Source organism: Xyrauchen texanus, chromosome 20 (assembly GCF_025860055.1).
Source record: "Xyrauchen texanus isolate HMW12.3.18 chromosome 20, RBS_HiC_50CHRs, whole genome shotgun sequence".
NCBI classification, from domain to species: Eukaryota; Metazoa; Chordata; class Actinopteri; order Cypriniformes; family Catostomidae; genus Xyrauchen; species Xyrauchen texanus.
In genome coordinates, this window is record NC_068295.1 from 17,305,556 (window position 1) to 17,377,644 (window position 72,089).

General features: G+C 38.4%; 2 protein-coding genes across 4 annotated transcripts; one reads left to right on the top strand and one right to left on the bottom strand.

Moving 5' to 3' along the window:
- Window positions 1-3,138: 3,138 nt before the first annotated feature.
- Window positions 3,139-20,112, top strand: LOC127660502 (hypoxia-inducible factor 1-alpha inhibitor-like). 2 transcript variants are annotated; one of them, XM_052150782.1, is made up of 8 exons: window positions 3,139-3,508; window positions 4,935-5,185; window positions 5,837-5,985; window positions 6,652-6,797; window positions 9,113-9,219; window positions 13,977-14,040; window positions 14,112-14,243; window positions 16,296-20,112. In XM_052150782.1, the coding sequence occupies exons 1-8, from the start codon at window positions 3,326-3,328 to the stop codon at window positions 16,350-16,352; spliced, it is 1,089 nt and encodes a 362-aa protein (XP_052006742.1). In that variant the 5' UTR covers window positions 3,139-3,325; the 3' UTR covers window positions 16,353-20,112. The 2 variants fall into 2 exon arrangements, with proteins under 2 accessions (XP_052006742.1, XP_052006743.1); XM_052150783.1 differs by having other exon boundaries at window positions 14,133-14,243.
- A 32-nt stretch (window positions 20,113-20,144) lies between these two features.
- cuedc2 (CUE domain containing 2) lies at window positions 20,145-24,583 on the bottom strand. 2 transcript variants are annotated; one of them, XM_052150786.1, is made up of 9 exons: window positions 24,441-24,583; window positions 22,926-22,999; window positions 22,677-22,820; window positions 22,444-22,505; window positions 22,191-22,315; window positions 21,217-21,387; window positions 21,024-21,088; window positions 20,824-20,884; window positions 20,145-20,308 (listed from the first exon to the last, which is right to left on the bottom strand). In XM_052150786.1, exons 2-9 carry the CDS (start codon window positions 22,997-22,999, stop codon window positions 20,162-20,164), a joined length of 849 nt encoding a protein of 282 aa, XP_052006746.1. In that variant the 5' UTR covers window positions 24,441-24,583; the 3' UTR covers window positions 20,145-20,161. The 2 variants fall into 2 exon arrangements, with proteins under 2 accessions (XP_052006746.1, XP_052006747.1); XM_052150787.1 differs by having other exon boundaries at window positions 22,926-24,583.
- Window positions 24,584-72,089: the final 47,506 nt, after the last annotated feature.

Genomic DNA, 72,089 nt, shown 5'->3' on the forward strand with positions numbered 1-72,089 from the left:
CATGGGTGTTTGTCGTTCATCATATAATCATCTTTCATCATATATTCTGTGTAGTAGCAAATGCATACGTTGTTCATTACAATGAGTCATGTTTTCATTAAAAAGGAAAGAGATTGTCTAAATATATTGATATCAATACTCTTTAGGTGCATCTGTGGTAATTGTGCCATCATGCCAACAGAACAAGAAAATATATGCTGTTTACAGATCTCTTTGCATTAAAACTAATACACAAGCATCTAAAATCAATATGATCAAAACAAATTCTCAGTATCTAACAGTCTGTAACATTCGAAGCAAAACAATTAACATAGATACTCACACTTGTTTGTTGTGACATCACTGTCAGGTCCAATGTAGTTGGCACTGCATCAACTTTTAATTTAAACCTCTCTGTAAAGCCTGCTTCAAACTGTGTCTTGTTTGTGAAAGAATCATTGGTAAAATGAAGCGCGCAAACAAAAACTTTCTTACCGACGTGATCCGGGACTTCATTAAAAATAAACATCAGCCACTCTTTCTTTTACTTCTTAATGTTGGGATCCTTGCAAAGCTAATCCAAGAAATCTTTTCCCACAATCTGGCACTGCACAACATATTGACATCTTCGTGTCCATTGTGACACATTCTGTTGCTCCAAAAATAATCTCACCACTCTAACCGCAAGACCGGTGGGCGGGCCTAAGCAGTGTCGACAATAAAGAAGGCATTGATCTGTTTATTCGGAGGCTGGCCTGTGCTGATGTAATACCTCATTATGACGTATTAGTGAGGAGGAAGAGAGAAAAAGTCATTTTGGCACCTTGGTTTCAATAAAGCATTTTATTTTGGGCTAACGAAGAAGTTTTTGGTTCTAAAATGTACCGTATGTTTTGATGTTTTTCCAATTCATGACCCCTTTAAAGAGTTGTAATGCATGAACCATGTCAACCAGTTCCGAAGGGAATCACAACATTACAGACTTCGTTTTATGACAAAAAAGTATTTGATAATCTGACAAAAAGACAACGTTACAAGTCTGTGTACTTTAGAGGTGTAACGGTTCAAATTTCCCACGGTTTGGATTGTATCACGGTTTTAGGGTCACAGTTTCGGTACAGTTCGGTATTTGTTGTGTTCAGAAAAAGAAATGTTACTGCCAAATCCAAAGTAAATATATTCTATTTGGTAACATACACCTCAAGAGATTTGTCCTCACTACAAATCACTATGGTTTTACTACAGTAAAACAGTTTAAAAATGGTATTTGTAGTAAAATCATATAACCACAAAATTAACATGGTTGCTGTCATGGTTACAAAACTATAGTAAAATCAAGGTTACTATATGGAAACTACAGTATTACTATTGTAAATCAATGGTTATTTGTAACAAAACTATGATTTCTGCCAAGAAAACAATGGTGACAGTAGTCATTGTTACTTCAGTCATGGCTTCTACTGTATTACTATAGTAAAACCATGATTACTTTATGGCAACTCTAGTATTACTGAATTAAACCATGGTTAATTTTCATTAGTGTTCATAACTAACAAAAAACAAACAAAAAAAAATATCTAATTGCTAACTCAACATTTAACTTAATACCTGCATTTATGCTTCATGTATCAACATAAAGTGCATTTCACACTCATCTCAACATATATTCAACATTCAGAAGTTGTACATCACTATAAGAATAACCTTACTGTTAAAATGTATGCTAAGGGATGTCGTAACGCAACATGAGTATTTTAATCATACGCGGAAATCCCACATCTTCATCAATGGAGTAAGGGCAACTTAACTTTGGCAATGAACAGCCCAAGCGCTTTAGTTCTTGTTTCGTGTCTGTCCGAACTAGCACCGATTGCCTGTTTAAAGACAGAAGGGACCGTGTCTGTGTGCAGTTTCGGGCTCACCTGCAGCTCTGTGCGCACGGCTCGCTTTATATTCCCAGGTGATGTCATAGTATGCATAAATAAGCAATCAAACATCGATGTATTACCAGTAGCCTATATGGCACTCTCGTCAAGGAATGTCTGCAAACAGTGCCTGTTTTGTAAATGTTTTTGGACCATCAATGTTTTGATTGATCGCAAAAAGAAAAAGTTCCCAGACAGGAGAGTTAAATGACGCAGGGGCTTCTCTATCTTGTGGCTTGTTTTCTCAGTTTGCCATTTTCAACTTCACACTAATGTGTGCAGAACTGTGATGTCATCAACTGCTTAACATACTTACAGTTAATAGGACAACTTCTCCCTGTAGAAAGTTGACCTACATGAAACACAGGCGGAGTGTGTCCATCTACAGAGCCATACAGGTGCATTAGCGGAGGTTACAACTGTGCATGTCTATTTGGCACTTTATTTTCTTTGCCAAAGTGTATGATCCAGATGTGTTATTAAACTAGAGATGAGCAAATGCTTACCGAATCGTGGGTGGTGAACCGTTACACCCCTAGTATACTTACTGTCTTTCATGAGGGCACAGACTGCAGTCCCATGAAGCATTGCTATAAAAGTATAAGTATAAAATATGTCAATATGTTTCACTTAATTTAGGCATAATGCATTATTTGGCACATTACTGTCCCGGGATAGTGTTACAACTCTGGTATGGGGACAGTTGTAGAAAAAGCTCTCTCTTCAAACACTAATTGCATAAAAAAGGAACAATGTATGCTGGTTTTTGGCATTTATTTTGTTAGTAGACAGATAACGGTATCTCATGTGAACAAATGGCATGTTTATTCTGCTCTGTATTTGTGCAGTACAGCAAAAAGCGAAACGTGTTACTACTTGGTCTACCCCATTGTCGTAACATGCTAGTTGGCCATTAACGCACTCTCCTATGTTAAAAGCGCGGAGGTTGTTATTTCGGTATGGAAGATCTCTGATCTCCTTATTCATTTAATTTATTTTATGTGACAGTGGTGGCTAATACCAAGTTACCAAGTTTTGTTGTACTAACAATAGCTGCAGTAACTATGGAATTTGTAAGGGGAAAATTTAACCGTGGGTACATTTTTGTAATGATTGACTTATACTTGTATTAACCTAATTACTTTTGTAAGCCTCTGTATGTTTTTGATCTATTGGACGTCCAACTGTTTAGAGACTTTTATTTTGAAACTATCATTTTCCGGTGGGTGTTGGGAAAATAATGCCTTTGTGTTTTCAAGCGGCTTGTATGACTGCGCGGGTCGCTCGTCTGTTCGTCATTCATCGGGGTGAGCGGTTCACTCGTACTGTTACCCTTTCGGTTCTGCGGTACGAGCTCGGGCGACTTTATTGTGAAGTAGCAGCTTCTGCGCGCAACGATCCTCTGGCGCACTCGGAGGAACATGGCAGCCGCTACCGTGGCTGAAGCAGACCCAGCAGAGACAGATGGAGCTGCAGCCGTCTTTACGGATCTACTCGACCCGGGCTGGAATGAATCGCAGCTTCGGCAATATACGTTCCAAACCAGACCGATACCACGACTCTCACATACTGATCCGCGTGCAGAGATGTTAATTAATAACGAGGTATGTTGGCAGATTTATCCGGGGTTGCATTACGGTGCGAGAGATGAGAAGTGGAGACTGGACAGTTACTCATTTAGATGGACCGCTCCAAAGGAAGATGTTGCCCTTACTCTTGAAAGACATGAATTCCCCAAACTCAAACAGCAGACAAAATCAAACCATACATTTGGTTCACATATGTAGTGAAACTCGTTCATGTCAATTTTGCACATCACACATAACGATTGCTAATCTGATCAATTATGGTGGTTAATTTGAGGTTAATCCCCAGGCATAGATGGCAGTTCAGTAACTACATGTTTTATCACAGGTCATGTGATATGCACACGAAATATATTTTGCATAAATTGAGAAGTATTGAACTGTAAAGAATGGCAGTAAGGTATAATACGTTTTAAAGTACATTTTAGAATTATAGTATATAATACAAGTATTCCCATGCTATGAACTAGGCCTAATTATATTACTGTGTTACTGTTACTGTGGCATTGGTTTAAAATGTGAACCCAGTCAAAGCACGTTGTTCATGTTGTTGACAACTGTCATGTCTGTGTAAACAGTGGCAGTTGATTTTAACAGCGCACGAGTCAAAACTTTTCGAAATGTGTTTAGTAATAATGATATTCCGTTATGTGAAAAAGCAAAAAAAAACAAACAAACAAAAAAAACAATATGTGTCATTAATTTATATTCCTGTTATACATTTTAATTAAGATCAGGTAAACTTCTGACGTCGGTGCTTGACACATAATCGGTAGTCCAACAATAATACGTATGTACACATGAATATAGTGTATTTTTTTAAACCACACTATTATGACTTGAAGATATTACTATATTACTTAGCTTTTTATGTTAAAGCATGAAATGATGTTTGTTGTGAAAACCGCTATACAAATAAAGATGACTTGATTTATAGACGTTTAATGGTAATTAATAGTAATTTATTGTTTCGATGCATGATGATGTCCTTTGCTCCTGTAGCGTTCGATTGTTGGAGCTGCAGCGGAGCGCGAGAGCACCCTGCCCGCGCGCGTGCTGAAACTGTATACGTTCCTCTAGTCACGTAGCACATGTCACATTTTTTTCAGGCTGCAGCATCATTAAAAATATGTGTCACATAAACCCCGAGTCTTGGCGTGGTCTCTACACCACTTGGACAGTATTTTTGCAGTATTGTTTAAATAAGTATTTGACGTGTGGTCTAAATATTTGCCTTTGAAGGTAGACATTAGTGTGGAAGTGTGTTTTGTGCTACAGGAAACGTAAATGTGACCATGCCTGCAGGATGATAAAGCGAAACTACAAATGTAGGCCAGGTTAAACATTAAGCAATGTGGTAAACACTCCTTTTGTCTGCTATTTAAATATTTTTGAAGTTAGCTTATGATGTTATAATTTTTGGATGCATTTTTCTCTCTCTTAGGAGCCTGTTGTATTAACAGACACCAGCTTGGTATATCCAGCTCTGAAATGGGACATACCCTACTTGCAAGAGAACATTGGGAATGGGGACTTCTCTGTTTACATAGCAGAAAATCACAAATTCTTGTATTATGACGAGAAAAAAATGGTAAACTTTAAGGACTTTGTGCCCAAGTCACGCCGAATAGAGATGAAATTTTCAGAGTTTGTGGACAAGATGTGTCAAACAGAAGAGCAATGTGGAAAAGAAAGGTATACCGACATGTTTCAAATATTATGTTTTTTTTTTTTTTGGTCATGCAATGAATGACATGATTTCTCACTATGGTTGATTTTTCTAAAATGTGAAGTTCTACATTGATTTGTAACTGAAACGTTACATTTATTTAGTCTGCCATTAAATAAAAAATGATATGCCTGTCTTTTCTCCTTATTTAGATAAAACATCCCTTCAGTAGCAAATAATTATGTTAGGGTGTACATTTAAAATTTGCTTTGACTATAAGGTTTTGAGCCATTTATAATGACATGATCAGGAGTTGTGTGATGCTTTGGAAAAGTGTTGAGAAGCATGAAATCCAATCCAGGAAATGATTCCGTTCCGGTGCATGACTAAGCAATTAGTTCTGCCAACTGGTGTCCAGGCCATGTCTTTGACCTTTTGCTAGGCCGATTTGGTGGCTTTACCCTTATATAATTTACAATCATCTTGTTTCTTGGTTCTTGACCTTCTACTTTTAGTTGATCTTACTGAATAAAATCAAATTCAGATATTTAGTTACTTACTTTATACTTAATAATATTGATAATTTCTTAGAGGATAGAATTGCAGTCTAAAGCAGTTCTTGGTTTGATTTGACTTTTAGAATTGTAAACTGACATTGTCCATTTTTTAATTTGTAGATTGTACTTGCAGCAAACTCTGAATGATACAGTAGGCCGAAAAATAGTGGTGGATTTCCTTGGATTCAATTGGAACTGGATTAACAAACAGCAAGCTAAACGAAACTGGGGGCCGCTGACTTCGAATTTGCTGCTCATAGGCATGGAAGGTACAGTTTCAGTGCACCTTAATCTTTATCCAAATTATTAGTATCCTCATTCAAAATGTACCCGTTTACCCAGCACAGCCTGAATGTGACTTGAATTTGGCACTACTCTCTTTTTTTTTCCTCCCCAATTTGGAATGCCCAATTCACAGTCCACTCTAGGTCCTCTTGGTGGTATAGTGACCTGCCTCAATCTGGGTGGCGGAGGACGAATCTCAGTTGCCTCCGCATCTGAGTCCGTCAATTCACGCATCTTATCACGTGGCTTGTTGAGCATGTTACCGCAGAGACATAGCACACGTGGAGTCTTCAAGCTATTCTCCACGGCATCCACGCACAACTCACCACGCGCTTCAACCAAGAGCGAGAACCACATTATAGTGACCACGAGGAGGTTACCTCATGTGACTCTACTCTCCTTAGCAACCAGGCCAATTTGGTTGCTTAGGAGATCTGGCTGGAGTCAGCACACCCTGGATTCGAACTTGCGACTCCAGGGGTGGTAGTTAGTGTCTTTACTCGCTGAGCTACCCATGCCCCGTTGGCACTTCTCTCTTGAGAATTTTTTGCTTGTACTCAGTTGTTTGCCTTTGATTTGAAGATAAGTTGTTGGTGCGGTAACTGTCATCTGCTTTTTTGTGTTTGTTTATCCTCTCATAATCTCAAAAGGCAATGTGACACCAGCACACTATGATGAGCAACAGAATTTCTTTGCACAAATCAAAGGACATAAGAGGTGCATCCTCTTTCCTCCTGACCAGTTTGAATGCCTCTATCCTTACCCTGTTCATCATCCATGTGACAGACAAAGTCAGGTATTATATTTTTGATAACAGCCCAGACCAGTGGTTTTCAAACTCAAAATGGTACACAATATAACTCGGAACATTTACAATTTCAAAAATAATACGTTTTTATTTAAACTGGCATTTATGTTGCTGTTTTATTTATTACGTACAATAATAAATAAGCTCTGTGAATCTAAAGTTTACTTTGGCTCTCCTCGTTCCGGATTGGATTGTGCACTCACAGTATGCGTTTTGCAAATTTCGTCATGAGCACAGTCCTCGTTTGACTGTACTAAAAGAGAATAGAAAAGCAGCCGTAGTGCTCGTGTGTCGAATGTGTTCATATTCGCTTGTGCTCAAAAGAGTAGGCTATACTATCAAATACGATCTGGCACTTGAAATAACGAAGTATACCTGAGTCCAAAGACCCTAGCCTACATTATACTTAGACCATGCAGGATGCAAAGTAATGTTCTCAAGCTGTGTGCTGGTGCAACTGAGCTGATCAGAGTCAATGCACCATAGTTTTAGTCTGCTCAGAAAAAAGGGAGGGGGAAAAAACTGAGGGAAAGGCTTTATAAAATGTTATTGTTGTGATGCATGTCATTATTATTATAATTTTTCTTTTTATGCAGATCTTGTAGCTGGAAAGGTCCTTCCTCAGATCTGTGAATGGCAGGTCTAGGGACTAATTTGGGTCTTGAATCATAATTATTTATTTTAAATATAGAAATATGGATAAACCAAAATAGGACTTTATGTATGTTACTCCCAGTCTCCACTCCCTAAGAATGTGTTTTAAATGAGGGGGAACAAGGAGATAGCCTAATTGACCAGAAAAGTTTAAGAACCACTGGCCTGGACTAATCATGTTTTTATTCATATATTTCTTTTTGTGAAATTAAATTAATTGAAATTATTCCGATTGATGATTCCAAACATACTGTTTACATGAACATGACAAAGTGATCAGATTGATGTGAGCAATTATATGTATCAAACATCAGATTGGAACTGCTATTGTGACGTGTGTTCACTGCATGATTATACAGCATTCCCTTGCCATTTGAAGGGGCTTGTAGTTTTCTTGCTGCCATATACTATACAGTATATGACCAAAATCTTCTGTCTGCTACACTGTTGGATGGGACAAAAATCTGCAAAACTTTTGTTTCTATTTATAAATCTTAATAAAGTTATACTGCTGTTTTCAATACAGAGCCAAAATCACAAAGTCAACAAGTGATGAAGGGGGACTATTAAACACTAATACCCAGGCCGTGTAAGATGTGTGGTGATTTAACTTATTATAAAATAAGCACTATAACATCACCATACAGTATAGATTTAATTGTAGGCTATACAGTATACTAAAGTTAGTCATTAAACAACACATTGTAAAACAAGATTTTGAAGCACAGAATGTATTCACGCCACCAGATTACAATGTAAAAATAGTCATATTTACACAGCACGTTGATATGGAAAATGCTGGATATTTTAAATTTAACTATGCTACAAAAGAGACAACATAAGCAGGAGAACATAAACAAAACACAATAGTAATAATGAATAATTTGCCTAGTTTTGTTTACCTTGGTTTATTTCTATATTCTCTTTATGAGCTAAAAGTTTATCTTATTTAATATAGGTGAGATCATCACAGACGTTTAGTAATATAGTGACCGAATCAGACCAGAAAACAACACAAACATTTGTAACCCCTGAATGAGAGATGTTTGCGATGATATACCGCTGGGTGTGTGTGCACGCCGATCACATGTCAGACTGGCTGGCGTACGGAGAAGAATCGTGAATATAATAAATTTTAATGTCTGTTAAAGTCAAATCTGGCAACATTTCTGCTGACTTCAGACATGTACACACATTTCCTGGCTCTTGGCATGGATCAAAAGCAACTTTTGGATGCTTTTATTGATGTCATTTCACAGGTATTTCTCCACTTGCCGCTGTTGCTTCTTTAAGCTGATGGTCACAAATATGCCCACTGTGATGAAAGCGTGTCGTTGTGCATGAAACGTCATGACAGTGCTGCACCAGTACTGAACATGCACAGATCGTCCCAGTTTCACAAAGCAATCTGATCAATTGTTTACATGGCAAAAATTCTCTCTTCAAATGGAAAAGGTTTACACCACCCATTACAATCTGAATGAAATTTAAATTGAATGTGGCCAATTTAATCCGATTGATGTGTTTATATGAGACTTTTTTATTCAGACTGAGCTTCTAGTCTTATCACAAACAGATTACGAGGCTCCATGTAAATGCAGCTAGTGATGATAAATCAAACTCAACTAAATATTCTTTTGCCATCATAGGTTGATTTTGAAAATCCTGACTATGAAAAGTTTCCTAATTTCAAAAATGCCATTGGATATGAGGCTGTTGTGGGACCAGGTGATGTCCTATACATCCCAATGTATTGGTAAGTGTTGCTTTTAAATATCACAATTGTGTGTAATTTTTCGATGTTAAAATACTTTCACTTTTTCCATCTTAAAATGTAGAGATGACTATAAGTAAGCCTTTGTATGTTGGTTTCGGCAAAAATTGTGAACACTGTGGCTCGGTGGCTTCATCAATACATTGCTCTGTTTGTTTGAGCACACTGACCAGCCTGACATGGCAGCATTAGCTCAACCAATTACATTAATTTTGGACTGGACTATCTGTTTGTCTGATTGCTATTCTGTTTGGTGAAATTAGTGCCACAGAAATTACATGCTTCAGCTTTAATTAGGGATGCATTGAAACTTTTCAGCTGAAAATGGCAAAAAATGATATTTTTAGGGCTGGGTGATAAAACTGTGTTCATGGGCCCAAGTACACCTTGCACTATCATGTGTTTTCAGTGTTCGGATTGCTAATGGACAGCACTATATCACATTAAATGTAACTAGGCTTCACTCGCACGTTTCAGATAAAAAGCATATTATACTTACAAAGCACCGAACACGAGGTGAATATCATAAAATTTGCTTTGGCGACCCGAAATTTAGCTTTAGCAACTGTCAAAAAAAAAAAAAACTGTTAAAGTGGTGGAAAGCATTTTAATTATCCATCTTGTGTTTTTAAAATTCGGTAAAAGACAGAGAATTCAGTTACCAAAGACTCTGTAATATGAAAGTAGTGTTTTCCATTTTGCGCAGCTAACTTTGATCTGCTCTTTATCCGATCACAGTGGAGATGCATGCGACTGCAAGGTGTAAATAAGGCCTATGTGTCTGAGTGTGGTGAGAATCTTGCATCTTTGCAGATGTGATATGACGACATCATAATTTGCACAAAAACACACTCAAGCCTGCACCATGAATGGCATGGTAACATAAGAATTGCTGAAAATACTGCTCGAAACCAGCTGTCTCCTAAAAAAATGTTTGCGAGCATCTGATATAGTCACCTTCTCCAGGACATGCAAATCTGCTGAATTATGGAATGCGATGCACAGAGTTGCAAGTGTCGTTCACGCTGGTGTGCATAATGACACCAGATTAATAAAAAAAACTAGTACTGTCAGTCAATTAAAAATTTTAATCACGATTACTTATAATCAAAATCTGCGATTAATCAGATTTTGAAAGTGCTGTAATTTGACACAATATATTCATTCATTCATTCACTTCCATCTTAAGAAAGAAAACAAAACAACATGTAGCAATATAACGCTTTATTAACATTGTCCATTCAAAGCCTTCCACAATATAAAGACAATGCACTAAAATATCACCAATTCAAGTATCATTAAATGTTTCCCAAAGTCTAAGTGGAGTTGAATAATTGAAATAACTAGTCCTCACATAGGTTGCATATTTATTGCAATGGGCATTAATCTCTTAAATTCTCATCCTCCACAATATTAATCTGCTGGTAGACTGTGGCTATCCGCATTCCTATAGCAATTGTGAAGCTGTGTTCATGATTCGTGTCAAAGCGGCAATGCCAGCGACTTGAGCAGCTTTAAACTCACCATGAAAAGTTGCAAACAAAAATGTCTCATTCTGTGTTTTGGTGTGCTTCTGTGGTAATAAAAACGTGCCTTAGATAGGCTGAAAAATACTTGATTTCTATTACAAGTCCCATCCAGGCTTGTTTTGTACACCAAATAGTGTTAAGAGCTCCTCTCTCCTCTGCAGCTTTATCATAGGATAGAGGATATCAATGGTCCACTTGCATGTTTTGACAGTTCTGCCCACATTATGCTATTTTATGCTAAGCTTGTAGGCTCACCTTGAAAGAAGGGCTCTGGCGCTGTGGCGTGTGCGTCAGTTTAATGACTCCGGGCGGACACATTACAAAGGTTCCGCCCTTCACACCAGTGTTTATGTTGTATTAATGGTAAATGTGTTGATTGCAATTAAGAAAAATGTACATGTTAAACTTTTTTAATGAATTGCATGCGTTAACGCTTTAATTCTGACAGCTCTAAAAACATACACACAAATATAGCGACCGGGGTTCAACAGAATGTGAAACCTGAGTCTGAAACCAGACCAGCGCTACAGTGGGCGCCAGAAACATTCACACTGAGATTCGGCCCGCAGCAGTCGGGTCCAGTAAGAAAACCACCTAAGGATTTTCTTAACTTAAAGGTGCTGTAAGTGAGTTTAAAATTTTTTTGCTAATTGTTTAGATTTTTTTCTAATGCACACATGCCATCTGTGGTTGATAAACTACTACCGTATGTGCACTGTTGTTGTTTCCTTTCTAATATAGTAAAGGGGTCATGTCATGCATTTTCTATTTTTAATTTTTTTTCTTCCTTGAGGTTCACTTATAATGTAAGTACAGATTGTTTGCACAAAAAACAGTCCAAATGAAAACTTGTAAGCGATTTACGAAATCCCCTAAAAGCACTTAGTCCAGGCAGTAATTGATATGAACATATGTCCCAATTTATGTAAAGTACACAATCAAACTACAACAGTTGCTTGACTGAAATAATAGAAAACTGAACAAAATCATCACACTCTCTCCAATACTTATCAGGCATGCACAATTTAGTGATAAAATAACACTATTTAAACAGTGAAAATAGTTGAACACAAGTTGCGAATGTGAAGGGTTAATAAATGTGTATTAAGCTGTAGGGAGAGTGTTATAAGGGACAGTCGGCCCGGGGATTCCCGTTTGATCTCCTGGCTTCAATATGCATCGCGTTTCAGCCCTCCTGTCCGTCCAAGCTCGTTCTTCCAAGGTAGCTTGGCAAGATGGGTCTTCATAAGAACACAAGTCCATTCTCTGCGTTCTTAGAAACACCTACAGTTTTCCCACCACCAGTAACACAACAACGTCCGAGGACCTAACTTTTCTCTTTTTGCTGGTTAATAGCAAACTACAGTTATAATCATACCACTTTGTAGTTTTTGTAGTACAATTACCTCTTATATGTAAAAATATCAAGGAAAATTGTATAGCTCATCATGACCCCTTTAACAGTTTCTTTGTACAAATAAATTAATTTTACTATAAAGTTTGACTAAACAAAAACCAGAAGAAACTGCTATCTACCTTTTAAAACACAATCATATTTTTTAAAGATTTTTTAAATTGGAATTAAACGGAAGTTGTGACTGACTTTTCTTGCGTATTGGGGCATATTTCTGAGTGATACGGCTTATCGAACAAGAAAAAACAATGTGGGGCCATTTTAATGTTTTGGTTGTTGACTGGATTATTGGACACCTATTTCATTAATTTCTTTCAGAGAGCAGGAACATTTTTGCATACCTTTCCATGAAAAAAAACGCTTACAGCACCTTTAATCTATAAGCAGCCCCCAAACGCGCACAGCACATAACAGTCTTCGCTTACGACGAAGCTGGAGCCCAATGCAGATGAATGAGAAACAAGTGAGTAAAAGATCACAATGTTTTGAATCACAATACACTAAATATAAAAAATAAAAAACACTTACTCATGCTGTACAGCCCAAGATACCTGCATTAAAAAATATGTATAAACTCCAGACTCATCTTGTATTCATATGTGATCACCTCTGGAAGCATTCAAGCATGAAATGTCTCGAACACAACCATAAATTTGCCGCTATTCCTCCTCATTCGAAATGTACATTGAAGTCAGCGAGCCTGTAACCAAGGTACTTTGGGGTATGGAAGAGGATTTGAGAGAGAAACAGCAGAAAATACACCTCTTTATCTCTGCATCAGCTGCTTTGATGCCAGGTTGCTTATATGACTCTTGAAGGGGCGGGGTTAAAACTGACTAAGCTTTGCATACATCGGAAGAGAAGAATCAGTTATATCACTGGATGACATTTTTGTGCAAAAGGTACATTTTTGTTTATAAAATAGCAAATATGCACGGATTAATCATTCACAATAAGACCAGTAACAAGAATTAATCAAATAAATAGGGCCAGTTTTGATTTCATGCTAACTTTAAAAAAATGTTTGTGAAGTTTTGTTTAATTCCAAATAAAGTCTAATTGAAAATAATAATTTTCAGGTTTCGGTTTTTGTCCCAGTGTGTCCAGAATTTTCAGTTTAGGCAAAATAAAATGTATAATAATTTTATTGCGTTGCATCACTAAATTACTTTACTTTAGTTACAAGTTTTTGAGAGTGATTAAGCCATGAGAGCTTCCTCTTCTGACTCCTTGCCCACCCTACTCATTGGAGGGCAAAATGATGCCATCCAGCTTTGTAATTCTACAGTCCATACTTTTTCTCCATGGCTACCTGAGTGTGAACATCTTCCCTCTTTTTGTAACCTAGTATCAAAAAAAGTTCTCCACTTGAACTATAAAGCAAATATTGAACGTTTTTCTTTTTTACTAGCTGTACAAAGTTTCTCAGAAATTCCTTCTAGGTATCCTTCTATGAGACAGGGGCACCTAGAGCATGTGGTAGCGACTTGCTCAAGTGTACAGTGACGAGTGCGAAGGGAAATTCCATGGAACATGAGAAGATGTTATGCAGTATGTTAGTCTCAGGCACCATTCACTTTCTTTGCAGATTTTTCCATGCAATGAAAGTGAATGAACTGATATCTGTCTAATGTCACCTTTTGAGTTCCTCAGAAGACAAAAAGTCAATCAGGATTTTCATTTTTGGGTGCTTTCATGCTATATAAAGGCTTGTTTTACATTTAATAGAAACAATCTACAATTTGTATTTGAATATCTAAAAATAAATATATGTTTTCATTTTGTATTTGATAAAGGTGGCATCACATTGAGTCCCTGTTAAATGGAGGAGTGACCATCACAGTAAACTTCTGGTACAAAGTATGTTTTTTTTAACACAATCTCTATCATGCTTATTTGCATCGTGATATGTCTTTGCTTATGTCAAACAGTATTGCACAAATTCCCTTCAGGGTGCACCCACTTCAAAGAGGATAGAGTACCCATTGAAAGCTCATCAGAAGGTGGCCATAATGAGGAACATTGAGAAGATGTTGGGAGAGGCCTTGGGGGACCCACATGAGGTACAGAGAAGTAGAACAGTCAATCAAACCCTTTTCTATTTTTAGTTCCTCACATATGAATAATGCATTAAGGAATTCCCTGTATATTTTGACCTTGACAATAACCTAATTACAAGTATATTTGTGGCTAACCTGCTTTAAACCAGAGTAAAATAGTGTGTGCCTGCATTTGACTATGACAAGAGTGGAAATGTATAACTTTCATCTTTCCAAGATTTCTAACAGAGTGTCCCTTAATATATAGTAGACACTGGTCCAAAGAATGACCTTTGCAATCGTTTGTGATTAATGGATAAAAAAAGACTAATTTGCTAAGTAACAATTTAGACTTATTTGTGAAAAATTTCCACCAATTCATTAAAAAGACAAAACTCAAGAAATGATTAGCTTTCAAACCAGATGGCTCTATGGTTTGCGAGAAAGTTGTACTTTACACCAGTGGTACGGGATGCAGCGGAATATCTGCTCAGTTCAAAATTAATACTCATAAATGTTAAAAGTATCAGCAGTAATCAATTCATAATCTGCATGCTTTTTAACAGCAGCCGGCTGCTTTCAAATGCTCACATGCATATGTCTGCACATGCTCTATAGAATGCTCATGTCTCGCTGTAAATGCAACCTAACGAGTAAACTGTCAGATGCGAATCTTGATCAATATTCCCCTTTTGACCTTGGGATTTAATTTTTTTCTCTCCCCTTTTTCTCCCCAATTTGTAATGCCCAATTCCCAATGCGCTCTAAGTCCACATGGTGGCATAGTGACTCACCTCAACCCAGGTGGTGGAGGATGAATCTCAGTTGCCTCCGAGTCTGAGATGGTCAATCCGCACATCTTATCACATGGCTTGTTGAGCGCGTCACCGCCGAGGCGTAGCGTTCGTGGAGGCTTCATGCTATTCTCCGCGGCATCCGCACACAACTCACCACCACAGAGAGCGCAAACCACATTATAGAGACCATGAGGAGGTTAACCCAACGTGACTCTACCCACCCTAGCAACCTGACCAATTTGGTTGCTTTGGAAGTCTGAATGGAGTCACTCAGCACACCCTGAATTGGAACTTGCAACTCCAGTTTTGATCACGATATTAATGTAAACACAACTGTTAATGTATTACGAGAGTGTAAGCAGGACAACTATATATCTCTTATATCTCGAAATATCCAATCTGCGATGTGTACATGTAAAGGAGTCAATGGAAATGAGGAGCGAGAACCGGCTTGACGATACAAATTATAGTTTTAATGATAAACTTAACAGACAAACACACACATACGGACATGTCCGTAAACTATTTCTCTCTCCCGCACAATCCTCCGCAGTCAGCCTTTATCCCTCTCGGAGGCTTGATTAGCCTGATATGGGACCGGGTGTGTATGATCACGATCCGGCCCCGCCCTGCCACAGTACAATATTGCCAAGAAAAAGAAAAAAAACTTGCTGTCCTTCGCTGGATATATTTAGTAGCCCCCAAAATGTTCAATGACAGGTCTGCTTCTCAGTTAAACTAACTGCACTGAATCAGAATTAATGTATATCTCTGAATCACACAGTTAACACAGTAAATAGTATGTCAAAACCAAGTAGTTTTACTTTGCATTAGATTATATTTTTGATTCTTTTTTATTGTGATTTAAAAAACAAATTGTTATTGCTGCTGGTACTGAAAAACCTAAAGCACTATTTACTGTTCTCTTTTATTACTGTCTTTTGAATAATTACTTTAAAAGCTTGAAGCAATGTTTACTTCTTTTTAATAGCATATGTTTGTTTTTTTCAGAGGTTGGGGTGCCGTGGGGGAAAAACACTATAAAGGCGTGCCGTAGTTTAAAAATGTTTGGGAACTGCTGCTTTACACGAGCAATGTCTAACAGATTTAATAGTTTAGAGTTGCACATAAAAACTAAAATGTTTATTCACTATAGAAATGTCCATTAGTTCTTCATGAATTTTAAGGTTTTAGTATTATCCATGGCTTTCCAGACTTGGCATAATAAAATTTTTTCCTGATGTTCCATTTTATATTGATTATTCTCTGTTTTCAACAGGTTGGTCCATTGCTGAACATGATGATAAAGGGTCGATATGATCATGAACCAAATTAATGGCCTGAGCTGAACCCTCTTTAGTGTGCTGCTAGGATGATTTGTTTATATGTATGTGTGGATATGAGTATATGCGTGCGTGTGCATTCATGCAATCCCAGTGCATGGCAGTATTTTGGCAGTTGGAAAAATCGTATGCCTTTTGTCTGCTTTCATTTACCGGACCCTTTATTACTTGTTTTGTGTTGGTGTAAGGAGAATACCACTAGTCCTTAAGAATCCTTATGTCCATATGTGTGACATTACATAATAATTAATAGTCTAATGCATTAGGTGAAGCTTTAAAGCACTTACACCACTTAGAGCGCTCTTTGACAGTTTTTGTCCCATGTTGGGACAAAGAAGGTGCCATATTTCATGATTGGACACCTGTACTCTGCAGAATGAAACTGACAGAGTGCCTCAAGTATATCCACAGAGGACAATTGATTTACAACTTGAAACCTACCATCAGCCAATTGAATGGTATTTAACTGTTGATATTGCTGTTTTTGAGAAATCTCTCAAACATCCAACAATTTTGATGGTGTTTATTTTGTGTTTGCTTTTGAATTTGAACTGATGACAACAATGTTTCTTGGATAAAGAAACAATGGATAAAGGCAACGCAGAATGCAATGGTTGGCCAAACTTTTTTTGAAACAAAGAATTTCTGATCCTGAAATTTAGCATTTGTATATTGTAAAGGCATTTGTGATTTTCGTTTTTTTTAAGCTATGTATACATTAAGGCAAAAGGTGTAGTATGTTTCATTGTAACATTACATGGTACCATTTAAATCAGGATTTTAATTCAGAACAAACTACTCGCTGAGTGTTAAGATCTTAAAGTATTGTAAGGAAATAAAATCAGAATTGTTTTATTATAATTTCAAATGTAATTTGGATGTTATAATTTTTTTAATTAATTTTATTATTAGAATTTCTGCCCTGTGTTTTTAGGATATAAAATTTGTGAGTTAAGAAGCTGAAAGTGAATTTATCTATATTCAGGGAAGAAAAGCAAACAACCCAGATAATCTAGATTACTTTTATAATTGCAGAGCAATTAAAAATTGCATTTAGTGTGAAAAATTCGTCCTCCTTACATGAAGTTATGACCATATAGGGGAGAGCGGGGACTGTTGTAACACTTTTTGCATTTCCTTCAGTTTCTCAGAGACTGTTTGTATTGGAAAGCCAAAATGTTAATACATTAAACCCACATCTCTCAGCTACCCACCCACACTGCTGTAACATGCGTACATATGATTATATACATACAATTTATACTTGAATAGACAAAGTCAAATGATGCAACTGACTCCAGAAGATGCGACGGTTGCAACAGTCCACAGGGACAGTTGCAACATTCATTAAAATGTAATAAAAATAATTATTTAACATAATTTTGCAATTTCTTTATTTGTGCACAGACAGGGTCTTCACTAAGTTAAATTAACTGTCTAAAGACAAAGACTAGTAAAAGGAAAATATCAAGTAACAATTAACAACCATGTTTTGGTTCATTATTACAATACATTTATTATATTTTAATCTATATTTTTTTAAATCAAAATCAAGACACTGAAATTCACTGAGATGCTTTTGTGTGCTTCTCTGAACTCTCTCTCTCTCTCTCTGTGTGTGTGTGTGTGTGTGTGTGTGTGTGTGTGAAGAACAGATCAAATGTAGGTTATATTGTGGCCTAGTTTGAGTATTTACTTAAAAAAGGGGAGATACCTGGCTATTGAAAGATGTAATTAGTAATTACTTTTTAGGGTTATGACAAGCTTTTTCATCAATGTTGTCATAGGGGACAGTTGCAACACACTGACAGCTATCATAAAACTTGCTATGCTATTGACACAATAGCCTTGACACATGGTAGCTATGCCTTTTAGAAGCTAAGAAAACACTGATTAAATTTATATGACTTTATAATTCTTAACGCAAACAGTTTAGACAGCATGACAAAATGCATGAAAATATATATTTTTGCTGTATGAGTATAATCACTCTAGCTCATTCCTGATTGGAGGAATAAGCCATGTTGCAACCGTCCCTGCTCTACCATATGGTAAAGTTTTAACTGGAAGTGGGATTTGGTTAAACTGCCGTTGTATATTGACATTGTTTGACACCATAATACTTCGCTTTGACAAAGTTTTAACAATGCAGAAACAAACAGTGAAATAAATTAATAATAGCACACCAGGACATGAATATTTAAGGATTATGTAGGAACAAAATTTAATTCTAACGCGACTGGTGCCAGACTTGGCACACAGAAGTAGTCAGACTTTTAGTGAAGTGTTTTCTCGCTGTAAAGTATTAACACAGATCTTGGCATCCTGTTTATTGTACTGGAGCCTTTGAGCTTAGGATAAGACCTAAACTTGATTTAATAGAACAAAACTGGTTAATTCTTGAAAGCAATCTAAGCTTGAAAGCAGTCTCAAGAGGTAAAGTAATTAGGCTACATATGACAGAACTAAGAAAAGACAACAGCATTCATAAAACTTTAAATCTTTACTAGTTACTCTCAGAAACACCAGTCCTTCAAAAATAACGTTAATATATTTTATTCTAATCACTGCACTTCAGTTTCAGGGCCACAGTGGTGTTGGAGGACACACAGCTAATGATGACGGCTGATAACACAACATGATCCACATGTAAAAAGAGTACATAAATCACAATCTCTGAAATACTGATATGGATATGATGGTACAAATGTTCATTGTGAACACAAATCACATACAGTCCTACATATTATGCAAAGCCATCTAAATACACAAAACATTGAAACTAAATCAAATATGCAACCAAAGGTTAAGTCTATCTAAAGTTTGTCCAGTGTATAGGAGGATTCCCCTTCAAATGAATCCTGAATTAACAGGTACACCTCGTTTGTGAACTGCAACAAAATTCAACACTTACACAGACCCTGCTATTCCTTAGTCTAGATAAAAAAAACATAAAGTGTATTTTATTTTTTTACTGCATATGAAAATAAAGAACACAAGATAAGAACACTAATGTTTAATTGTTTTCAGGCCACTGAAAATGTGCTAATTAGGTTGATTTTATAACAAAACAACCACATAGCAGAATATTTAAATGACTCAATGTATAGGAAAGTGTATGGCTTAGAGAAGGAAAACAGTCTAATGTACACACATAAGATTTTAGGTATAGCCAGAGGCTATTTAGCAGGGATGGACCACTTCTATTTAAATGAATGGGAGAAATTGGAACACCCAACCAAGCTATAGCACCCATCTGATGTAGAAAAGAAGTCCCGCCTTACTGGTAAAAGTCAGTTAACTATTAGATACAGACATTGCCTGTCAATCAACTTGCTAATGCAGATGCGCATTAGCTATACAAGACTGGAAAATTGCATTTTATAGCCTAATATGAGTTTAAGAAGCACAATTTATGATTCCAATATTATCACATTTTATTGCTGTTTTGAAAAATGGTCTTTGATTGTAATCTTGACCAACCATTTTTGAGATTTCAGTGTTCTCCCATTCAAGTAGAAAGGAGCTGCACTGGCATGACTGGAAAAAGCCTCCTGAGAGTGTTCCAAAGATGGCCGAGAGTGGACTGACTTGCTAGAAAGACGTTGGTAAACTTAGTTTCTAGTAAAAAGTATTAATAAACCACAAACAAATCAATCAATACCAATCTAAATAACACACATTTTGACAGGTAAATAAAAAACAATATATAATTTGTTTCCAGTAAACTAAAAGAAGAAAAAAAAAAAAAAAGATCTGAACAACAGATAATCTGCAAGGTCCATCAACAATATGCTTTTCCTCAATGAAAGCGATATTTGCGTGCTGGCTTGAGACTAACGTAGGTCTTTTTCATATCTTCCGTTTCTTCTTTCTTGAGAAGATGGTAGCGCTCTCCCTTTGTGGTGACCACCTGACTGCCGTGGTAGCGCACCAGTTTCTTAGGAGCCTGCAGATCACCAAGCAGATAGTAGAAAGAATGAATGTCTACTGTACACAAAACACATTCCATCAACAATAAGCAATGCAATCACTGACAACTGAAATCATCCTAAATAATTTTATGTGCAACCCACACAATAGAGCTACATGCATTTTGCTGCAAAAATGTATCCACTGTCACATGTTTAAGGAAGCACAGCTGCAACATTGATATAAAAGTAGGTAGCTCAGCGAGTATTGACCCTGACTTCCACCCCTGGAGTCACAAGTTCGAATCCAGGGTATGCTGAGTGACTCCAGTCAGGTCTCCTAAGCAACCAAATTGGCCAAGTTGCTAGGGAGGGTAGAGTTACATGGGGTGCGTGGATCGCGGAGAGTAGTCCACATGCTGTGAGTCTCCGATAAGAAAAAAATCTTACTTCAGAAAGTCATGGATTCCTAGTTTTATACAAAACTATAACCAAATAAAAGCTGTCAATTCAATGTTATTTTTTTTTTGTTGTTTTTTTACAGGAAACTCACATCTTTTGGAGTGAGTGGTCTGTGTACTTTTTTATCTTCTTCACTATCAACCAGCATGTACCTGTGGGAAAATAAACCAATACTTTATATTTTAAAGCATTTCATTAGACATAGAACACCTGATATGATACAAGTTTTTAGGATAGTTTGAAATACATTTAGCCAAAGAAACACTCCAAGGCAATTTTGACAATGCTCACTTTTCTAAAATGTTTGCTTTAAGTTTCTTATCAACTTCTGCAGATATGGTCTTCCCTTGACATGCCTGAAAATATAAAACATTAAAGGGTTTTACATATAACAAACATCACCAAATCTCTTCAGCACAGTAACATCTTTTCATCATAAAAATACTTAAATCTTAATATTTTTTTACTTTTAAGATAAACTCACGCTGAGTGATGGAGGGCACTTAAGCTGGACATCACCCTCAATAATGAGGCAAACAGCTTCCTCCATGTCTCCTTTAGCAATAGACAATGCACTTCTTGCCTCTGTCACACTGCACTTAGGGAACATCTCAAGGAGTAGTTGCTCCTGGTTATCCCATGCAGATTCACTCACCTGAAAACACATTCACAAACAGACATTCACTTGCATGCAAAGTATGAATTAGTTATATGATCCACAATTTGATTTAAGGGATAGTACCCAAAAATGAAAATTCTCATCATTTACTCACCCTCATGCCATCCCAGATGTGTATGACTTTCTTTCACTGAACACAAACAAAGGTTTTTAGAAGATATCTAACTCTGTAGGTCCATACAATGCAAGTGAATGGTGGCCAGAACTTTGAAGGTCCAAAAAGCAAATAAAGGCAGCATAAAAGATATCCACATGACTCCAGTGTTTAAATCTATATCTTCACAAGTGATATGATAGGTGTGGGTGAGCAACAGATCAAATAAGAAATGTTTCTTAATATAAATTCTCCTCCCTGTCCAGTATGTGTTGATATGCACAACGAATGAGAAATCGGCAAAAACAAAAGAAGAAGAATGTGGAAAATTATAGTAAAAATACTTAACTATTGATCTGTTTTTCATGAAGCTATGGATGTAAACATTGGAGTCTTATGGATTACTTTCATGCTGCCTTTAATGCTTTTTGAACCTTCAAAGTTCTGGCCACCATTCACTTGCTTTGTATGAACCTACAGAGCTGAGACATCAAAAATCTTAGTTTGTGTTTAGCAAAAGAAAGAAAGTCATACACATCTGGGATGGCATGAGGGTGAGTAAATGATGACAGAATTAAATCTTTGGGTGAACTTTGCCTTTAAGCATTGTAACTTAAGGTCTAGATATAAAGCTTGATCATCAGCTTGATCAGTACATTATTAATGTGCTTGAAAGGCACATAACCTTAGCTGTGGCTCCCTCTGCTTGTGATGTAAGGTTGTGTGTCTTTGCTCCCAAGTCTCTGTGAGTTAAGGCAGAACTTTCGGAGAGGGGAAATGTACTCTCTTCTAATTTTATATCTCCACATTCTTCAAAACACAATAAGAACATCACACGTGTGGAACAATCCTATAACACTGTTCCTATGACAATATAATAACTGAACACTACTATTCAGAGCAATTTCATATAAATCTATTATGAGAGGGAAAATTACCTGTGTGCCGTGCAGAGGCCAACTTTGATGCCAAATTAAACATCATCTCGCAAACTTTGACACTGTAAGCAAGAATGGCGCATCAGTTAAACTTTTTATGTTAAATATTATTTTGATAATTATTGTTTTAAGAGCCTTTAAAATGTAATTGAACAGCACTTCCAGTTTATCATCTTTGTAGGATTAAACTTGCAAGTGATCTGCCCAGGTGGCACAACAGCTACTTACATTACCTGTCAATATCGGAAAAACCAGGGATGTAAGCCTCAAGCATTTCAACAAACACCTCTACATCAAAGTTCTCCTCCACATTTTCTTGAGATCCCAAATCTTCCAGCACTCCAGTGATGTAAGACATAATCACATCATCTAGTGTACTGATCATGTTGAATATATGGAACATAATTGACAGATTAGCACAGTAGAGAAAACAAATAACCAAACAACGTAATTAAACATATGGTGCATTGCTACGCCCTTACCTCAGATCCATGTGAGGTATATATGATAAAATGAAGTCATATAGTGCACCATGGATAATTTTCTGGAGATCCATCTTATTCACAATCAGTTAAAAAGAACGAAGAGGAAACAAATCAGCAACAAACAACAATTTCTTAGAAAGTCACTTTTCTCAATTCTGTCTGCAGCAAATGAGATGCTTAAAAGGTATTGTTCACCTAAAAATGCAGAGAAAATAATTCTCTCATCATTTACTCACCCTCATGCCATCTTAGATGTTTCTATCTTCTGCTGAACACAAAGATATTTCAGAAGACTAATCTCAGCTCTGTAGGTCCATACAATGCAACTGAATGGGTACCAAAATTTTGCTCCAAAATGCACATAAACTCCAGTGGTTAACTCCAAGTCTTCTGAAGCAATATCATATTTTTATATTGTGGCAGGGCGGGGGGCGGGGCCGGGTCGTGATCCTACACTGTCGTCCGATAGAGGGTGGAGGAGTGGCCGAGGAACAAGCTACGGCGGATCGGAGAACTGGCGAGTAAGAGTTTTTTTTTTTTCATCTCTCTCTCCCGCACGATCCTCTGCAGTTGACCTTTATCCCTCTCAGAGGCTTAATTAGCCTAATACAGGACCGGGTGTGTATGATCACGCCCCCGCGCATTATATATATATATATATAAATCTATATTTAAATCCTTTTTGCAATAAATTATCCTCCCTGTCCAGTAGGTGGCGATATGCACGAATAAAGTGAATCGCCAAAAACAAAAGAAGAACATGAAAGTTGATAGTAAAAAAAAATGACTTGCATATTGATCCGTTTCTCACCCACACTTATATGGCTTCTGAAAATGTTGGGTACCCATTTACTTGCATTGTATGGACCTAAAGAGCTGAGATATTCTTCTAAAAATCTTCATTTGTGTTCAGCGGAACAAAGAAAGCCTTAAACATCTGGGATGGCATGATGGTGAGTAAATTATGAGATAAATAAAATTTTTGGATGAACTATCCCTAAAAGTAAAGCATCTGTAAGTTTGACAGAAAAACAAAAATACATACTACTGTGAGAACGTGTTCGATTGCTCTCAACATGTGACCTGACACCAGGTACTTTCGATTTTAGAAATGATGGTGCATAAATGTAGCATTCAGCATTGTCGAGTCCAGCAAAAAGTAAAAAAAAAAAAAAAAAATCGCTTAATGAATTGGCATTTCTTAGAAAATGCCTTTTCAAAGTCTAAATTGTTATAAACGTGTTGGAAAGGCATAAACAACACATACGCACTCTTGCATAAATGCAACATTTGTACACCTTACACAAATGCTTTAGCTAGCTGGCATTGTAAACGCGCTTGAAGACTCAGTCTTATGATTAACATAAGATACACCGTCGACGCATGTGCCTATAAATTGATAATTAGATGTAGATATCATGGTTTGTTTATTTGCATGAATCGTTCAGTGGGGTAGCCGATGGCTAACTAGCATCTTCACGTAAAATGCGCAAAGGCCTTTAGAATTCTCACCTTTGGATCAATCCGCGCGCTTGAAAGAACAATACAAAGTTGGTAAGTAAAAACTGTTGACCTGACGCGTAAATTGGCAAGAAATCGTAAAACGTATAGCTAATGCTTTAGTCCTGCGCGGTCGCTGGTGTTCAAACCCTATGACGTCACATCCGCTTTAATGTAAACACACCCTCGTGGCACTGTTGTGATTGCCCATCCCAATGCTGCACAAATACATATTCCTCTCCCTCCCTATTCCACTGTACAATACTGTATATTTAGTCTTATTTTTGATTATATGTCAAGCTGTCCCACATTAGAGACGTTCCCACTCAGAGTGTGGAGTGTTTAGTGCAACTGTCCTGATGTAATTGTGCATTGTGGTGTTACCTGGAACTATGTGCTTTGCTTTGCTTTTTGAGACATTCCCACTCAGAATGTGGAGTGTTTAGTGCAGCTGTTCTGATGTATCCGAACAAGATGCCCAGAACCTCTGACAGACAAACAGCCTCACAACATTACAGATCCAGCACCACATTTAACCGTGGGCATTGGGTGCTTCATCTCTGTGTGCGTCATCCCCATCTTTGGTGTTTGCTGCCAAAAAGCTATTTTTTTGTTTCATCTGACCATAGAACCCAGTCGCATTTGATGTTCCAGTAGTGTCTGGCAAATTGAAGACACTTGAGTTTGTTATTGGATTAGAGCAGATGCTTTATTTCTTGAAACCCTCCCAAACAACTTGTGGTGATGTAGGCGATGTCTGATATTATATTTATTTATTTATTTTGAGATTGCTGACCCCAAGACCCAACTAATTTCTGCAATTCTCCAGCTTTGATCTTTGCATTGCTTTGCGCTTCTCTAGTTAAACATGCACTGATCACAAAACTGTAATTGTGATGTATTTCATATCTTAGAATATTGTTTTGTTCACTCATTCACAAACCAAGGCCAAAGTCACCCCTTAGCAAACACCTTTTGATTGACTAGCAATAGCAAGTTGTGTCTGTGTTGTTTTATTATCTTCTATAATGCCCTTGCATACATATATCACCATCATCTGTTAGAGCATATATAAGGGAGGAAAAGAGCTTCAGTGATGTCTGGTGGTTCAGTGTTATTACACTAGTGTAGGCTGTCACGCCTCCTGATTACAAATTGGTTTCATAGATGTTTAGCACTGCATAATTAATGCTTCATCACGCGTGTGTGTTTGTTTTATCCAGCTGCACTGTTTCATTAGTTAGTGCAGGAAATACAGTACATGAGGCTGATAATGAGTCTAGCAGAAGACGTCTCATCTTGGCTGGACTCTATTTAACCCTCTTGGGTCAGTGGCATGTGGAATAGTTTTACAAATTCCTTGCTCCTTATATTTAGATGCATATTAGGACAATAGCAGTGTGCTTTATAAGATTTAATACTAGAATTGTTAATGATGATGACTACAGTAATATAGACTGTTTGGTTAGATGTTAGCTTTAAATGTGGACAGGGCCAAATTGATGCAGCGGGCAGCTGGTTGACTTTCTGGTGCCCTCCTAGGGTAAGATGGTGCTCCCCTAGAGAGTTGGTGCCCTATGCAGACTGCGTAGTCTGCTTATAGGGAGTGGCGGTACTGAATGTGCATATTGACTTATATGCATTGTTAGTTTTAGTTTACTTTTAAGTTAAGTTTCCTAAGAAAATTACTAAATTTTGCTTTTCAGGAAAATGTAAACAGTAGGCCTAAAGAATTATGAAACACAAAACAGTTGAAATGACAGAAATGAAAAAAGGTAGCCTTATTAAAAAATAGCAAACCATTGTTTTGGCCATCAGAATTGTAATTGAAAATTTGTAGAAAACATGCCCCAATAAAAATATGACAATAAATTAATTTTATTTAGCTCCAAACAGCTATTATATAAATCTGATTATTGTGGAATTATAGTTTGATCATAGCTAATTTAAGACAGTTTTGAACTTGGTGTTTAAAACCAACATAGAAAACTGCTGTTTGTCCCTGTCTCGACTATGACTTAAAAAAAATAAAATAAAATAAAATAATTTTGAAAATCGGTTGACCTATTTTGAGTAATTATTTACTAGCGTAATTAGACTTTTTTGCTGCCGAATTGTCAGATCGATTGTGTTTTATTGGGCTTCATGGTCTGAACACTAGGTGGCTGCATTGAGACATGTTAAAAAAAATGTAATCGTTGCTGTTCAGACTGTAAAAGGAAACAAATGTTAATTTCATAGACGAGGATAGGTGACCCATGATTTCGCAGACGAATAATATCAAGAACCTTAAGAGAAAGTGTATAATTTAGATGCTGTGTCTTTAAAAAAAAAGAAAAAAAAAAGAAAAAAGAAATTAATTGTATTGCTGTGAGTTTTTTTTAGATTGTTTATTCCTTCACTAGTTCATTTCAAGAAGTCCAGCATTGTTACAAATTATTATTTCTTATAATTAACACCTAAATGGTTATACGCGCTGCTGGCATTTCAATGACAAAATAATTAGCAAAATGCTGTGTTGAGTAGTTTAGATGAGTATAGCATGTCTCCACAGGACATGTTAACTTTCTAAAAGTAGGGTACACTGGTGTAAAAGGCACTTCATTTGATTTTTCTCCCAAAACACTAAAAGTCGACACAAACTACCACATTATTTTCATAGACACCAAAATATTGCAATATTATATAAACATGTAAACTATTTCTAATCCATGAGATCCAATTGCATGCAATGCCTAAGTTTAAACAACAAGGTAATTTCATTAATATGAAATGTTGCAAATTTATATAGAAAATAGGAATCCCTGAAATTATCACATTTATTTTAAGACAAAATACTTAATTATAATTTTCAGTTTTGTTAAAGGTGATTTAATCAAAAGCTTTTTAATAACTGTCCATTAAGTGAAAGGATATTATTTGTGGTAAAAAGGCCCACTGTTGCAAGGGCTAAAGGCACCTATAAAACTCAGTTTTTCTTTAGTGAGGCGAATAGATTTGTTCTGAAATCTTTTCAAAATGAGCTCAAATTGACTGATCCAATTACAATGGAGATTAATTTGTTTATAGAATATTTTAGATGTTATAAAATGCCAAATGTTAGTGAAAATAGCAGAAACCCTTTTCTTAAGTAGTTATTTTGAACAAGTATTATCTTAATTTGTTACCCAAAAAGAAAGCATCTTGCTGTCTCAAAAGTGCATGCCTAAGTTGACAAATTTTTTATTTTTTACCAAATGTAACTATTGCCCCTATATTTACAAGTTATCAATTTAACCTCCCCTGGGGGCCTTTTACCCCAGATGTGGGGGCTTTTTACCCCAAGTGTGAGGTAAAAGGCTCCCTCGCCATCTTTATAAAAAACAAATTTGAGAATTTTAATCAAAACAACCTTCACTTATTATTTATTTTCACAGAAATTTATTTTTTCAATCTTGATGCACTTTGTTTACAGAAAAATATTCACATTTTCTTTAAGGTGTGTCTTTAACTCCATTGTACCCTATAGCATATCTCTCCACAGGACATGTCAACTTCCTAAACGTATTTTATGTCTGTTCATGAGAAGAATTGTTATTTATTATTTATTATTACATGTTTTGTTTTATGACAATAATTGTTTAGGTTGTGGAGATATAAAGTTATTTGTCTATATAGACTGTAAGTGTTTGAACTTTATTTAACTTTTGCTTTGGTGCTGGAAGCACTGCTAAGTTGGCCTAGTCATCTTGCTTAGCATTCTCTTATTTGCCATTAATGACACAGGAGAAGCATTTTACAGTTGAAGGCTCGATGTGTCCCATCTGCCAGTGTGCTGAAACCCTTGTGCTCAAGGTGGGACACTGAGACCCCTGCTCTGAACCTGCAGGGACCATTGTCTCATCAAGCACATCCAGTAACATTGCAGAGCTTTAACATACTGTATACAAGACAATGCACTTACATATGTTATGGCACTTTTATTAACTGCTCTGATGTATGTTAAACATGTTGTTGCTCTGTGCACTTAGAGAAACCAGATGCAAAATCAACAGCCTATAGCTGTATAATGAAAATCTGTGTTATACATTGAGAATCAAAAGTGATCAGTTTCATTTAAGTTTTACTGGCAGTATATCTTATAGGCTCCAGTACAGTGTGTGTATTTACATACTGTAAATTATTTTTGTTTTTGACTTTTTTTATCATTGTTGTAGGTAATACATTCTTCATTCTTTTTTTTTTTTTTGTGATGCAAATTATTTGGCGGTTGAATACTCTTATTCTTGTGTAGTTTTGTCTATTTTATTTTTGTTTCAGTATAAATATGATGCTTAAATATGGATAAATATTTGAGCTTCCTAAAACGCATTACATGTAGATAAAAAAAAAAAAAACTTTTATAAACTACATTTCAAACATTTTACATTGAAAATATTAAAAAGTAATTAAAGAAATTTCACTCATAGTTACTGGTATGCTCAAGCATGTCATTCGGCAATGGAAGGCCAGGATACACAATGTGCATATTGTGTTAAAAGAGAGAAATTTCCATTTGATCAGACACAATGGAAAAAGATTCAATCTCTGCTTTGCAATTTCCTCTTCTTCGTTAGAGAAGCCCAACACAGTGTGAATAAATTTACTGCCAAATTAATTACCTTTCCCCAACTTTAGACAATAATACCAGAAGCTGTCTTTTGGAACACATCTCTAATTATTTTATTAATGTTTGATTCACTGTTCAGGTACAGCGACTTCATATTCTTTATTAACTTTTATTATACTTTTAAGTGAATATGTATTATTATATTTTATATTAGCTGATCTTGAATTGAATTAACCAAGTGACAAAATCAAATCAACAGATTTGTGTTTTCCTCTCACAGATATTGTTAAAATTTAACAAATCTATTGTGCAATAGAAGTCACCAAGTTTTTTTAATGAGGTTTTTAAGCTTTTACAATTTGTCGCCTAACTGTCAAATTGTGAGATAAATGAATAGAATCTAATCAAAAAGCCATACTGCATCAAACTGTGCTTTGGCGTTCATTATCACTTATATCAGGAGAAAAGAATGCTAAAATGTTTTGTCCTTTTTTCTATATAATGTACATGGGGATATATCTGGGCTCTAAACAAAGCTTTAGGTCAACGATCAAACAGATATACTCTGAGACAATATATACCATTTCGATTTAATACTACACTTTTTAATATTTATTTATTATTTTGTATGAGTATTATTTATTAATTTTTATTTGCTGTATTTTACTCTTGAATTGTTCGTTATCAGTAGTTTGCTGTAGGTTTCTGATCCTGTCTCACATTATCTTTGTCCTTGTACATAATTTGAAAGACTAGTAGTATGAACCCTAATGTCAAACAGTAGCATGCGTGCAGAAGGCATCCAAACATTATTTAAACCTGCTTCTGTAGCCAGTGTATCAGGCTTGGGGGTCTGGAGCTGTATCAAGCCATCAGAGCTGGCTTATCCGGCCTCCTGCAAGGCAATGCTTGTCTTCCCGTCTGGCTCCTGCTTAGATCCTGTCTCAAGGAAATAGGCACCAGACTGGCCAATGCTCCATAAGACCCACCATGAACAGGAGGTATAATACGGTCATTTGCAGTGGACACACTTTTATTTAGATGAGTCTGCTTGAATAGCCCACTCTACTTTTAGCTATAACAGAAATTCCTCTGCATATTTTGATGCTGAGAAATTATATTTAGTTTATTTATTTGTTAATCTGGTTTTCATACTAAGTCAGACATTTTTGCTGCATGTGCAAAGCATTTCAATAATTATTTATTTTGAGGAGCTTTCATTTTGATCTCCTCATATGATCAGGGTTCATATGATACTGTATCATAATATTTTCATGTTCAAGTTGACAGCTTTTGCTGCATAATGTTGATTAACCTGAAACATAATTTGGCTCAATCCTTGTTTACATATATTTTAAAAAAATTACATTAATGCTACAATAAATCACTTACAATGAAAGTCAATGGGGCTATCCATAAATGTTCAAAAATGCTCTTTTCCAAGGTATAGCCGCAAGATGTAAACATTTAAGTGTTAACAGGATTTTAGCATGATGAAATCACTTACTAACCTTATCTGTGTAAAGCTATATTCAATATTACAACTTTTTTTCATGACACTATATCGCCGGTTAAAGGACTATTCCGGGTTCAATACAAGTTAAGCTCAATCGACAGCATTTGTGGCATAATGTTGATTACCAAAATGTATTATGACATATTCCTCCTTTTCTTTACAAAAAGCAAAAATCATGGGTTACAGTGAGACACTTGCAATGGAAGTGAATGGGGCCAATCCGTAAATGTTAAAATACTCACAGTTTCAAAAGTATAGCCAAAAGATGTAAAAAAAATATGCATATTAACATGATTTTAGTGTGAGAAAATAGCTTACTGACCTTTTCTGTTTAAAGCCAATTTTACAACTTCGTTGCCAATGTAATGTAATGTCAACAAACCCTAAAAATTATGATATAAATGACTTTATTGCTCAACCAATGCAGAAGGTTTAACAGAATAAATTAAAGTGCTTTTATAAAAATTATAAGTTCACATTTCTATGGACAGGCCCAATTTACTTCTATTGTGAGTGTCTTATTATGAAAATGGTTTAACGTTTTTTTTTTTTCCCCCTTTTTTTATGTTATTGTAAAGACCATAAACTTAACCTACTTGCTTCTAAAAAAAATCAAAACACTAGTTTATAGTATACAGTGTATACTATATACAGTATGCATGGTAAATTGTCTGTATATCAGAGATATAATGAGGGCTGATGGTGTATGATATATGAAGTGCTTTATATCATATTGTTTATCAGGCCTGTCTGCGATATGACCCCAGCACTTAACTGGTTAAAGGGTGTCCGCAATCAATCATCAGGACCCCTGCATATTAACACTGATCTTGGAAATGAAGAACAGATGTGTGTTATCGTTTACAGTGGGGAAAAATTTTATTTCCATGAAAAATGGCCTATCTAATGTGTTTTGTTTTCCATCAATAGTGTGGCTCTTCTCCGAATTAAGGATCAATAGAAGCAAACGCTCTATGTGGTAAGACTTGTGATTGTCTTTATCTTTTCGTTATGCTTTGGTATAACAATGGTTTCTTTCTTGCCTTTTGTAAAACTTTAGCAATGGTACTTTGTTGCTTATGAATCAATTCCCCTCTGTGTTTTTGAACAAGACTGGAATATTCAGTGGTGGGAAGTCTGTATGGGGGGGAAGCATTTTTACCAGTGAACATACATTTTTAGGACTGTTTCCAGAGCTTTTGGGTGTCTCTCATGTGTGAGACTGCTCAGTGGAGAGAAGACTCCCCTCGGTAGAAACATCTGTTGTAGAAGGGCCTGTCACTTCCCTTTTGTAGGCTCTGTCTCTTTCTCAAACTGAGACTGTCATCAGGTTTGATCATTTACGCGGCTCAGAGAATAATGTAGCTGAATTGGACATGCGTTCATGCAGTTGAGTAACTCTGTGCGTATATGTTTTTTTTCTCCTTCATATTCTACAATATTTTGAGAGATGTTGTTTTTGTCATTAAAACAAAATTTGAAGAGAGAGACATAATGAATTAATTAACATCCCAAAATGAAAATGCTGTCATCATTAACTAACCATCATATTGTTCCAAACCTGCATGACACAAAAGGTGATGTAAGGCAGGATGTTAGCCTCAGTCACCATTTGCAGTGGAGCAGCAGTGGAGTCATTCAGGTTCCTGGGCTCTACCGTCTCTCAGGGCCTGAAGTAGGAAACCAACATAGTCTCCATCGTGAAGAAGGCTCAGCAGAGGTTTTACTTCCTTCGCCAGCTGAGGGAGTTCAACCTGCCACTGGAGCTGCTGACTCAGTTCTTCTCAGCCATCATTGAGTGTGTCCTGTGTATATCTATAACTGTCTGGTTTTGTTCAGCCACCAAATCAGACAGAAGGAAACTACAACAGACAGTCAGGACTGCTTAGAGGATTATTGGTGCCACCTGCCAACCCTCCAAGACCTGTATGTCTCCAGAGTGAGGAAACATAGTGTCACTCTGGACCCCCCACACCCTGCCCACTGCCTTTTTGAACTGTTGTGCTCTGGCCGGCACTACAGAGCACCGAGTGCCAGGACAACCATGCACAAGAACATTTTTACCCTCAGACCATTTTCCACATTAACATTTAAACTGCATCAGGACTCTCTGTGTAATAATGTTTAAATATGCCATGCACATATGTAAATTCACTCATAGTTAATTCAATAACTGTACATGACTTGCACCTATTTTACCACTTGCACATGTACATACGCCATTCTCTTATATGTCCTGTTATTTGTATGTCTTTTTATCCTTGTTTTATATTCTGTGTCTCACTGTAATGTTCTGTGTGCACTTGTTTCTCCTCTCACCCAAAATCCTTGTGGATGTGAGAACACTTGGCAATAAAGCTCATTCTAAATCTGATTTACTTGCATTATATGAAAAAAAATATCAGCATCAATGCTTCAAAACAGATTTTTCATTTTTGGATGAACTATCCCTTTAAGCTATTTACATGGATAGGCAGACCCATGTCTAAAATGGCCCAAAGGTGTGGTATCTCTCAAGCAACACAGGAAATGTTTTTAGAGCAGCACCACAACAGTGCCACAAGGCTCCTCACCTCCTGGTGTCTTCGGGTCAACTGCCATTTATCTTGTGTCAGAGAGCACCTTGAAGTGATTCTTCATCTAATCTTGACATTAGAGCCACGTCAAAACAAGGGTTGGCCTGATGTCTGAGGTACTGGACGGAATCCATAAATTAGGTGGAAATGCAACCTGAGCAACTGAACCAGCTAAACCTTCATCTGCATTTATTAAGGGGAAAGTTCACCCAAAAATTAAAATTCTGTCATCATTTACTCACCCTTGTATCTTTTAAAACTCATATGACATTATTTCTTCAGTGGAACACAACGTTATTTATAGGAGAATGTCCAAGTTGCTTCTTTCTATACAATTAAAGTGAATGGTGACTGGCTGTCAAGCACGATTTTCACTGAATAATAACTTAAATTTCAGTCTATTCCTCACACAAAACTGTGGAATGTCTTCAGTCATACTGACTATGTTTCTGATGTTTCTGTGTTTTTTTCTTTCCCTTTTAGGAGCTTTACAGCCCCTGCTCTCCTTTCATTGTATGGAAGAGATTAGCTCAGACATTCTACTAAAGTTATCCTTTGGTGTTGCATGGAACAACACTAGGGTGAGTAAATGTGGATAGAATTTTCAATTTTGGGACAGTCTCTTTACTATACCAAGATACTGTCTGCTGCTCATGTCCTAGATGTGACTTTATTAAGGGTGAATAATGTTAATTTTTGGATAGTTAATTCATTAATATGATCCTATTGAATTGAAACCAATCTTCTGTATCCTTCATTTCAGATATTTGGTTCATTGGCACTGAAAAAAGTTTTGTGTGTCGTAGCCTATCATTTGTTGAGTCGTATGATATCTCTAATGAGCTTATGCATTGACTTGTACATTGTAGCTCAAACAGGAATCTGATTACTATTGGAAATTTGTTTTTCACTTCAATAAGATATTGACAAGGGTTTCATTGGTACAACATTATTGACACTTTAAGAGTTACTTTATTGAAAGCTCTTGGCTATCTATGTACACTTTGGGTTAGCATAATTGGATTTGATTTTTTGCTCCCTTGTTTATTTTCATTGTAAATGCGGCTCTTTTTGAAACATTTTTGATGGCACATCCTAACAAAAAAACTAAATGTTTACAGCAAAACACACCTTTCACAATTAGATTAACTCAGCCAAGAATCTCAGCCAAACCTTTGTAGTTGGATGCACAGATGGGTACTGTGTTTGCCTGCCCTCCATAAAGACATTGCTTATTAAATACAGGTTATTTCAGGACGAAAACATGCTTGGCTTCAGAGTAAGGGCCCCGTGCCACTCTTGCCTGTCACCATATTACTCATCTTGCAGAGCGAGTGGAATTCCAGCCCTGGTCTCCCCGCTCTCTCTTGCCACTGTGTGTGTTTTGTTAAGAGACTGTATTCCATTCTTCTAACTTTGTTCCATTGACTGAGTTGCCCCGAGTGAGCTATGAGAGACGCTGGCTTTCTGTGCCAAAGGTACGCTAGCATTACTGTCTGAAGAAAATAAAGCTTGCTGTTTCGCTTTGCTGCCACCAGATGCAATTCGCAGCATGAAACACAGGCGGTGGTCTCCAGGCTCTGCGCTTTGTGCAAAAAAATTGCAGGGTGCTTTCTACTCAAAACTCAGTGTTTTCTTTTTCAAACAATACAGTTGGATCATAATTTTCCTTGTTTTGTATGTATCTCATTCTGAAGATCAGATTAAAATGACTAGATATTTTCTCAGTAATAAAGATCATTGGATTAATAAAATATAATTTAGTATTAAAGTGTCAAGTAATTTCAAAATGCTTCGCAAAATTAGCTTCTTCCAAAAATTTGTGCTACCGAAATTAAAGATTTAATGACTCTTTTTATCCGAATCTAGAATGTATTAATCAAATGTCCTATTTTAAGACAACATTTTGCTGCATTTAGCTCCATGAAGATGATATTGACTTTGGGGTGGTATCTGTTGGAGTGCATTTTTGTTACAGATTGGCACATAATAAAAAACCTGATTACAAGTTCCTGTCTCTTATCTACCACAGACAATCCCTTTACACACAGTCGTTTTCCCATGGCCAATTACCAGATCACCGTTCCAGGCTCCTGGTCTGTATGATTACACACCTGTGCAATAAAACCCAGAAATGTTTTCTTTTCACCCAGTGAGACAACACCAGTTATACCAGTTGTGACTTTAAAGGTCAGTTTAAGTGTGTTTGTCCTACAAGATGTTTTAAAAGGCATAGTTGGTTTAGCCTCACCTCTCTTTTATTTACATTAACCTATACATTAATTTATTGTTATTAGCAGTTTTTGAGTATGGGCCAAAAACAAAACGAAACACATTTTTTAAAGTAAAATTATTACTCTAGCGTTTTTGGGATGTACCTCCAGACACGCTAGGGTCTTTGGTCTTTAAATAATGGAATCTTTTCACATTTTCAGGATTGAACACTAAATTAAACTGTAACAGGGTAAGATTTAAAGCGGAATGTGGGAGAACATGGCAATTGTTTTTGCATTTGGTCCAACCGCAAAATACAAAAATACACTATTACATTTCTACGTCTTTCCAAAAGAGGAGGAAAAAATAAAGTCATGGTAATATAACACAAAGAATAATGTTATAAATATGAATTAAATAACTAAATAATTGAATATATAAAAGGTTTGCTACATTTAAACTGGTAAATTAAGGCAGAAATGCATCATCACTGTTTGGAAAAGAAGTCTTATTTAATATTATGTTATTTAATAATAATGTAAAATAATTGGTTACATTACTAAATTTAGGTCAATTTTAGTGGCCCTAAATGTACAACATTTTGTAATGCTTGGTTGTATCTCGATGTAAAATAAAACTTTTCTTTTTAATGTTTTCTTCAGAGATAATTAATACTGAAGCTTCATTGAGGTGAAAGAAGGCAGATCAGAGAGGCTTTTACATGCTTCAGATTTAACGGTGGAGCCCATCCCAAGTAATTTTCATATTGATTAATTATCTCACCCTCTGATGTTCCAGCAATGAACTGGCCCCTTCTCTATCTCTGAGATGCATTTTATCTTCCTCCACCATTCATGTACACATTTATTGAATGTGGAGACCTCGGGATTCATCTTTTGGCCACCATAGAAGCATAACTAATGGCAACATTAGAGTGGTTTTGTGAACGAGGTGAACAGATGCAGGTTAACCAAGCAAGAAATAATCTAGGATTTTATATCCTGCATGAACGAGCATAGGATATGCCAGGAATAAATTCATCCCCCCAAAATAATTTGGGAGGGTGCTTTTTCAATGGGATGTTTTTTGGGGAGTTGGATTGCTGGTGCTGATATGAAAAGAAGGGACTCCTATATGCATGTGTGGCATTTTAAAGCAGATAATCGCTGTCAGTTTAATGTTTTGTCGAAGTCAAATGATCTATTTTGTCTCTGACCACACGTCTATACAGATGCCATTTAGAACTTCAGGTTTCTTTGTGTGCATTGAAGACTTGGTCCGTTCTGCTCCTCCTGCCCAAACAAGGAATGTTTTAGAGGTTGACATTGCCACACAAGCAGTCTGTGGAATCCCCTTTAATTAAAGTGACATTTGAAGGTTTTCTTGGGTACTAATAAACCTGGAAACCCATTAAAATCTTCCTAATTACTCCATTTGGGAGGAAGGAGAAACACATGGGCAGCCAGCTCAGGGGTTAGCCCGCTGGCATTTGGCCCCAGAAGCTTAGCGTTGCACAAAAGAAAATGTCCCCTCGGTTACCCATCCCTCCCAGCTGAGCTTTGCTCCCCCTCATGTTTTTGCTCGCACTGAATGGAACTATATGACATGTCAGTCTTATAGTGTCCATTCATGGAGTTAGGGGAATGTGTGAATGAAGCCTCTTAATTAGAGTGGCCTCAGCAAGTCACCTGACTCATCATTAAGGTGGCATTAAGCAAGCCCTCTGTTTTAATATGACCAGGGGAGGGAGCATCTCTTTGTGCGAGAGTCAGGCTTGACAGCCGACACACTAGCACCGAGATGAATTGGAAATAAATTAAGGAATTCTACAGCTGAGTGCTTTGTATGAGAGGAATTAGTAAATGATACTAAATATGTGTTTACATGTAATATATTGTATCTTTCTCCTGGTTCTTGGTTTGTATATGCTGGGTTCCCACATTCATGGAAAATCTAGAAATATCAGATAGATTTAAAGGGATAGTTGCTCCCAAAAAATAATTTACTCACCCTCATGTTGTTCCATAGTTGCATGGCTTTCTTTCTTCTATGGAACACAAAAGGAGATGTTAGGCACAATTTGAAAACGCAGTGATTTTGAAGTTTTTGGTTTTCCTAGGTAATTTGTTTTCCAAAGTATGCAGTTATGGAGATCGTCTCAATTTTCAGTTATGAAAACCCTGTTACAGTGTGGATGAGAGGTGTAAAAGTAGCAAAATCTATGCATTTTCAGACGAAAACAGATTTGTGTGGACGTGACCTCACTATTCATTTGTATTGCATACAGTGAATAGTGACTGAGGCTAACATACTGCCTAACATTTCCTTTTGTGTTCAACAGAAGAAAGTCATACAGGTTTAAAAAGGCATGAGGGTGCGTAATTATGACATATTTATTTTTTATTTTTGGGTGAACTTCACCTATAAGGCCTGGAAAAGTCATTGGAATTAATACATTAATACAATAATTAATTTCTTAAAGGGATAGTTCACCCAAAAAAATGATATTCTCTCATCATTTACTCACCCTCATGCCATACCAGATCTGTATGACTGGTTGTCTTCTGCAGAAATTGAACAAAGATTATTTGAAAAATTTCATCATAGGTCCATTCAATGCAAGTGACTAATATACAAGTCCTTGTTTTCTTTAAATCTCCAACTTTGACCAACCCCAACCAGTAGGTGGCGATATGCACAAAGAATGTGCATTGTCAAAAAAGCAGCAGAAGAAGAAGAATGTAAAAGTGAAAGTGGAGATTAATGGTAATAAAATAATATTGTAATATATTATTGATTGTGAATATATGGATTTAACCACTGGAGTCATATGGATGACTTGTAATTCTTAGAATTTTCATACTTTTCTTAATATTTGAGGTACTTGAGCTACCCCTAAATATTCAAATGTATTTCTTAAACTTTTTATACAGTGTTTCTATATTATAAGGAACAGATTAGGGAGGAAAGGGATTTCAAGCTCCACCCTATGCTGATTTAAGTATTTTTGGATATTCAAAGTTCTGGCCACTATTCACTTGCACATGGACATATAGAGCAGAGATATTCTTAATTTTTGTTAGTTATGGGAAGTCTGATTCATTTCAGCAAACCGGTTCTTTCAGACAGTTCATTTCTATGAACCGGTTCAAAAACCGATTCAGTGGTTCTTTGTCATCTTGTAATGATGTCTCTAGCACATAATTCTAATATCCCGGAGTCATGTTTTTCACGTTAAAACATGATTATTAAGCTTAAGCTGATTATTATTTTTATTCAATTAAGTTATAATAATAATGTCATTTATTGCCATCAGTGTTTTATTCTGTGATCCTGAATGTCAAATACGACTTATATTGATTACATCATGGATGTTTCCCAAAAAAAAAATGTTTTATCCCCTTTTCTCCCAATTTGGAATGTCCAATTCTCACTACTTAGTAAGTCCTCCTGGTGGCGTGGTTACTCAACTCAATCTGGGTGGGAGAGGACAAGTCTCAGTTGCCTCCGTTTCTGAGACTGTCAATCCACGAATCTTATCACGTGATTCATTGTGCATGACACTTCGGAGACTCCGCATGTGGAGGCTCATGCTACTCTCCATGATCTACACACAACTTAGCATGTGCCCCATTGAGAGCGAGAAACACTAATCACGACCATGAGGAGGTTACCCCATGTGACTCTACGCTCCCTAGCAACCGGGCCAATTTAGTTGCTTAGGAGACCTGTCTTGAGTCACTCAGCATGCCCTGGATTCGAACTGGCGATTCCAGTGGTGTTAGTCAGCGTCAATACTCGCTGAGCTACCCAAGCCCCGAAAGTTTTCTACATTAAAGTTTAGCACCTAAAGCAACCAATACAGACGCTGATGCACAAACATGGTGTGGCAGGGCGGAGGGCGGGCTGGGTCCTGATTATACACACCCGGTCCCTTATCAGGCTAATTAAGCCTCCGAGAGGGATAAAGGCTGATGGCAGACGGTGGTGCGACGAGAGAGAGATAGTTTACGGACATGTCTGTCATGTGTGTGTTTGTCTTTTGGTTTAAGTTATTCATTAAAATATTATTTATATTGCCAAGCCGGTTCTCGCCTCCTCCTTCCCATTGAACTACTTTACACTCATGACGGACATGTCCGTAAACTATCTCTCTCTCCCGCACAATCCTCCGCAGTCGGCCTTTATCCCTCTCGGAGGCTTGATTAGCCTGATAAGGGACCGGGTGTGTATAATCATGACCCGGCTCCGCCTTGCCACACATGGATATGCCTTACATTTTATTTAATAAAACTAGTCAGAAGAATATTTTCAGTATGATTTGGTGGTCATTTAAGAAATTCTCTCCATGCTCGTTCATGCCCTCGGTACATGCCCTCTGTAATCCACAGCAAACTTCGACAGGCAAAATTCGGACATGACCAAAGAGCTGACTTTCGATTCTGCCTGTAGGTTTGATCCTTCATTTCGAACGAGTTCTTTGGTTCAAAAACCGGCCTGATAACTCGTAAGAGCCACCTGCCTGTATTAGTAACATCATCGAGTAAAAATGCTTAGGCTACTTAAGTCTCAAGACCTTCATTTGAAATATTTGTAAATAATACAAAAATTATAGGTTTTAAAATGTTTTATTCGGCTACTGCCATTACCATCTCAACACATAGCAAGTCCTCTGTAATCCTCTGCAAACTTCGACAGCCAGTTGGACCAGCTCATTCGGTTGTTTTTGAGTCGGACAGTTCGACGTGCTGCGTAACCAGTACATTTACGTTAGCTTTGCATCTTGCGTCATCATCCCGGAACTAAATTTCGATTCAGTTTGATGTTGTGTACTGGCTCGACTGGTTACTTGCGGAGAATTAGCTCACTAGAACGATGCGTTCAAGAATTAGACATCACTTATTTGTGTTCAGCAGAAGAAAATCATAACACACAGTCATCTGGGATGGCATGAGGGCAAGCAATGGGTGAACTATCCCATTAAGAGGCCATGGAGAAGTCGGTGAACATAAATGTTTCTAGTAATGCTCCGCTCTAAAATATTTAATTGTCTAGAAATTTGCACTTGTGAGGGAAATCCTTATCCAGTATTCAAGAATGATTCATGGCAATTTATTGGTCAAAATGTTGTTTTTCTAAGGTTAAACCATCAGTTATAGATTGTTTGACTGTGAAAATTTGGTGCAGAGAACAAAACGTGACTTAAACCCAGCATTGCCAAAACCGACTGCTACAGAAACAAATAGAGATGATGAAATTCTCTTATTGTCATGTCTTTGTGTAAAGCTCATGACTAAACAGCCTCTGGTGTTTTCTCCCTGAAGCTGGTACAAACAGGCTGATGTGTGGTTAGTGCATGTCCTAGTCGGCAGATTAATGACATTAACGAAGTTTCCATTAGGCCAGCGATGGGGGGAGACAGGGGCGTCCATGCGGAAAGCCACATGACTGAAGCACTGATAAGAGAAAATGAAACACATCTCCGTGGGCCAAGAGGGGCCAGGAAATGCCACTCCAAATTAGCCGCCGGCCCAGTTTGTTGTTACTTCATTAGCCCAACAGCCTTGGGAAAAATATAGAGGGAGGTTACGACCTCTCCTGTGTCCAAATGGGAGGCCCAAAAGAGAGTCTCTCTCCAAAGTTTGCCTCTCTCCTGCTCGCTCTCCATCTGAAGACAGGTGGCTGGGAGGGATGTTCCTGGCAGCAAACCAGACATGACAAAAATCTCACTAGATAACAATTTATTTAGCTCTCAAATACTGGCCTGGAGATAGCCATCAGGTAGCGTACCACCCAGCTCCACCACAGACCAAGAAAGCCATCAATGCAGCGCTAAGAGCCAAGCGGCATCCTCGCTTTCATGTTTCAGCATGCACGTAGGATATTTTTAAAAGCTCAAGTTCCACAACTTGCGTTCTCTGCTAAGCTCTTAGTGTTGCATGTACAAAACCCCCGTTACACCAGCTAAAACCTGAACAACCTTAGCCTTGAGTTGTGATCGGGTTTCTGTGTTTTTGGGTCTGCATTAGCTTAGCATATTTGTGGAAAACAAAACCCCTTGAGGCATAGTGCTGCCCTTGTTGTTGGTAATGTGAGTGCGATAACAGCTCTTCATTTAGCAGTTGGTGACTTTATTAAAGTGTATAGTTTCAGACCCCTGGTGCCTGAGCTATTGTATTCTCAGCAGGGTTAAGTCTTCTGCTGCCTGTGAATACACAAAACACCTCTCAGACACATTGACTGCATTTGTCTCATATTGAAGGAGAAGTGATTGTTGCTCTTATTCATCTTTAAGTAAAATGACATTAACGGAAGTCTGATTGTTCTGATTTGTGCTATTTGTTTCCTTTCCAAAATATTGTCCTTATGCTGATGGACATAGATGTCAGTAGTTCAAAGTTCAAATGTGAGTCTGCATGTAGAAGAAATAGTTTAAACTTTGTGTTCTCTTGAGATTCACTTGTTTATTTTTCGGGTCCCAGAGACCCCAATGATGTACATTTAACCCTCCTATTGTCTTAAGAAACTGCATCCTCCTTTTGTCTTTCATGGCAATGCAGAAATTATTTATTAATGTGCAGTGGCACTAAAATTCTAAAATCTCATAACTATAATTTTCTCTGGCTGCAGTTCAGTCTGTATTGCAGTTCAATCTACACAATCTCGCAGTGAGTGAGCATTTTTCGGTCGATGCGAAGAGATGGCAGCTTACTCGTATCTCTCCCACACCTGGCTCACCACTTGCGGGTGAAGTCGCCAGCTCCAGCTTTCTGTCAGCTTGAACCAGTCTGGCCATTCTACAGAATCTGCAGAACTGCTGCTCACTGGATGTTTTTTTGTTTTTGGCACCATGCTGAATAAACTCTAGAGACTGTTGTGTTTGAAAATCCCAGGAGATCAGCAGTTATAGAAATACTCAAACCAGCCTGTCTGGCACCAACAATCATTCCATGGTCGAAATCACTGAGATCACACTTGTTCCCCATTCTGTTCCTAACCCATATCTGCATGATTGTATGCACTGCTTGGCTGCCACACGATTGGCTGAATAGATAATCGAATGAATAAGTAGGTGTACAGGTGTTCCTAATAAAGTGCTCAGTGAGTGTCTATTCGGGGGCTTTAGTCCCATTGCAATCTGTCATGTTAAAATCATGTTAGTATTTATTTCAGCTTCCTTACTAACATATTACCTGATCAAAACAGTAAAAAAGGCTCTCTTTGTGTGTGTGTGTCTGTGTGTGTGTGGACATGTGCATGTGCACAATCCCTGTTTAAGATGCAGTACAAAGTAGAGCAGGTGGGTAATCTGTAGAAAACGATGGGGTGAAAATGTAAATTATTTTTAGGTCAAATTTGATTACTAGATATACAAAAAGCTATTTAAAGCTGTATAATATCCAGAAAGTATGAAGGTGAAATGTCACAACTGGTTCTCCCATTATGGGTCAAAATTTAACCATTAAGGCAATGGGAGGAACAATATGTTTTAAATTGTTATTTCTCTTAAACAATTATATACAAAAATAAAAGTTTTTATTTTGTTTGTTTTAATGGTTTTGACAAGTCACAACGTTTCGTTCCAGTACAAAAACTATGCAGTATTTATAACTGAATAAAATTCTGTAATTTTTTAATAATATTCAAAACTGACCCTAAAACAATAGGAAGATTTTCCCTTAAAATTCTCTCAATAAATTAATCTGGCCTAATCTAACCCAGTAAATTTATTCTTGTATAAGTTTTACTTCATTTCAGAAACATGACATGTCCATTTTAGTAACATTTCTGTATGTTTTGGTTTAATTTGACAGCAGCAAAAACACATAGTTGAAAATACAATGAAAGAAATCAAAATAAACAACTGGCAGGAGTGTATCTCTACAATGTGTACACCAGTAAATTGCATTTCAGTTAAAGTTTTATATCTGGGATCTCTGAGAACCCAAACATAACTAATGTAACATTTTCCATGGAGGAAAGGTGAAGTTTGATGTTTGTTATTATAAGATTAGGAAAAGCTATTAAATGGCTATGGGGTCTCCCACAGTCCAAACAGAACATGCAGGTTAATTGAATCACCCAGACATATATGCTTATACGTTCTGATCACAGATGTGGCTTTCTCTGGTGGATGAAGTGTAGTTTGTACTATATTTACTGAGTTTTGCTTTGCCAAGTACCCACTGATGGAGAAGACACACAGCAGCCTGTCTGATCTCAGGTACTAAGTGAGCATGTAATATTCACCTCTGGGCTGAAATGCAATCAGTGTCCAGCAGTTGGGAAATTACAGCGATGAGCATAGCAATAAAAGAAAGCTCTGTAACGCTTGAGTGTGTGTGGATGCTTGCAATATAAGTCATGCACTTACACTCAGATATACTGTGAATGTGAGGCTTTTTTTTTTCCTTCACACTGTCTGCTCCTAAATATTAGGTAAAATGCTCAGTTCTTTTGAGGAATAAGCTTTTAAGTATAATTTTGGATAGGAATATGGCCGATACAGATAAAAATAAAACAATGTATAATAAATAAATATATATATTAGGGCTGTCAATCAGTTAAAATTTGTAATCAAATTAATTACCTGGTGTCCCGATGAATTAATTTCATATACAAATATTTGCTGAGAAAGCCCCTCATATAACAATAATTCAATATATAATGATTATGATATATATATATATATAAAATAAATAATATTCAGATAATTAAAATGTATTACATTCTTGTGGCAGAACAGATCAATGATAAGACAATACAAAAAGTGCCTTTAGAATACAATGTATTGTTTACTACCATATTATTGAACATAAGCCAGTCATTTTCATACAGTTCAAAGCAATCCATTTCACAAGTGAATTTGTCAATCAGTTGGAGATTTATTATGAGGGCTTGTTTAAGGACCCGTAAATGTACACCTGTGTCAGACATGCCTGTGTAGCGTCTCTGGTGCGTTGCGTCATAAACATATTTTTAGGTCACTGTGTCATGTTAAATATAGTTTAATACTTAGAACACATCTTGAGATCCCTTGAGAACGCAAGAACATAATGCATGTTTGTGTTGTGCTGCCTACTGAAGGGTTGTTTTGTACAATGTATAAACTACACATTGCCATACAGCTGAAGTTTCACTTACTGTCCTCTGGAGTAAATGGGTGGTACTACAAGCTTACATTAATTTTCTTTATGACGGTCCAGGGTCATTGCGTTTAATTGTGTAAATTATTTTAACGCGTTATTTTTAATCAAATTAATCGCACTGAATTAATGTGTTGTATGTATATAGGCTGATATCTATGTTTTGTCACTTACTTTTTGTCATCAGATCACTGTTTTACTTCTTTAAGCAACAAAGTGGTACTTTTCACTTTTTTAACAATAAATAATTTTCACAGAACATGGATTGGATCTGTTGAAAAACATGATTTAAAGAGGTTCACAATGAAAGATAAATAAAAGATTAAAAACATAAAATAACTAAATATGATAACATGATGATTGATATGAAAAAATATATATTTTGTATGCATGTCTGTTTTTGCAGTTCAAAACAACATAACTCACATTTTACATGTATGTGTAAATGATATAACTTTATAAATTCATACTATGCATATGTTGGGCAAATCCACATCATGGAAATATAAAAAGTTTAAACCAAAGGGGGAAAAAAAAACCTTTTAAATACTTTATTATAGTGGTATAATAGATAATGCCATCCAGACTGTAAACGACCTCTGTTCAGTTGGGAAAGGAGGAAGCTGGGACCTGGCTGAGCAGTCAACATAAAGTTTTAATGATACAAATGAACTTAACATAAAATAAAAGACACACACAAACATAACGCTGTCTCTCTCACTGGCATCTCCGGGTCCCCTTGTATCTCTCTCTCCTGCTGATTAGGTGACTCGTCGCTTACCGTGGACCCTCATGGCCCGGCCACACCCTCCTCCTCGTCACACTCCTCCACCGCCCGATTACTCTCCCCCCCATCGCTGCAGGTGAGATGCTGCTCTTCCGGCTGTTCCACCACCCAATGGTCCTCCCCGCCTACTGAGATGAGGGGAGGGAGAAGGGAGAGAGAGAGAGAAAGAGAGAGAGAGAGAGAGAGAGAGAGAGAAAATCTGTCTCGCCGGTCCTGAACACGCTGTCCACTGGTCCTCAGCCGCTCTGCCTTCAGGCGGACAGCAGCGGTTCCTCCGCGACCCGGCAGACAGCAGCGGGTTTTCCGTCCCCTGGCAGCCGGCAATGGCTCCTCCGCTTACTGGTGGTTGGCTGCGGTTCCTCCGCTTCCTGGTGGATGGCAGCGACTCCTCAGTCCCCTGGTGGATGGCAACAGTTCCTCCACCGTCTGGCGGACAGCAGCGTCTCTTCCGTCTCTTGGTGGACAGCAGCGGTGAGTTCTCCCGGACAGTGTTCTCTTCCTCCTTCCCAGGTTTCAAATATAAAAGACCTCTGTTCAGTTGGGAAAGAAGGAAGCTGGGACCCGGCTGAGCAGTCAACAAAGTTTTAATGATTCAAATGAACTTCAACATAACATAAAAGACACAAACATAATGCTGTTCGTTTATCTCTCTCTCTCTCTTACTGGTGTATTCGGCTCCCCTTTATCTCCCTCTCCCACTTATTAGGTGACTCAGCGCTGGCTGTGCACCCTCATGGCCTGGCCACACCCTCCTCCTCGTGACACAGATCACTAGAGGGCGCGCTTGCTCAAACAGCACTGACTAAAGCACTTTTTATGCAGAAATGTGATTTAGTAATTGCGCATGGCCATATCGCGATTTCAGTCTTTATTCATTCAATCATGCAGCATTAATGGATATCATATTTATGTCTCAGAAGTCAAAGTCTGGTTGTTTCAAATTGTTTCATATAATTTCCCTCATCATGTAGCCCATAGTACTGCTTTCACAACTGTCACGTCCATTTATGGCATTCCGCATTAACGTGAGAACAAGTAACAATACAAATTAAATAGTACATTTTCTTTGAAGTGCCAAACTTTCTACTAAGCGTTCTACAGTATTATTTCTGGATTGCATATTCTGAGTTTTACAAAGTGTTTTACTAATTAATTCTAAATCAACCATTGGTTTTTCATATTGCCTTTTTTATGCTAACAACCGATATGCTGATGGTTTTAATTTGGTCAGTAATTGGCCAACAAATATCAGCAGCCAATACATCAGTGCGTCCCTAATTTTGGATACATCTCTAAGTTTGGACATAGCAATGTATATGGACTGTCCTATTACTGTTTTTCACACATAAAACTAAGAGTAAATTGGGAGTGTAAATTAGAAGTGTGAAACACTTGCTGTGTTTGTTTAAAGCTCTTGTGTAAAAATTGTCATACCAAGCACATTGCCTCTATAATTGGATATAATGCATCAATAGGCCTATGTTGAGTTTTGTTATAACAGTTGACATTCAGTAACATGTCCTTGAGGTAGAGCATGGCTATTGAGTTTTAATTTGAGATTCAGAAATTCAGTATTAACAGTGTGTTTTAAGATGTAAGACATTTCACAGATTCAGTGTGGACATACTAATAAGCGGCCTGAATCATTTGTCTGTTTGGTTGCAAGCATGGACGGATTATTAAAATATTGAGGATGTATCAATAAAAAAGGCTTTAAAATAAAATGCCTCTGAAATTGTTTCATTATATTTTTTCTTTAATATGAAAGTTCTTATTAACATTGGAGATTAAATAGTACACAACTCTAAATCTATTTGTCATTTTCTGGCATCAACTCATAACCGCGTCCTCATTATAACAAACCCTTCAAATATATAATATCTACCCTAATATATCACAGTGCATGCTTTCAATGCTCCATACTTTCAATGCTTATATATTGCAAATCAGAAGATTTCTGTTAGAAAGGTTTCAAATTTTATTTCTTATAGTTGTATTTTAACAGAGAAAATTTGTAATTTAGAATCTGGTAGCAAAACATACAAAGAGGTATTTGAACTGGAACATTGCTGAGTCAAGACGATTGCTAATTTTCAAGGTCGTTTTTTGTACCAGCGCCAGTATTAGTACTGTTTTCTTTTACTTTCATTAGCTCCCACTGGAGCCAAAAAAACAAAAAAGTTGTCTTTAGTTGTGATGGCTATTGTTGGTGCCCTGGTTAGAGCTCCACTGAGCACGCAATAACATTTTATGTGCTTGAGACGAGAGTGGCTTCTCTGAGTGTTCCACAGGAGCCGGTGGAGAGGTCATTTATACCCAGCTCTCTCCAGATCTTCTCTGTTTCGGCCTAGCTGAACATGTAGGGGAACTTTTTTTTTAAAGAATAGACATGATCCTCAGACAACGTCTTGAATTGCAGTACTGGTCATGAAGGTTTGGTGATTTATCTTTTAAGGAATTGCTCAATTAAAATATTTATTTTTAGTCTCGCTTTAATTTTTTCTGTCGTAACAAAAGATTTTAAAACTCCCTTTTTTAAGTGTCTGTCTAGATACTTTTAGATATTTTGTATAAAAATTTCCCTGTACTTTTGTGGATGTTCTAACAAAGCATTTTGTACACTGGCAAAAAAATAACAGGGAATTTTACAGGCAGGGAAATATCAGGGAATTTTAAAACTTTGTGATTTTCAGGCCTGGAAAAGTCATAAAAATTCCTGCTCTAAAATGTCATTGACAAGATATCGCTCTTTGTTAGTGCATGTGTAGAATAAATCTCACTCGCAAGCCAGTGAAAAAACATTAGTCTGTCCTTTAGCGTCTTACTGGACAGATTTGTACACTAACAAATTTAATTGTCCAAATCTATTAATTAAAAAATGTATACCTGACATACACATGGAAATCCACCAATCAGTATAAAATTATTTCAAAAAATTATTTTCCAGTATTCTTTTCCAACAAGACCCACACCCTGCAGGGGCCATGCAGACAGCCAGGTACCAGAGCAAATGGACTCTTCACATTCAAAGCCATGTGTTATTTACATTTGTTTGTAATGTGCGGGGCTGTTAAGCGACTGAGAGTAGAACTCTGTAGGGAGTGTTTATGGACTCTCTCAGCAGTTTGGTAAGTGTGGGATCAAGGTCATATCTGAGCAATGCTAGAGTGATTGGCCATCAAAGAGAGCATGGAAAGAGCTCTGACAGACACAAGAGCTTTCGCCTTTAATAAACTTCATTGGTGTTCCTCAGGTAACAGTGAGGCAGGGCCGAGATGAGAGTCTCCTATCTCTCTCTCTCTCTCTCTCTCTCTCTCTCTCGCTCTTTTTTTTCCATCTGGAGTTACCTCTGCTGTGTGGGTCTTTTTAACCTGACTAGTCACACATCACTTATACAAGATATGCACATTAGGGATAATTGAAAAAATCAAAATCGATATTACAATATGACGTAGTGCGATTATCAAACCGCAAAGGTTGCGATTCCATTAAATAAATAGTCTGCACATGCTGATCGCTGCACTTAATATATGTGTGCGGCGCTGTTCTCATAACTCTTGGTTTTTGTGGATGGAAGAGTGATGAGAGCATTTCTCTCACCTTATGTCTTCCTTCAGTGTACCAACAAAATAAAAGCTACCACCAAAATAAAGGCCCACATTAGTATGCCGCATGCAGGATAAGAAAATATTACTTAAATATGGTAGTCTTATATAATATTAATTGTTGTTAATATTATACAAAATATATTTCCATAACAATTTCTTTATTTAATAATAACTTATTATTGGGTTCCAAAAATGAATGATGAAAAGTGGACTGAAACCCTATCACAAAGTCGACAAAACAGGTACAGAGTGAACAGATACAACGTGAAGGTGATGTGAATCATTTTTTTCACACTCTTTCACTGTATGTTTATTTATTTAGTCTGGTTCTTTTAAAAATGACTTAAGTATGAACATCCTTTCTTGAGAAGTATTTCTATTGGCAATTAAGCATGACTTAATTTTGGTCACAGGGAAACACTAGGTTTTTTCCCACTAGGGCTATATCTCAATATAAGGTTTTGAGTCAAAAGTAAAAAAAAAACATTTGCTTGTTTTCTCCAGCAGTGTTTTTGTGTGTTGGTTTTGAACACTTATTTAATTGTTATTATTATTATTATTCTGTTCATAATTAAATTCCAATATCATTGTATTTTTGTAAACCTAATGGGTGAACAAAATAAAGACAAAATGGTATATGGCATACATTCAGGCAAGGGTCAACTTTTATGTTAATTTATTAATTTGAATATTTGTTAGCCAAAACTAAAAACAGTTTTATTTTTTTATTTTTTTTGTTGAATGGCAGGTTCCATTGTGACAACTTACCCCATATAGGGTTATTTTCTCACAAAAGTTTAACATGTGTTCAATAGCTTTTTTCTTTATTGCCAAGACTGTAAGGTCTGTGCCTATAAAGAAAATGATTTTTAAAACTAAACATATTGTTGAATTTGATCTGTAGTTCAACTAACAATATAAGCTGCTTTAGCTGCTTTTAAAATAATATGTAACATGCAAAAAAGGTTAGAAAGTTACAATGGTTATAATGTAAAGGGCAAAATATGCAAAAATAAATAAAATAACAGCAAAAAATGTGTAAAGGTTGAAAGAGCCTGAAGAGCTTATTAAATCGACCGTCAGTGGCGTGTGTTGTAACACAGGTCTGGTGTGGTGTGGGTGAGACTCAGCAGTGACAGATGCCTTATGGTCGGTAGTATTCCCAGCAGAAAGAGATGCCCCTGGGATCTGCTGACATCTGACAGTACATCAGGGATCAGCAGTGACACTTTCATCTTCTGATGCCATCGTATACAGTATGTCAGTGATCACATGTACCAGCCCATACTAAAACACACGTGAGGTGGTGTCATCTGTCTGCTGATGTGTTCGGCTCTTCACTGCTTCATGCACATTGAAGATGTGGTATTTCTGGAGCTGCAAGGTGTGATTTAATTAACTTGAGGCAGTCTAAGCAGAGCTAAACAGTAAGGATTTTTTCTGCCTCCCTAGTTGGACTGGTAGTTAAAAATGTGCAATAATAACTGGAAATGATTCCACTAAACATTACTGATTGATTTGTAATTTTCAACCCATTCTAACTGATGGTTCCAACATGATCACAAGTCATTCTCGCAATTTTATGTTAGACAGCTAAATAACCTTAACTGGGTGACAAGTTTAATCAGCAGAGTTTGCAATAACATTGTTCAATGTGTCACATTGCAAGGCAAATAAAACAAAACATGCACAAGATCAACAAATGTAAGATATACTGAAAACACAGCCTAAAATAATCTTAAACTCGCATCGGGTCAGCAGATCAGACATGTTGTTGAGCCCTGCTATAAGTCAAATTGTAACTTTTATTTATTTGTAATATTTCATGTGTTTCAGGGGGAAAAATATTTTAATTGACTTTTCAGTAAAAAAAATACAAATGTAGGGATCTTTAAAAAAATGTGTTCAGTCATTAATATAATAGGTTGATATACTGTAAACCTATACTTAAAAGGGGAGTGTTTATGGAACTGCATTGCCTGTGTTTGGCCAGTTGAGGCCATGCTTTCCCCAAAGTGGGCAGAGAGAGTTAGACCAGAAGACAGAGAGTGTGCGTTTGTTTTTCTCAGACAGAGAAAACCTCTCTCAGCCCTCCTCCTCATTTTCATAGACTCAGTGTGTTCCTCTCCTTTATGCAGTTGCGTGTTTCTGCACATTAAAATACAAAATTTGCTTTGGTGATAGAATAAAACTGACATTTTGTCCCTCCACCTGCAACCAGTGGACTTTTATGTAAAACATTTTGTATAAGAGTGACCATATATGCATATATTTATTTTGATGAATTACATGTTTTATTGATTTTTGAGCAATCATAAATTCATGGCTGTGGTGGTGAGCCTGAGGCACAGGACTCCCATGTAGAGGATTGGAGACAATTTCCCTGCTGAAAGGTGGTCTACCTGTGCAGGCCAGGCCAGGGGCAGCTGCATGTCATTTTTGTCCCAGCCAGGGTCTGTCAATTAAAGGGAACACAGGGCAATCTGTGGCCACTGAAAGAGATCCCCTCACCCTGCTTGCTGGCAGAGAGACGGGCCTTTGTTCACTGGCATGTCTCACATACTTTGTGTGGCCAGATAAGCCCGAGCTCCATGAAACCCGGCTTTATATTTGTTCACTGTAATGTCCCCATGAGGGCAGAGCATAGTTAAGAAAGCACAGGCAGTGAAAAGGTAATATTCCCCTCCTCATTACGGGGTCGGCAATAAAAGCCACAGGTTAGGTGGTCCCAAGTCTGGCTTGGAATATTTGCTGAATGATGCACCCCCACCTCACCTCCTCCTCCCCATGGTGGTGTAGAAATAAGCTGGGAAGCTAGAGGGCGGCTTGGTTGTTTCCTGAAATCGGATTAGCAGCTACTCTACACTTAGATCTGCAGGGGCTTTATTTGAGCCCGGCTCAGGACCACCCATCAGGTAAACAGGTACATTAACGTGGGCCCTAAAGTGAGAGAGCAAAATTCAAGGGGAACGCGAGAAAGAAAGAGGAAAAGTGAAAGATGTGGTCAGTGATAGGGGGTGGTCTCCATTGAGGATAATACACTTTTGTTTTTCTTGATTTCTAAAGAATGTTCTTAATCCAGGTATATCACATTCATTAGCTTGCCTACAAACAACAGCTGTTGTAGATTTATTGTTTTGAGCTTGTTTTGTAGAATTCACACAGATTTGTTTTGTATTTTGGGTGTACATTTTTGCATGACAGCAAAAAAAATTCTTTTGGAAACGTATATGCAATGCATCCCCATATCCCCCATGCACCATCATATCTAAAGCCTGCCATGTCATAGCACCACCAAAGCATCTTGAGGAAATCCCTGAGTGCTCCTGAATATGAGTTTTTGGCAAGTTGCTTGAAGACATGCTCTTCCCTGCAAGCCACCCAGGCTTTGTTAGCATTGCTGGCCTGAGCCTGGAGCCTTCAAGACAACTATTATGCCCGACTCAGTGGGGCAGAAAGCGCAAGAGCCTTTTCTGCAGTCATGTGGCCACAGTGGCATTATACACAGTTGAGTATTAGATATTTTGTGAGTCATATAAACAGTGCAGAGGGCTGTGAGGCTGCCTGGAGAAGTTTTGATAATTGGGAGTTATATAAGTGCCCAAATCCTCAGCGGAGGCTTGGAAGAGTTTCTCCCCCCTTTCTTTCCTCCTATTATGTATTTTTGAAAAGCCAAGACGGCCTCACAGTGGAGGTGACAAATCCTTTGACATAAACTGTTGTTTAAAGGTTAGGGGCAAAGCAAAGTCCTCAGGAAGAATGCTGCTAATTGCCTCCTCCGATTACGTTTTTTGTAGTCTGTGTTTTACAAATGAAATCAGCGCTTGTGTTCACTGGTGAGCCTTGTTCAGTACTTAATACTATTGTATCCATTGCTGAACGGTTCACTCACTGATGTTGTTGTCAACATCCACAGACGAGGTATGTGTCGGTTGGGTGCCGGCCTGGAGAATGGAAATTTTTATTAATCAGTGATGGGCAAACGGCAGCACGGTCAGCTGTCAGGATGGAGGATTGTTCGGGGGGGTTCCTTCTGGAAGCAGAAAAAACGGCACTTATTTTTAAGATTCTGTTGCTACAACATGGCATTTGGGAGCGTTTGTGCTTGAAATGCTGAGATGCACTGTCTCTCCCTTGTGTGTTAATGCATGGGCTGTGAGCAAACCGTGCTCTTGCACTATTTGATGATGGGATTCAGATAGGAAAAGAGCACAGCTGAAATGTATGTGGCATCAGTGTTTTCATAATGTGTCATTGGTGAGGGAAGCATCTTGAAGATATTATAAATACCATTTGCATTAATCTGAAATTAAGCAGCACAGATCTATATGTAGTGTTTTCTGGAAGTAAATTTGGCCTGGTTTAATCTTTTTGTCATTTAGAGCTAGCCTTAAAAATATAGTAAACTGATTTTCTGTGGTTTTAAAGGACAAAAATATATCTAAAATGTTATTTTAATAGATTTTTTTATTTCATACAGTAACTGCTCCCACCACCACACCAAAGACACCTATATTTAAAAGAATAGTTCACCCTAAAAATTTGAATTATCTCATTATTTACTCACACTCATGTTGTTTTAAACCTGCATGCTGTTTTTTTACAGTGGAAAACAAAAGGATAAATTTAGCAAGCTGCTCTTTTCTATACAATGACATAGTGACCAAAACGGACAAGCTCCAAACAGAACTAAAAAGCACCATACAAGTTGTACAAATGACTCATGTGCTATATCAGTAAAGTATTAGGTATCTATATTAGTGTTCTGTAGCCATACTATAGCTTTGTGTGTGGAACAGACCAAAATATAGTCCCCTTCTCCTTAGTTGTCCAATCACATTCTCCATTCCTCATATTGAAAATGGTGCACTTCACTCAATTATGACACACGCAAGAAGAGCTCTTGCAGAATATTGGAAGATTATCACTGAATAACAACTTAGATTTCAGATATATTCAAGTTTTTAAAAATTCTTACAGCCTTCAGAAGTCTTGAAATTCAATGTGAATTTTGTGGACTACATTTATGGTATTATTATAATAGTTTTATTTTGATTTTTGGAGCATGACAGTCACAGTCACTGTGCGCTGTAATTCAAAGTAAAACAAATAAATAACAGCCTACAGGTTTGCAGCAACATTGGCTAAGTAAACAATGACTGACTGAATTTGTATTTTTGTGTGAACTAGGCCTATTCCTTTATATATAAAAAAATGGAATGCTGTTAATGTGAAAGAGTGAAACATATGAAGCTTGAACCCTGTTGTTGGCTTTTCTTGCCCCTTTTCCTCATTCCCCTCCGGTTGGGGTTCCAGTTATAAACAACATGAATTTTCCCCAGTGCGGGTGCATCCTCTTGCCCTGTGCAGCTGGCCGGTGTGAAGCTCTGCTCTCTAGCTGTCTACCCCCCTGCCACCCCAGCTGTGAGAGAGTAGAGTGGCTGGAAAAGGACGGCAGGCCGAGGCACTCACGCATGACTCTGACCATGTCAGTCCATGTGTGCTTGGGGCACAGAACTGAGTGCCTCCAACAGTGTGTTCTACCAAGCTCACAAACAGGGATTTAGTTGCCAGTGGAAACCTCTCCACCTTCTTTATATACAGCCCTGAGAGATCTGCTCATCTATCACACAACTCTTGCCTTTGGGATGTGACCAACTGTATGAGATTTACTGACATTGATAACATTTTTGGAGTCTTTTCTAAATTCAGAAACCATTTTGTTTTTGCATTTTAGATGTACTCAAAGGCATAGTTCACCTTAAAATGAAAATTCTGTCACTTTTTTACTCACCCTCATTTAGCTCCTAATCCGTCTGCCATTATCTTTTACATAGAAAATGAAAGGAAAATTTTTGTAAGAATCATCACACAGCTATTGTCCAATCAGTACAACCATTCATAGTAGTCACATCTTTCAAGCTACAAATGCACCATAAAAGCACCATTAAAGTAGTCTTTATGACTCGTTCTGCTATATTCCAAATCTGACGCCATATTTTAACTTTGTGTGAGCAAAGTTGTTATTCGCTGAAAATCTTCACTTGCTTGCATCTAATTAAGCCAATAATCTGTCAGTTTCGCATTATCCACTATTCTGATGATAAAATGTTTTGGTCATTGTCTATCTTATCTTGAGATGTAAAAATCATTGTGTTGATGCAGTAGAAAATGCATAATTTGTCTTGTTTACATTCTGGATTCATGGCACTAATGCTCTAACACTATTGTAATTTATGATGACACTAATACTATGGAAAAGATGGGTGTAAGAGTGTTAATAGGCAGAATACAGACAAAAGAATGATGATAAGAGAGGATATCTCACTTTGGGGAGATGTGTGAATGGCTTTCGGTTGCAGAAGGCACATGAGTGAAGCAGCATATCAAACAATAGTGAATGGGCACTTAAGAGTATTTGAGTATATTTGATTCCTTTTGTAGACTAATTAAACAAATAAAAAAATCACATGGCATGTTCTTGAAAAATGTCTCTATGCAAATTATTGTACAGATATAGGTAGATTTGCACCAGCTCACTAATAACTGCACACTGGTGTGTTCATGTTGGCTGATCTTAACTGACTGAACGGGAATTAGTTGTCAGCCTCAAAGTAGGTAAACAAATGGCAGTAAGAAGGTGTTTAGCAGCCGGTAAACCCTGACGAGCTCTTAGGAACCACTGAAACGAATGCAAAAACACCTTTGTTTTGGCCAGATTTGGTTCTAAATGAAGTCATACACATTGGTTCTTTGATTGTGTAGGTAGTGTACAAGGGCCTTGAATATACCGTGTTATATATGCTACAAATACATAGTTTTTACCTCTATGACCCTACTTAATTTAAACATGGGCCTTTTCTGTCTGCACATAGCCGATTTCATTTGTAATTATTGGTGCAATAAATGTTAACGTTACATGATATGCAAATCTATAATACATGTAACATGAGTATTATTTTTCTGTTTATATATTTATCCACAAAAGGAGCCCAGGAGGGACCACCAAACTCCTATGATGTACTGTGAATGATGCAGTTGTGTCAGTTTCTCAGTTAAACCCTTAAACTGTTTATATATATACAGTGTATATATATATATATATATATATATATATATATATATATATATATATATATTGGAATAAATATAAAATATATTGTTTCTATACTTATAATCAACAACCTAAAATCAATAGTTTTATACTGTATATTCCCATCATTTTTTATTTGACTACTTCATTCGTGGTGCATTATGGGGTTGTAGTTCATGCCCTCATGAAAATGGGTAAGGACACAGTCTTGTACAGTAAATTTTTGTCTGATTGTCAAATACCTTTTTGCCTGTAAACAAAGTTGTGATTCACATTGGAGCTGGTTGGTTTGGTTAATGGCTTACACTACTGAATGGAGGATTTTATGAAAAGCCTACACAGAAAATGTATGGGAAAAATAACTCTAGAACCTTGATGGCTGAAAAAGTGGACGGGCACTGTTGCGCTCTATTGGCTTGTTTTTAACACTAAACACAAGCTTATTAAATATAATTTAAAAATGACCAAAAATCCATTGAAAAGGTTCCCACTCATATTTAGAGATCAGGATGTCAGACTTGGAGATTTGGAGATTTACATTTACATTTATGCATTTGGCAGACGCTTTTATCCAAAGCGACTTACAGAGCACTTATTACAGGGACAATCCCCCTGGAGCAACCTGGAGTTAAGTGTCTTGCTCAAGGACACAATGGTGGTGGCTGTGGGGCTCGAACCAGCATCCTTCTGATTACCAGATTACCCGTTATGTGCTTAGACCACTACACCACCACCACTCCGGAGATGGTCTCTTATGACACAACCATTTAGAATTGCCATAGAAAACACCTATAGCAACACTCTAGTAATCACCCAAATCACCCTAAAATTTTATAAATATATACAAGCATCATAAAATATAATACATGCTTTTAATGTATTCATTGTTGTGGAAGTTCTAAAGATATTTTAACCAAATACAAGAGGTTAGACTTCACTGTTTTTAACTGTTTATTTAACAGTCAAAAACAACCCAAACATAGCAGGATGGTTAAATATATCTAAATAATGGTAATTAATATACTGTATACATTGCTGTTTGTCTTTTGTTGCTTTTTTGGCCAGATCACGCTAGTTAAAAGTCTCGTTGAGTATTGTACCTGGTTAAATAAAGGGGAAAACATTGCTAGGCACTCAAGACTTGACTTCCCCTGTAATACAATACATACCATAAACTAAAGAGTGTTTGACTTACTGTTTTTCTTGCCATTTTGCAGATTACATTGTGATTGTTGACATTTGGTGAGTCTAATGAGCAGAAGTCTTGTATATTTTCTGTATGGGCTTCTCTCCACAGGAGGTTGGCCTCACCTGTGGCGACTTTGCTTGGCATGGAGTTCAGCTGCTAAGAAGGCCAGCCTTGGGCAGAGGCTACTGGTTAAGAATTTTCATGGTGGATTCAAATCAGATTAAATTAATGGATTTAAAGAGACTAGATCCTATTAATAACGGTGCCGCCCCCAAGGCCACTCTACCACCAGTCTCACAATAATCTAGCATGCAAATTAAATCCTACCGCAATATGCTTGTCTATTAAACAAGGTCTGTTACTTCCCCTTTATTTACTTAGCTGTAATATTGTTTCAAATATGAGCCCCCCTGTACCCTCAACCAACCCGAGCAGCATCAATAATTGCTCAGGAAGATGAAGTGTGTTTTGGGGCTCAGCCCTGATCATCATCATATGGGAGCAAGTCATATTCTGTCATTTCTTTTTTGCAGATCCACTCTCATTTCTCTTCTATTCACTGGCATCTCTCAGTGGGGATTAGGAAACGGCAGCCACTTAGGACTCTAATCCAAGCAAGTGCCACTGTTTGCTCTGTAACTGAGCTTATCCTGTTTTTTTTCCCCTTTCCTCTCCTTCTCTTTCTCTTTCTTAAACTAATGAGAGCATACTTTACCTTACTTCTCTACACCCTGTTACTGTACGCCTAGTTAGGAGTCAAAGGTATTGGGCTCATATGCTGTGCATACGTTAATCGGCTTTGGTTCTAATGATGACAGAGATTATACATCGTATAGAACTTTGACTTTCAGTCTCTGGGTGGTGTCCCAGACATAGTTGATCCACCTGAATGAAGTTTGAGCTGCCGACACATTATACTCTGATCAGAAATTAAAGTTTAACTCGGTTGGAGGAGGAAAATCCCCAGAAACAGTAGAATAAGTGGCTGCACATGATTTTCCTCTTAGTGAAATGCCTGCTTTACGTGCAATTTATTTGTTCCCTTTGGTTGGAAAATGATTTCTCATGTGGGATTGTTGTTTGCATCATAAAGTATGTTGATGCTCTTCATAAAAGAGCTCTTATGCTGACATTTTTTTTTTTCTTGATTAGTATTTGCTAATCTATTTGCTTGAGAAGCAAAATGACATATTAAGATGTTCAGAGAATATTTGAATTTTTGAATTCTTTTTCCTTCTCCATTGGCAAATTGTTTTTATTCTTGTTTTAAGTATATATTTAACAACAACTGCAAAACAAGACAAATGCTGATTTAAAAAAAATAGATTTGTTTGCAGTGCAGCTGTTTAATTAGGTGCTGTTTCTATTTATTCATGTAGTGTTTTCAAATCCAATGGGGCCATTAAAGGTGGAGTTTAGTTCAGTTCTTTTTTGAATTTTTTATAAATGCTTAATCATCTTAATATTTTAAACAAGGTTAAATGAGGTAGCGTGTATGCAATGTCTTTCGTGTTTGAGTCACTGTTCTTTTGTAATTACCCATCAGTAGAGGGTGTATCTTTAGCTATGACAAGTGTTTTGCCAATTAAGATAATACCGACATAGATGAAAAACAAAGAGCTACAGATACATTTCAGGTACTGACAGGCCAAGGTAGGCTAATCACAGCTGTGGCATTGTAAAAAAAAAAAAGAGTATGGAATATTTCCTGTTTCGCAGATATCAACATCCGGCCAAATAAAAATAAATAACCACCTTTCAAACAAAGGTATGCTCGAGAGTGTGCACCTCATTTCAAGCACAATTAACTTGAAATGGAGTGCTATAGGATCAATAGTCCCCAGTTGATCCAAGGGGGCTGTCACTCGGTGGAAATGGCACACGTATGGTAATTCTGCAGCTTAACAACAACTTAGAGGATTGACTGTTGCCGTTTTCAGACCAACATGAATAACAAACAGTCGTCCACCCCTGGGAGCCATTTTGTTTTATCCCAGCTTCAATTAATCTTTCTGGGGGAGGATACCATTTAAGATAAATAACAGGGGGAGCTAAGGAGGATGTATTGAGGAGCTGAACAGTAAACTATGCTAATTATGAAAATGAAAACCTTTTTATGTAAATTATATGCTTTCCTTTTAAGCTCCACTGTGCATCCAAGTAAGAGAGATTTTCTATTGTTATGCAGCAAATAAATATTTGTAACCCAATGCCGCCCTTAGCATAGGAGTGTATATATATATATATATATATATATATATATATATATATATATATATATATATATATATATGTGTGTATATATATATATATATATATATATATATATATATATATATATATATATATGTGTATATATATATATATATATATATATATATATATATATATATATATATATATATATATATATATATATATATATATATGTGTATTAGTATTGAATAATGCATAAGCAATGTTGCACTCTTGTACTGTCTGGTCACATTGCTTAACAAGTTCCTTAACACTTTGCATTTTCAATTTTATGAATATTCAAACTTTTTATTTTAATTTGACTGCCTTAAATTAAACTGCCTTCTAAAATACTTTTAAATTCTAAGCAACATTTACTCACTGAGCACTTTATTAGGAATGCTGTAGTTCTGATGTGTTGTGCATTCTGAGATGCTATTCTGCTATATGAGTTACCGTAGCCTTTCTGTCATCTTGAACCAGTCTGACCATTCCCCGTTTACCTCTCTCATCAACAAGGCCTTTCCGTCTGTAGAACTGTCACTCACTGGATGTTTTTTGTTTTTGGCACCTTTAAGAGTAAACTCTTGAGACTGTTGTGCATGAAAATACCAGGAGATCATCAGTTACAGAAATACACAAACCAGCCCATCTGGCACCAGCAATCACACCATGGTCGAAATTACTGAGATCACATTTTTGATGTGAACATTAACTGAATATCCTGACCCCTATCTGTATGATTTTATGTACTGCACTGCTGCCACGTGATTGGCTGATTACATAATCACATGAATAAGTAGGTGTACAGGTGTTCCTAATAAAGTTCTCAAGGTCAATGGAAAATGGCTAGACAGGTTGAAGCTGACAGAAAGGCTACGGTAACTCAGATAACCACTCTGTACAATTGTAGTGAGCAAAATAGCATCTCCGAATGGACATCATGCCGAACCTTGAGGTAGATGGGTTACAACAGCAGAAGACCACGTTGGGCACTTTAGTAGGACCATATTGTTGAGTATATGTATCCTTCATGGAGAAGGCATTCCCAAAATTCATTGTTCGTAGTAAAATATATTTTGTTCTATACTGAAACGTATTGATAAACAGTTAAATCTAATTAAAATAGTCAAATTTACACAATATTTGTGTGCGTTATGTGTTTTTATGCTAATTTGTTTATAGCGCTGTTAACTTAGCAACATGCTAACACAAACTGTATGTCAAGTCTTTCATGAAGTTCCATTTTCATTCAGAATATTACCTTAGCTACTGTACCTGTTTAGGCAGGAGATAGCATGGCAGCTCTCTAGGTTTGGGGACAGAGCCATTGTGCAACATTAACTAATTCTACAGGTTCTGCGATCTTGAAGCCAGGGTGACTCCAGTACTGAGCAGTGCTAATGAGGCCAAAAGGAAAAAAGAGGGAATATAAAGAGATAATGCCACCCTAGATGATGAGAAAGCTGAGGTCAATTCCAAATTGATTTCCTTAAGTGCAGAATTGATGGATTCCTTTTTGATCACAAAACTTTGCCATTGCAATTGAATATCTGCTCCAAGAGCTTGTATCAGAATTGACTATGGTGTTTCAAAGCAGTCTCAAACCAGGTGTGGAACTGATCCACACAATGTGTATGATCGGTTATCAGCCAATGAGCCTAACTATGTTGTTACTTGGTTTTAAAGTGGTTCACATGGATAATGAGTGATTGTTGTGGGGAGATTAATCTTTCTCGTCTACAAAACATTATAATGCAGTTTCTCTGTGTTTACATGAGGCTGAACTCTCCGATCTCTTGTCTCTCAGACTTATACTACTTGAGCTGGGCATGAGAATGGAGACATGCTACAGAGAGGCAATTCCCTGTTCTCTATCCTCGGGAGTATGTTAAACCTAAATCTAAATTGCTACTATGATTTCCTCAGTAGCCCCTGATGGAAATCGAGTGATGCTGGTAAAGAAATGAATAAATGAGCAGCAGTTCAGCTCTGGGGCCAGTTCTCCGAGCCTCTGCCTTTCTCATGTAAATCAGATGAACGGGAGTGGGTTAGAAGGACAATTCCCAAGCCGCCACTTGGGTGAAATGCAACTTTCCTGTGCTTTGAGGGCCCACAATGAGGAATTTATTTGGAGGATTCAGTTTTAATTTAAAAGGAGTCAGTGACTCAAGGGAACAGGACTCAGCAGTCGTAGTATGTGTGTGTGTTTTCAAGACAACTAGGGGAGCCACTACTGGCTTAGTTCTCCCCATAGTGCACCACCGCTAGTCCATCTATTGTGTGCACATCCTCATACACTGATACTGTACATCTCTGAGATTTTTAAATGGATGGAATTCATTAGGGTAAAGAAGTGCATCGGTTTTAGTTATTATGTTTTCAAAAATCATCTTTGCTCCCTATGAGGCAAAAAAGAAAAATGTGCTCCACAAGAGGCAGTACCTTGAAATTGACAGCTGTTATCTCGCTCCAATGTGCGGCACCATCTGTTACTGATGCCAGACAACAAAAAGGGTTAATATTCTATGATGTTTTCTGTTGGCACTGCCTCCACAAGCAGTCAAAGTGTTTTTTTTCCCATGCCATCTGATTGTATCGTCCAATTGAATATAATCTTCCATTACCTGGATACTATGATCAAGGATGTGGTTCACTTAAAGGGTAATAAATGTTTGGGACAATGCCAGAAATACCCCAAACAATCAATCTGAAGGTGCTGAAGAAGCAAACAAGCTAGATAAGAAGATGATTCACCCAAGAGGCAATTTCGATGAAGTCATACATTATATTATTGTGGTGTTTTTTCGGGGCTGGGTATTGATACAGATTTTCTGATTCTGATTCACAAGCTCTCGATTCAGTTTTATTCAGATTTTGATCAGATTCAGATTCATTTGGGTATATTTCAGTTACAATATCCATTTTGCTTACATATTAATTAAATCCTCTCTTAGATAATGCTGTCAGTTATACAGGGGAAATTCTATCTTGGTACATTATTTATTCCTTTTTGCAAATTTTATTTTAGAATTAATTTTTCTTCATTTTGGTCACATATTAGCTTTTTAAAATGTAAATAAAATAACTACTTTTTCAGTTCAAGGCAGTCAATATTAGGGCTATGCACTGTAGCAACAAAATCATATCATTTTTCTGTCAACAATATTAAATATATCTCAATATTTATGTATTTGCTCTGAAATGTTGTAGACATACAATTTGTATTTATTCAAAGGAATCATAATTTCAACCAAAAGGCTATTATTGTCAAATCAATATTCAAAATGTTAATTCATGAAGTAAAATACAAAAATAACTGAGGCATGGTTTCCACACTGTTTTACCAAATGAACACCTGGAAGAATGATATTTAATCATTATATTTTACTTTATACACCTATATAACAATACATAAAATAAACAGCAATATTTGTACTAAAATATTTAATGCATAAAAATTTATTTTGAAATCTATTAATTAAAATGGACAGTTTGAACTGATTTACGGAAATTAATCAAAATGACTAATACTGCTTTTGTGACTAAAGTCTGAATCAGAGATATAAATCTGTCTCAACGTTCTCATACTCTGGAGACAAGGAAGGATTGTGAAACTAATCTTATGATGTGCTCCTCTTAATGGCTAAATAAAAAAGGCCATTCAAATTATTGTGGTTTATGCAATGTTAATTAATTTTATATTGCCAGCAAAATCATCACAAGTATAATGTATTGTGAATATTCAACATATCACCCAGCTCTAGTCAGTATTCAGCCACAGATGCACATATATGAAAACAATGGAACATAAGTCCTTTTTCGATAGCTTCCAGAGAGGATGGAGCCTGCTGGCATTAATAGGCTTCCTGTGGCTAAATAAGCAGTAGTGAAATAACACTAAATGTCCACAGATTGTTTGACAGACAGGGCCGGAGACTCAGAACAGCAGGTAGTTATTATACAAGGTTGTAGAAAGGGACATATTGCAGACCTCTAGTCCCACATCAAACCCATTACAATGCAGGAGATCACAGATAGAGGACTGAAACTGTTCTTTTGTGCCATTTAACTCAAAAGTCTTTAGAGATGATGCAACCAGAATTATGAAAGAACTCGAAGACAAAGTACCTCACAGTTCAGAAAACTTTTCTTTGAGCAGAAAATAACACATGGACACTCATTTGCCCAATGGTTTAATGTTGACAAAAAGCTAACAAATATGTCCATAAATATGTGGTTTAGCTGGAAGACAGGCTTTTTTAACATGTCGCTCATTTAGCATTCTGGGGGACCGTTCACAAAATGGTCCAACATAGAAAGCGTGCAGCAGGGGGTAAATTGGAGCTCAGAGATGAATTATCATATAATCAAAATTCCAGGCTGCGCCAAAAACAAAATACACAATGTAGAGCAAATCACATCACTGTTGCACTGCTCTCTTTAAGATTATACGTTTATTTTTCTCCTATTTATTGTGTTTACAAGTCTAGGAGTGATTTACACGCAGAATTACTTTTGATAATGTAGCCTGCAGTGTAACAATTTTAAAAGTACAAAGTAACACATTGCTGAAATCAGACTTTTCACTGTTATTTCACAATTCCAAATAATTTTTTGTAGTAATCAACATGCCACAAATACTGTCAGTGGAGCTTAACTTTTATGTAATGTAAGGAGGACTACTCTTTATTTTCAGTAATCATGGAGCAGTTAAATTTTGTATAACACTGTTGTTATGTCCTTGTGGAGTTTTAATGAATTAGGGTGAACTAAAAGGCAAAAATTATAACCCATCAAAGAACATTGTTTTGATTGTGCCAACTTACTTTCATGTGGTTAGCTTGCATACATTCTGGTCAAACTGTGTGAAAATTGAGCTTAAAGGGATGGTTCACTCAAAAATATATATTTTTTGTTATTATGTACTCATCCTCATGTTATTCCAAGCTGGGGGTGTGTTTCCCAAAAGCATTGTTAACCAACTTTGTTCACAAGTTCCTTCGTTACTGGTCCTCGTCATTGGACTCAAGATGGCGCCGAGTATGGCTGCTGCGTTGCAAGCTCTGACACAACACTGCAGTTTATTGTTTGTTTTGTTTACTGTTTTTTGTTTTTTTGTCTTGGATGCTGTCTGCCTTATTGTATATTACAGACAAACGCTTTTGGAAATTTTTTCTGCAATTACACACCGAAAACCGGACTTTAAATTCCTCAATGCTGGCTCGCTGTTTACAAACACGGCAGTGGAGCCGCGGAAACGCAGAAGGAAAGGGGAAAAAGAGCCGGCTTACTCATCAGAGTAAGACGTCGCTCAAATCTACCCCCGCTACCCAGTGTACTACTGGCAAATGTTCAGTCTCTGGACAACAAACTCTGCGAGCTGAGAGCGCAGATCTCTTTCCAACGTGAGACTGCTGCGTTATCTGCCTAACGGAAACCTGGATGTCTGCGGAGATTCCAGACTCAGCCATCGAACCCGCTGGGTTCTCCGTGCACCGAGCGGACAGAGCGAAAGACCGCTCAGGTAAAAGCAGAGGTGGTGGTGTATGTTTTATGATCAACAAATCATGGTGTGATCAGAGGAACGTACATTTTATCAAGTCTTTCTGGTCTCCTGATCTGGAATATCTCATGCTTCTGTGTCGACCATTCTGGCTACCGAGGGAATTCACAGCGGTCATTATTACTGCTTTGTACATCCCCCCACAAGCCGACACAGATCGGGCACTCAAGGAACTGTATGGGAGCATAAGTGAGCAGGAAACCGCGCACCCTGAGGCCGTGTTCATTGTTACCAGGGACTTTAACAAAACCAATTTTAAAACAATCGCACCAAAATACCACCAACACATCAGCTTCAACACATGAGGGGACCGTGTTTTGGACCATTGCTATTCTCCTTTCCGGGGGTTGGTTCACTCTCCGTTTCTGTTGCGGATGTAACCCGATCCTTATGACGGTGAACATCCATAAAGCTGCGGGTCCAGACGGCATTCCGGGCCAACTGGCTGGTGTTTTTACAGACATTTTCAACCTGTCCCTCTCCCTGTTGTAGTCCCCACATGCTTCAAAACGTCCACCTTTGGGCCTGTACAAAAATCACTTGTTTAAAAGACTGGCGTCCTGTTGCTCTGACCCCCATCATCAGCAAATGCTTTGAGAGGGAGATCTAATCAGAGATCACATCTGCACTGTGCTGCCCACCTCTCTGGACCCATTGCAGTTTGCCTACCGCAACAACCGCTCCACTGATGATGCCATTGCATCTACAATACACACTGCTCTCTCCCATCTGGAAAAAAACTAACGCATATGTGAGAATTCTGTTTGTAGATTACAGCTCAGCATTCAACACTCAACACAATTGTGCCCTCCAACCTTGATCTGAATCTCCGGGCTCTGGGCATAAACAGCTCGCTGTGCAGGTGGATCCTGGACATCCTGTCAGGCAGACGTCAGGTGGTTAGAATGGGCAGCAACATCTCCTCATCACTGAACCTCAACACTGGAGCCCCGCAGGGCTGTGTTCTCAGCCCACTCCTGTATTCCCTGTACACACATGACTGTGTGGCAACACATAGATCCAATGCCATCATTAACTTTGCTGACGATACAACGGTGGTAGGTCTGATCACTGACAATGATGAAACAGCCTACAGAGAGGAGGTGCACACTCTGACACACTGGTGTCAGGAGCACAACCTCTCCCTCAACGTCAGTAAAACCCAGGAGGTTGTAGTGGACTTCAGGAAGAAAGACAGAGAACACAGCCCCATCACCATTAATGGAGCACCGGTGGAGAGAGTCAGCAGCTTCAAGTTCCTCAGTGTCCACATTACTGAGGAACTCACATGGACCTTCCACACTGAGGCCGTTGTAAAGAAGGCTCACCAGTGCCTCTTCTTCCTGAGACGGCTGAGGAAGTTTGGAATGAACCACCGCATCCTCACACGGTTCTACACCAGTACTGTAGAGAGCATCCTGACTGGCTGCATCACCGCCTGGTACGGCAATAGCACCGGCCACAACCACAAAGCCCTGCAAAGGGTGGTGCGAACTGACAGACACATCATCGGAGTCGAGCTTCCCTCCCTCCAGGACATATATAACAGGCGGTGTGTGAAAAAAGCTTGGAGGATCATCAGAGACTCCAGCCACCCAAGTCATGGGCTGCTCTCACTGCTACCATCAGGCAGGCGGTATCGCAGCATCAGGACCCGCGCCAGCCGACTACATGACAGCTTCTTCCCCCAAGCAATCAGACTTTTGAACACTTGATCTCTCACGATCAATATACATCAGCACTGAACTTTATTAATCTATTATCTCACACTGGACTGTCATAATTATATTCTCCACAATACAACTAATGTATATATATTTTTTATATACTCTTTATTTATTTTTTTATTATATGTGCATTCTATATTGTGTGTATTGTTTACTGTACATTGTATATTATTATTGTGTTGTGTAAGTATGTGTACATTTGATATGTAAATTGTGTTATGTAAATATGTTGTTTATTGTAATTGGTGTCTCGTCACTGTCATGACTGCTATGTTGCTCGGAACTGCACACAAGACTTTCACCTACTGTTGCACTTGTGTACATGATAGTGTGACAATAAAGTGATTTGATTTGATTTGATACCAACATAGTTCAACAATTTGGTGTTTCCCGAATCCATAGTTCCAATGAACATTCGCAAAAAGCATTGCAAAATTTTAACTACAGTTCTCCACATGTTTAGAAGCATAGATCTGATTTGCCTTCAATGTCTGGCTTTTGTCGGCGATCACCACAAGACTGTCGGTGAGCGAAAATTAGGCTTAAAATCATGTAGTGTAAACTCTGCATAAGTCTGAGGTAAAGGGTAACCCCAATATTGCAACGCAATGCATCTGTTACAAAGTGCATGCCACTTTCGTGTCTTCAGCAGCTTTCTCGCATTAAACGACTGTCTGGTGTATGTGTAAATGAGCTATTATGATTTCATATTTGCGGAAGTTTTTACTCCACCCCCTGAGTAATGTCATTAACAACAGTTCAAACAACATGGTTCAAACGATGGATGTGCAACATAGTTACTACGTTTTTCTGGAAACAGTGGTGACTAGCTACTAGTTAATTTGTACAACGATGCATCATACTATGGTGGTTACGCAGTGAGTTATGTTGATTAACGGGAAAAGCACCCCAGTATGACTGTCTTTTGTGGAACTCAAAAGGAGATGTTACAAAGTCTGTTTGTAACCATTCACTTTAACTGTATAGAACAAGATTCAATGAAAGTAAATGGTGACTGAGGATAGTTTATACTCTACAATATCAGGAAGATAAGACCCTTCCTCTCCGAACATGCCACACAACTTCTTGTTCAGTCACTTGTCATAACTAGACTGGACTACTGTAACAGTCTCATTGCAGGCCTTCCTGCATGTGCAATTAGACTACTGCAAATGCAGCAGCACGTCTGGTCTTTAATGAACCAAACAGCGTATGTTACACTCCTTGTCTCTCTTCACTGGCTACCGGTTGATGCACGTATCAAATTCAAGGCTCTGATACTAGCATACAAAACAGTCACTGGGTATGCTCCAGCATACCTAAAATAATTTCTGCAGAGCTACACGCCCACTAGATGCCTGCGGTCGGCTAAGGAACATCACCTTGTTGTACCAACTCAAAAAGGCACCAAAACACTTTCCCGGACTTTCGGCTTCATCACACCACGTTGTTGGAATGACCTTCCAAACTCCATCCATGAAGCTGACTCACTTTCTGTCTTCAAAAAATGGCTAAAAACACATCTTTTCCTTGGGCACTTAAACAGTCAATCAGAAAATCTGTTTGGAATACTTTAATCTGTTTTGAATACTACTATTCTGATGCTTTGTAATATGGCACATTTTCGTACCACTGTCTGCTTAAGATGATTCGCTTATGTGTTTCCCATTTGTAAGTCGCTTTGGATAAAATTGTATGCCAAATGAAAATAAATAAATAATAAGTTTCACCTAAAATCAAATTTTGTGTATAACAGAGGAGAAAAAAGTAAATGATAACTTTTTTCTTTGTTCATCCTGAATGAGGCATTAAAAGGATGATTTGGTGTCCATCCTTTTATTTTCTATCTGGTATAGGTTTTACAAAATAAAAGAGAGTATAATTAGTAGAGTAATGACACTACTTTATTTGAAAATGTAAGTAGAACTTTGCAATTTAATACTTTATTGTGGACTACTAAAACCGGTCAGCAGGTGAGGATCTGGTTCAATTAGTCAAAAGCAGCAAGTAGATATGTCCAGACTGAGTGTGTCCAGACTGAGTGTTACCTGAAAACGTCTAGGTTACGTATGTAACCTCCGTTCCCCGATGGAGGGAACGAGACGTTGTGTCAGAGAAGCGACACTAGGGGTCCCTCCATCGGGGAACGGAGGTTACATACGTAACCTAGACGTTCCCCTTCTGTCGCTCTCTCCACGTTGTGTCAGAGAAGCGACACTAGGGGTCCACTTAAAAAGAGCCATGCGCTGAGCCGTGTACGTGATCTGCTGATACAGGAGCGAGCAGGTATTCCTACGTGCAGAACGACCAACTGTATCAGGCTGCACGTGCCCTTCCCCAATGCCCCATTTAAGCCATCAGGATTCCTTATCGTTACCCTGGAGGGGGGAACAAGGTGATGGCCGCCAACATGGGAACGGGCCAGCCTGGCTGGGCCTCTTTTCTCTCTATGTTTCTCGCATAGAGCAACTACGGCCGGGGCCCTTACACGCATTGAGGGAAGGGGGTCTTAGCCCTTATTAGGGTGGAGAAGACCCTGCGGAGGCCACACCTACCCGGGAGGGGAGGCAAATTTTGAGTGGCAAATACATCGCATGGCCTATACTTAGGTCTTATGCGGAAAAGAAGTGCGGTGGTAGATCCAGCCTCGCAGAGGGGGGAAGCATACAGCACGGCAACCGAGGCAGTTACAGCTGCAAGGGAAACACGGAGTCAACTCGTGAGGGGACAGAACCGTGGTTTTACACACAGGGGGAGTCCGAACAGGAGGCCTTACCTGTGGGGCACCTATACCAGTACAGGGTAGCTTGTGGTACCTGCAGTGGTTTGGGTCGGCGAGTTCCTCTGCAGAACTGCGACCCACGAGGGCTAGGGAGGAGTCAACCAGTGTCCCTGGGAATGAAGGCGCACTGTTTCCCCTGGTTAGGGGGAAGGGCGCTGGGTGCAAGCGATTCATCCGGTCAGATCGTGGACGTGCCACCGAGTTCTACGGGCTCGGTACCTGAGAGAACACGGGACGATACTGACTCAACTCGGAGATTGTAGAATCTCGCAAAAGTGTTAGGTGTTGCCCAGCCCGCTGCTCTACAAATGTCTGCTAGGGCAGTGCCCCTAGCCAGTGCCCACGAGGACGCAACACTCCTGGTGGAGTGAGCTCGGACCCGCAAAGGGGGGGGGGCACGGCCTGGGTGTGATAAGCCAGGGAAATGGCGTTGACAACCCAGTGGGCGAGTCTCTGCTTGGAGACAGCATTCCCTTTCTGCTGTCCCCCAAAGCAGACGAAGAGCTGCTCAGAGCGTCTGGTGCTCTGTGTGCGGTCCAGATAAATACGTAAGGCACGTACTGGACCCAGCAGTGAAAAGGCTGGGTCTGCCTCCTCCCGGGGCAGCGCTTGCAGGTTCACCACCTGACCCCTGAAGGGTGTGGTAGGAACCTTGGGCACGTAGCCCGGTCGCGGTCTTAGGATCACGAAAGTGTCTGCTGGACCGAACTCCAGGCAAGCGTCACTAGCAGAGAACGCATGCAGGTCCCCGACTCTCTTGATGGAAGCGAGCGCGATCAGCAGGGCGGTCTTGAGAGAGAGGGCCCTGAGTCCAACTGAGTCAAGCGGCTCGAAGGGGGGTCTCCGGAGTCCCATAAGGACGACCGAGAGATCCCAGGAGGGAAACAGGTTAGGCCGGGAGGGAGTCATCCTCCGGGCACCTTCTAGGAACCTGACGATTAAGTCGTGCTTACCAAGAGACTTGCCGTCTACCGTGTCGTGGTGGGCCGCGATAGCGCAACATACACCTTGAGGGTGGAGGGGACAGCCTCCTCTCCAGCCTCTCCTGAAGAAACACGAGCACTGACCTAACTGCGCACTTCTGCGGGTCTTCGCCTCGGGAAGAACACCAGTCCATGAACAGACGCCACTTCAGGGCGTAAAGATGCCTGGTCGAAGGGGCTCTGGCTTGGTTAATAGTGTCTATGACGGCCGAAGGTAGGCCGGCTAGATCCTCCGCGTCCCGTCCAGGGACTAGACGTGGAGATTCCAGAGGTCTGGATGCGGATCTCCTGGGAAAGAAGGTCCTTCCTCAGGGGAATTCGCCAGGGAGGGGCTGTCATGAGGAGCGTGAGATCCGAAAACCACGTCCGGTTGGGCCAGTAGGGGGCCACCAGAGTGACTTGCTCCTTGTCCTCCCTGACCTTGCATAGCACCTGTGCAAGAAGGCTCACTGGGGGAAAAGCGTACTTGCGCAGCCCCGTGGGCCAGCTGTGCGCCAGAGCATCTGTCCCAAGGGGAGCCTCTGTGAGGGCATACCAGAGCGGACAGTGGGAGGTTTCCTTGGAGGCAAACAGGTCTACCTGGGCCTTGCCGAACCTGTCCCAAATCAGCTGGACCGATTGGGGGTGGAGCCTCCACTCTCCGCCGGGCAAGTTTTGTCTTGACAGCACGTCCGCTATCACATTGAGGTTGCCGGGGATGTGAGTGGCGCGCAGTGACTCCAGTCGCTGCTGACTCCAAAGGAGGAGATGACGGGCGAGCTGTGACATATGGAGGGAGCATACTCCGCCTTAGCAGTTTATGTAGGCCACCACCGTGGTGCTGTCTGTCCTGACTAGGACATGCTTGCCACGAATCAACGGAAGAAATTTCTTCATGGCAAGAAAAACGGCCAGCAGCTCTAGGCAGTTGATGTGCCAGCGCAGCGGGCCTCGGTTCCACCGGCCTGCGGCTGCGCGCCCGTTGCACACGGCGCCCCAACCCAATTTGGAGGCGTCAGTTGTAACCAGAACGTGACGGGACACCTGCTGCAAGGGTACTCCTGCCTGTAGAAAGCAGAGGTCTGTCCAGGGTTTGAAGGTCCACGCCGTGCCTGCCGTGGCACCATGCTCTTCTCGGGACTCGAGTCTGGAGCCATTGCTGAAGTGGTCTCATATGCATCAACCCCAGTGGCGCGGCCGCCGCGGAGGATGCCATATGCCCCAGGAGCCGTTGGAACCGTTTCAAAGGGACCACGGTGCCTGGTTCGAAAGAAGCGAGGCATTCCAGCACTGACTGAGCACGCTCGTTGGAGAGACGTCATTGCTGTCATTGAGACTGAGTCTAACTCCAAACCGAGAAAAGAGATGCTCTGGACCGGGGTGAGCTTGCTCTTTTCCCAGTTGACCTGAAACCCTAAACGGCCGAGGTGCTCGAGCACCTGGTCTCTGTGTGCGCATAGTAATTCCTGCAAGGAGGCCAAAATGAGCCAATCGTCGAGGTAATTGAGTATGCGTATGCCCGCTCCTCGTAGCGGGGCAAGAGCCGCCTTTGCGACCTTCGTGAAGACGCGAGGGGACAGAGACAGGCCGAAGGGGAGGACCTTGTACTGATACGCCTGGCCGTCGAACGCGAACCGTAGAAAGGGTCGACGTCGAGGGCGAATTGAGACGT

What these genes read in the sequence shown, in the direction of transcription:
- LOC127660502 (XM_052150782.1), top strand. Translation starts at nt 3,326, where the DNA reads ATGGCAGCCGCTACCGTGGCTGAAGCAGACCCAGCAGAGACAGATGGA. An exon ending in AGATGTTAATTAATAACGAG is followed by an intron (nt 3,509 to 4,934) that starts GTATGTTGGCAG and finishes TCTCTCTCTTAG; the next exon opens with GAGCCTGTTGTATTAACAGA. An exon ending in CATGTGACAGACAAAGTCAG is followed by an intron (nt 6,798 to 9,112) that starts GTATTATATTTT and finishes TTGCCATCATAG; the next exon opens with GTTGATTTTGAAAATCCTGA.
- cuedc2 (XM_052150786.1), bottom strand. Translation starts at nt 22,999, where the DNA reads ATGGATCTCCAGAAAATTATCCATGGTGCACTATATGACTTCATTTTA. An exon ending in AAAGCAAACATTTTAGAAAA is followed by an intron (nt 20,885 to 21,023) that starts GTGAGCATTGTC and finishes ATTTTCCCACAG; the next exon opens with GTACATGCTGGTTGATAGTG. An exon ending in GACCACTCACTCCAAAAGAT is followed by an intron (nt 20,309 to 20,823) that starts GTGAGTTTCCTG and finishes GGTGATCTGCAG; the next exon opens with GCTCCTAAGAAACTGGTGCG.